Below are 72089 nucleotides of genomic sequence, written 5' to 3' on the forward strand. Positions count from 1 at the left end.
TTAAAAGCACATTCAAGCTAATGAAATCTACCCACTTCTATTGGATAATGGTGAACATCAAAAAAGAAACTAAAGAAGCTAGGTTTGAAATGCACATTCTTCTCAATTTCTCTCTCTAGCATGAACTAATTGGGTTTCCACCTTGACCTTCAGGCAGACAGTTGGTTGTGCACAATAGGAACAAGGATATTGTGAGATTGTGTAGAATCCCTTCAATCCATTCTCCTCTAGGAATCTTTGTTAAGCCTATCTGAACATAGGAGACACTTGGAATCCTGTTGTGGCTTAGCCATTTAAGACCAGAGGCAATTTTAGACTGAGCAAGATGTGGTGACTATTGTGTTATCTGTATCCTCCTCCATAGAGGTTAGTTTTTTTGTTTTATGTAGCAAAGAACACACATCTATCTTTCAAGAAAGTTATACACTGATTAATTTCTTGGAAACCTGCAACAACTCTGTGTATAGTCTAGGATAGTTATCATTCCCACTTTACAGAGATGGAAAACAAGGCAGACTGATTTGTTCAAAACTAATAGAACAAATAAGCAGCAAAACTATAATGGGAATTTAGGTTTCCCTGATTCGTTCTGTGCAATTTCTGCTTATTCTACTTTTGGATGTAGGACCTGTGTTAAAGCTACCACTTTACAATGGTCTACGTAGACCAAAATGACAAAGCAAGTTCTCAAAAGTCCTTTCAACTTGTGTTCTTCCTACAAGTTGAATCTTTATTTCTATACTAAAAAAACCTCATTTTTCTGAATTACTTATATGAATTCCTTAATTCAGCACAATTATCAATTAATTTACTAAAAAGGTAGTTTGTATGATCCTTTCCCTTAAATGCAATTACATTCAAATGTGGATTGCATGCAATACTGAAAAGAAAATCACCCAGATAACACTGATTATTCATCGAGTTACCATGAAATATGGAGTAGATCCTACAATTACTAATGTAACTCAATTTATCTACATAGTAATTCTCAACAATGTTAAGTTCTATTGGCCATTTGTAGGTTGATATTGTTATATAGTACTAACAGATGTTAAATTAGTTTATAAAAACACCTAGGAACAACTGTAGCAGCAGATTGCTTGTAAGTAATAGGCAAGATTATAAAATTCAGATAACATGAAATGCAATAGGTTTATACTGAGACAAAGAATAAGTACATATAAATATTAGAGACAAGGTGTAGAATGGACCAAATTAAGATAAAACCAAAACAAATGGGTTCAATATAAGTTAATAACATTAATGATAAAGATTGTTCAGTAGGTACCTTCCTACCAGGGAACTTCCATGCATCTCTCATCCATCTTTTGAGATGTTCGGTATTATATATTCTTATTCATGATAGTGCTTTCCACATATAAATGTGTATGTCATATACAGAAAATTAGCTATTCATAGAAACTGATGAATAATATTTACCTGAAAATTAGGGGTTGGTAAAAAGTTCCACATACCCTCAAACTCTATGAATAAGCTGGTTATTATAGTCAGTGAAGTAGGTATATTTCAGGTGTATTCTAAAGGAAACACTAGTGCTACTTTCACATAAGGAACCCTGCAATATTAATGAGGTTATATTTGATTCCAATTTTCTCTCCAGAGACTGTATTATACAATAAGAACAACAACAACACAACAAATGTTTAAGTACAAAGCAAAGTAAAAATAAAAAATAGAAAGACTTTCTACCCTCTGGAAGTTGTTGCAGTCCACCTCAGCTTACACAAGATCAAAATTTCTCAACCATAGTTATAGATTATTTGAGATAAACAATGGTATGAGGGAGGACATTTTGGGAGATGGTATTAATAGTATTTCACAGCAAAATATGCCAGAATCTCTGATGAAAAATATGCATTCTTGATGAAAACTGTTAACTAATAAGAATTTTTGACATCTGGATTTGTAGGGGAGAAGAGAGAGATCCTTTTGGTGAAAAATTTGAAAAATGTGTACAGAGTAGATTTTAAACAGCATTTTAATTCTGTTCAGTAAAATCATTTATTACTCCTGCTACAAAAGAGCCAGCCCTGTTGATTCTCAATGCTTTTTAATGCATTGTGACTAGCATTACAATGACTGACGCAACACAGTGAGTGGAAGAAAAAGTTCTCTCTCCCTCTCCCTCTCTCTCCCGTTCAATATGCTGGAAGAAAATGTCACAGACTCCATTGAAGGTAATAGGTTTAGATCACCATTACACTTTCTATTCAATGAGCTGAGGCTGTTTGGGCCATTTCTGTTGGAAAATTCACCTGTTTGAAAAGATTCATTTTATTCAATGCAGTAGAACAAAACAGCAGAGCAGCAAGCCTGCTATACCTCCGGCCTGTGCCACTCCTTCTTTCTGTTGCAGATGCATTCCAGTCCCTGATATGCAGCCAGATCTAATTGAAATATATGGAAACTTCAGGAGCGGAGCCTTTGAAAAAACATAGTAGACAAAGCAGGCATAAATTTTTGTTACCTTCTCCCTACTTTTCACACTCCTTCCTCCTGCTCCATCCTGAATATGTTGCCTTCCTACACTCTCCTCCTGGGCTTCTCGGAATCCTCTGTCATCAGGCTCCATGCTAGGCTGCTCTTTCCAAGAAGTCCCGGCCCAGAGTCATTTTATTCCTCTATTATCCTCGTCCTGGGACCAGCCCCATGAACTATGACTCTGCTAGGTGATTAAAATCATAGCACACCTAGACTCAGATGTGCTTGCAAATAATGGAGTAATGGCTTATGTCTTCCAGATACTCTAGCACATTAAAAGATTCTCATATTAAACTTAGTAAGAACCTCTTCCTTTTTTTAAAAAAATGTTTTTTAATGTTTCATTTATTTCTGACAGAGAGAGACAAAGAGAAAGAGAGAGACAGCATAAGCAGGGGAGGGTCAAAGAGAGAGTGAGACACAGAATCTGAAACAGGCTCCAGGCTCTAAGCTAACTGTCATCATAGAGCCGGAAGCGGGGCTCGAACCCACGAACTGCGAGATCATGACCTGAGCCGAAGTCGGACGTTCAACCGACTGAGCCACTTAGGCGCCCCAGTAAGAACTTCTTCCAAGAGATTAGGAGAAAGAAACAGTTTAGTCCATCTTTCTGGAAGCCTTATTCAAAGGTGTTTGGCAGCAGAATTATGGCTCGTTCCCTTATCAAATAAGTGATGTTGATAAGGGATATATTGGGTGTGTAGGGGGGTTGGTTTTCAGTGAGTGCATTAACTCCATTAGTCTTGGGGCACTTGTGTGGCCCAGTCAGTTAAGTGCCCAACTCTTGGTTTCAGCTTAGGTCATGATCTCGCGGTTCATGAGTTTGAGCTCCATGTCGGCTCTCTCTTCTCTCAGTCCCTCCCCTGTTTGAGCTCTCTTTCTCTCTGTCTCTCTCTCAAAATAAATAAATAAACTTAAAAAAAACTCCATCAGTCTCTCTACTTACACTTTTCTTAATCTGGTATTTTTTCAATTTTTATGTGAAGTAATATGTAGATGCAGTTTCACATCATCTCTCCAAACAGATAGCTGTCCCTAAGTCTGATCTAAAATGTTACTGGAAGCAACACCAGGTATGTTCAGATGTTTCTGTTCTTGAATCTGAAAGTGCACAATTGTATGAGTTGGTTATAGCCTTTTTTTTTTTTTTAAGGCAATTTGCCTGGTGGTTAACACCCAAGTTCAATCCACAATTAAGTTTTGAGTCTCAAGTTGGTGACTCAGAAATATGACCATAGCAAGCTAATGTTATGGCTTTGTTGTTTAATCTGCCAAATCTCTAGATACTTAATGGTATTTGTGGATAAAATGCTTACTTCAGAGTTGTTGCAGAGGTGGAAAATAAAATGATGTATGTAAAGCACTTAAAGTCTTAGCAAATATCTCACTTTGTAAATAACTGGGTTTTTAAAAACTACTTTATGACTTTTATGATTGAAATAATCAAAATGATCCAGCCCCTGAGAAGTTTATAATAATGTCCTTGTCAGAGTTCTTTCATCTGATGAACAATGGTCACTCTGAGTTTAGGGCACTCACATTAAAGATTGGTGGGGGCATATGAGGGGAAATGGAGACAGACTCAACAGGCCCCCTCTTTCTCCCAAGAGAGACATTGATAGAACATGTAAGGGACGCATTCTGACCAATCAAATGGTACGTAAAACTTAGTTATTAAAAAGCACTTTGGCATTATCATCCTATGAGTGATGTTTATACTGTGTAAGAGATCATTAAAAGTTCAGATTCCAAAGCGCTGGGCATCCTTAGGCCCTCAAATCATTTAGCCAAGCAAAGAGAATTCTCATGCTAATGAGGGCAAAAAATTGGATTCCCCAGTTTACAGAGTATACCAAACTGAACAAAATTGTCAGCATAACATTTAAATTACTTTTTTGATAAGCTTGGCTATTTACAAATCATCAGACAATTACATCTTCCAAAAACTATTTAGCATCAATTCACTCTGCCTTTTCAACAGTGCACTTGACTAATTCCAAATAAATTGAAAAAAATTACCTTGCAGATTGCAAGAAACTGACCAAAAACAATTGCTGGGGTTTTAAATTATATATTGTTGGGCAAAAGATTTTTCCTTTGCTTCACCACCCATGTTCCAGACATTAACCCTTTAGAAAAGAGGGAAAGACAGAGAATGAACACATGACCTAAGGCCAAGCTCCATTTTAAGAATTGGTATTAAACAATTTTCATGATCATTTAAACATTCCATTCCATCCCAAGGTATGAGGTCATTACTTAACATGCCCTTGGCATCAAAATTTGTGATTATTAATTAGAAATTAGAACTCACAGGATAATACTAATATTTTGGGGATCCAAATCTAGGCTGTAAGAATCACAGCATTTTCTAACAAAACAGATAAATCATTAAGTTGATTCCCCCCACAGACACTTAGAGATGCTTGGTCCTCCACTCCTTTAGACACCTAGGGAGGTCTCTCTTGAAACCTGTTGTAGGGAAAAGATCTGTGAGGGAGGAATTTCCTCCTGAAATCACCCGGTTTGAACAACAACTCCACCTAAGGAAGCTCTGAGGTCAGAAAGCAGTACTGGCTTCTGGGAAACAAGCACAATAAGTGCTGCCTTAATGTACCCAGATCTCAAGTGTGTGTACAGACTGGGTCTGAAATGTTGTGTATTTAAATATAGGGTACGTCTCTTATTCAAACTCCATCTTAGTCACCTCCATAATCAGTTGACATTTATTCCGAGCAGGTGTTTTTATTATGTTAGCTTCAGCACTCCCTTATGAGAAAAATAAGCCTGTTCACGTGAAATTAAATACTAATATATAACATAAACTCAAATATCACTTGTAAATAGTCCATGATTTCTTTTTTGTCTGGGCTCTTTTCTGGCATTCTCCGTGTGCCTTTGGAAATGATGGCCTTGCCCCCATGAAGACTGAAATGGCTGCACCGACAAGTTATAATAAGTGAATTCCCTTGATTCAGTGCACACCTTCCACATAACCTTGTCCTTGAGCATGCCTGTCCTTGTGTGCTGTTTTAATCTGGTGTGGTATTTGGTGTAAACTACTCATGATGAATTCTTCTTGATCAAAGAGATGGAAATGTCAAAAGCCTTGATAGATATAATATCCATCAAAGATGGTTTAGAATCCAGTCCAAGAAAGAAATTCACAGGGTATTGAAAGCAGAGATAGAGCTGTGAGAGACATAGATTAAAAAAAAAAAAAAAGCCACCTCCCACATGAACTTCTCTAGGTTCTATGCTGCTCCCACAGAAAATAAGGGCTTCTGAGGCATAGGCAGAATGATACATAACACTTTTATCCGGTAAATCAGGGTCTTGTGGGGACTTAAGAAAGGTGAAAAGATTGCCATTGCTTCCGTTCATCTCTTCTATCAGGGGATGACATTACAGGACAGTGATTAAGTAAAGAGGTATTAACAGTCCAGTGGCCAAAAATCCTCCACTGAGGACAGTTTTGGGCAAAAGTAATTAATTTGATTTACAACAGCTACTCGTCCTAGAATACACTTGAGCCTCCTGTCTCTCTGTAATTGTTAAAAGGAAAGAGAGAGTGAGCACACAGAGACACATTTTAACCCTTTGTTATTTATAGTACCATTGTCATTCTTATCTTAGTAGTTATTTTACCCACTATGTAGTCCTAGGTTTAATTTCATTCAAAAGTCATAACAGTGTCTTAGCTGAAGTGCTTACAACTGATCATTAATTTAGCTTCAGGGCATGAATACTAAAGAAAAAAGATACCAATTAAATTTCAATTGGCTATTTTTTAAAGCTGCAAACAGCAGAATCCCCATTTCAATTTAATTAACTGAAAGATAGAGTTAAAGAAAAAAAACCTTGTACTTTCATATTTTGTAGTTACATTTCTATATTTTTCCAAAGAACTTCTTTTCTAGATAAACAGAAATTGAACACCAAAAAACCAATAAGAAAACAAATAGTACTGGCTACATAAGACAGTTACTATTGCCATTATTACAAATTTGTAATATATTTTGCCATAACCCAAACAATAACCTCTGTGATAGTGGAGCATACTCTATTTTCTTTCTTGTGCAGTTTGAAGTCACCTAGAAAGACAGAGGTCTGTGCTTCCCATACAGCCTGAAAATTTGTCAAACCATCCCAGAGAGAAACTCAAAAATGGCATTTTTCAGTACATGAAAGAGAGGTTATTCCTTGTGGAGGACAGAATATTCCTCTATTGATAGAAAGTGAAGTACAAGAAAAGGAAGGAACATATATAGAAAATTATTTTCCTTTTAGCCATAAAGCTTATTTTCTTCCTTTCTTTCCACATTTGATTTCCTGTCAGGCCAAAGCTAGCTTTATGTTGAGGTAGAGAGTTCACAACAACTGAACACTGTGATATGAGGGTTACAGGTCTTGTCTTTGACCTAAAACCATACTGCAATTTCTACCGTCACCACTCTCTTGTAAGCAGTGTTCTAAATGCAAAGGTTTTACTAGAGATGTGAAGTTGTGGTAACTTAATGTCAGTTTGGCTCCTGTGTACCTATAGTAAAGATCTGATGAAGTAGTCGTTTTTGTTGAGTTCAATTAGAAACATCTCTGGAAGGTGTGTTGCTGTTTTTAGGGTAGTGGAAGGGGTCATAAGGCACAGGTATTTAGATTTAAAGATGAGGAAACAAGCAACAGTAGAATTCAAAAAAAAATTCTATCTATAACATCTATCTATCTATCTATCTATCTATCTATCTATCTATCTATCATCATGTATCTACCTATGTCCCTAAAGAAAGAGAAAAAAAGAAACTTTGTCTGAAATGTTCGATACTAAGCACATAGACAACATACGGGGTGGATGCATTGATATATTTGGATATCGATAATAAAAAAAATAAGGTGGACCCAATGTTAGTAATCTTATACCTTGATTCATAGTTGTCAGAATTTCAGCGTAAAGACAGAAGTCAGTCTCTAAGCTCTGTTATGAGAAGTGGTGTTTTCAGTACCCAAAGCCTGCAGGGGTTTTTCTTCCTGGAAGACCATCCGAGTAGGTAATACTAGAAGATGGAGATCCCGCCTCCTTTATGCCATTGGGTTGTGACCAGATAGTTACCTGAGCTCTCAAAGCCTTACTTATCTAAATAGTTCTGCTAATATTTGTCCAGACCCTTTAATGCTAGGTTCCACTCTAGACACTTGGAATACATCAGGGAACAAAGCAAAGCCCCTGCTAGACCAGCGAGAGGGACAACATGGAAGTATGTCAATGAGAGAAGGCTTGGGAGAAAAGAAAAGCTAGGCGAGGGGACAGGCAGCTAGGGCAGGGCATGCAGTTTCCTTTAGGGAGGTTGACAAAGGTCTTCCTGAAAAGGTATGGTCTAAGAAGAGAAGAGAAGAGAACTGAAGGACTTGAAGAATCCAGTGTGGATTCTGGAAGCGCTGAGGCCTGTGGTGGGAACAGGCACACGGAGGCCTGAAATTTTTCTGGGTGTACTGAGGAGGCAATTGCATCCAGAACATGCGGTGCAAGGGGGAGGGTTGTAGGAGGTGAAGGTCAAGAGGCAGGGGCTTAGGAAGCATATGGAAGAGAAAATTGGATTCCACCCAGCGGGTTTGGAATCGTGGTAAGAACTTTGCTTTACTGGGTGTGAGAAGAGAAACTATTGTAGATTTTGAGCTGAAGATGAGCTGATGTGAATGTGAATGATATTTATATCTACATCCTGGACCGTTGTGAAAATGAAATGAGATAATGCCTGAAAAGCCAGCATATAAAAATTGCCAGCAGGCTTGTTCAGTGCCTGCTAAGTCTAAATATACAAATTGTAAAACCTGTTCCAAGGGCTCATCTGCTTTGTTAGTGTTCTTTCCCATGTGGGTTTTATCTCCCAACTAACCTATACACACCTTGAAAACAGGCCTGTTTTGTTCCTTTCTTTCTGTAAAGGAACCTAGATTTGCACATAGTGGCTGACTTCAAATTTTTGTGAATTATTTGGTTAGTATAGATGTTAATAAAAATATCTAAATGTTAGGCATCAGCCCCCAGAGCAAGCAAGTCTTATTGTCTGTGGGAAGGAACGCACAAGCAAGACTGAGAACAGTCTCCTTGTGAAGAATCAGAGCAGTCCATTCATTCAGAACCTGATTCCCCAAGGTCTTTGTTTTCCAAATCATCCTCAAAGTACCCAGCAAGGAACTGGCTATCCTTTTAAACAATATGGTTTAAGATTGTTTAATGAGGCTGTGCATGAAAAGAAATAATCCCACCATCCATATTAACATTCTTACAAATTTAGTGAAAATGTTGCTCCTCCTGTCTGGGTTCGGAACCACACTTTTTCATTTGAAGTTCTTCTTTCCGAATTAGGTCAAAATATGTATGTGGTGGCTACCCAAATTGTGCTCAGAAGGGCTGAGAGGATGCAGCGGACATAGGAGTTGCACCCCTGCCTGGGGCCACGGCTGTGGGGGCAGAACGCTGTATCTCAGGCAGAGGATGCAGGCTTCAGCCTGGCCTTTACCACTATAGGCACCAGGACCCCGGCATTGTTGCCCAGTTGCTTCAACTATAAGAGCTGGTGCATATGCCACATAAAAATCACAGAGATGTAGGGGCGCCTGGGTGGCTTAGTCGGTTAAGCGTCCAACTTTCGCTTAGGTCATGATCTCGCGGTTCGTGGGTTCAAGCCCCGCGTCGGGCTCTGTGCTGACTGCCAGCTCAGAGCCTGGAACTTGCTTCAGATTCTGTGTCCCCCTCTCTCTCTGGACTTTACTCCCCTGCTCACGCAGTCTCTCTCTCTCTTTCTCCTAGAAATAAATAAAACATTTAAAAAAAATCACAAAGATGTAGTGATAACCAATGTCAAAATATGTATAAAGTCAGGGTGCCCCATCCCCCAAAGAAAGCATATATGGACACTTGTAATTAGACACACAGAAGTACAGGTAATAAATACTACAGTAAATATTTTAAGAGTGAATAGTATGCACTGTAGTAATTTGACACAGCTCCTTGAAGCAGGCAAGCTCTATAATGAACTGAAGAGCCACAATTTTCCAATTTTACTCTGTAATTCAATATGATGATTTTGGTGAAGTCACTCTTTAGCTTCATCTGACTTGCTCACTTTGTCTTTTATCTTGGACTTTACTTTTTAAGAGTTCCAGATATAGAAGGGCACCTGAGTGGCACAGTCAGTTAAGTGTACGACTCTTGAGCTCGGCTCAGGTCATGATCTCACAGGGCTCTGTGCTGATGGTGCAGAGCCTGCTTGGGATTCTGTCTCTCCCTCTCTCTGCCCCTCCCCTTCTTGTGCTCTCTCAAAATAAATGAACTTAAAAAATTTAATGAAAAAGAATTTCAGGTACAGATTACATCTTATTTTAAAAATTAATTTAACCAAGAAGATCTTACTTGCTCTTTACTTATTTCTTATATATGTTTTTTCTTTTTTCCAAACATTATTGAATTTTCTTTCTTTGTCTCCTTTTCAGTCAGTTTCCTGATCCTGCAGACTCAAGGCTGTGCCATACTTGGGTATCACACTTGCCCTTAGAAATTCGTCCAGAAGTCCTAGATTGTATCAGCACTGTTATACCCCTGGCAGCCATTTTGCACTTCATGCTTCCCTCATTAATGTGCTAGAAATGTAGCTGATTGCTCTGTGGCCCCTTAATTAAAGACAATTAAAAGTTGCTGGGTTACCATGGGGATGACTGATTACCCAGCGGAGTTCACATTTGAGAAGATGAACCCTCAATAGTCCTCTTCCATGAGAAACAAGAATTTAGCCCTCAGGCCCCTTTATTTCATTCCCACATACTCAGAAGTTACCTAAGCTTTTATTAGGATAGGAACTTCAGGTCCCTTTTCGAATGGAGTCGTAGTCCAAAACAATTTCTCAAGTGTCTCTTTATCCCTTCTCTGAGATCTCTTCTTGAATCTGCTATCACAGAATGGTAGAGATGGAAAGGTACTTAAAAAGCTAGTTAAACTAGCAAGTCAGCCAACTGCAAATCATTGCAGTCTGTACATGTCTGAGATTCAGGGAGAGAGCCTTCCAGTGATTCCCCTCTCTTCTTCCTTGTCTTCAGTCCAGTTTGTATTAGATTATATGCAGCATAACGCACACCGTTCCTGACTATTTGCCACTGTCTTCAGTTGACAAAGGCAGGCACAAACTATTTCTCCACTGCTATTTTTGCCCTGTGGTGTAGCTGCTTTTGCCTAGACTGCTCCCTACCTTTGATAAGTGACCACAGTAAGGAGAAGATGGAGAAACAGAAATTTTAATTCTTCCATTTAGTCTGATTTTTTAGAATACCATCTGATCTAAATCTTCCTGCTAGCGCCTATATTTTTTTCTCCTTACTTAGCTTTCGTGAACTACTTTCCATCGAGGAGAATCTTCCTTAGAATGTCATTGTTACCTCATCAGTCAGTAACACATAGATATACAATGCCTCAACTTCCTACTTGGCCTGTCCTCTCAATGCTATGTGACAGGTTGAGGTTTCCGCCCCTTCAGCAGGATCTGTACACTGATTGGCTGTTGTATTCGCTGTGGTTTTCAGCCAATCCTAGACAGGCTGAGGTTTCTGTCCCCTACAGCTGGATTTGTATTCTGATTGGCTGTTTTTACTCCCTATGGTTTTCTGCCAGCCTTAGAATACAGACCCCCTGGAGGCTAATTGGGTCATCCCCAAAAAACTCCGAAAAGGTTTTGCTTTTGTTAAGTTACTTAAAAGATATCTAAGTACTTTATATTTAAGTACTTTTACCTCAAAAGGCGATTAGAGGCCCTCTGGGCCCCTCTTAGGTCTACGTATGAAAATTCACACTTCTTTCTCATTTATTTGCCAAGACTTTGGTCCTTGTTATTTTCAGTGGATTCTATCTTCAAGAGTTCCAGGTAGGTTCCTATTATGATTGTGGCTGCCTAAACCATTAATTAACAATGTGGCTCCTCTGCTCTACTATTTGTCATGGCACTGGTCCCCATGTTAAAAACAGAAATAAATCTTTCTGGAGGTTCCTAAGCCTGGCATTGGGGGCAGAGGAAGATGGGTACACTTAGAGAAAGATCCCATACTATCTAAATGGACTTCATGTAATGTTTCATTTGATAAATTGAACCACGGAATAAACCTTACCCTCTGCAGTGGTTAGCACTTTTTTTTTTCAAAAAATTTTATTAGAATTTTAGAATATCTACTTAATCTCAGTCATTCTTACCATCCAAAATGCCCGGTTTATAGGGGTGAGAATGGTAACCCACAAATGCACTCAGCCCAAGGGAAATAAGAGAAAGATGTATTTGATTTATTCCCTACATTTCTTCTCCTTCCTCCTACCGCTGTGTAAGTTACTCACAGAAATACATTGCATTTAGATTCTAAAAAAATTGATTATTATTACAGTGATATTCTCAAATGCACCCTGCATGTAACACCCCAGCAGTCCTTGATTGATTTGCTACCTTAAAAATAAAATAATCTTAATAATTTTTAAAACCAATAAGCAGAAACTAATTTCAAGAGTCTGCTCTGTGCATGTTAGATCCAGGGCATGGCACTTAGTATTTTCCACAGATAATGGAAGCATAATAGGTGTGAAAGGCTGACAATTTGGACTTTGCAGGTGGTGAGGAAAGGGTCACTTGTGAGGCCACCTGTCCTTTGTTCATGTGCAGCGCAGCCATGTTTCAAGTAGTCCTGGGGTAAGGTTCCCTCGCACTGTGCTCTCAGCAGGACGCTAGCCTGACCTGTAGAGACCACCTCGGAGAGCGTGTGTAGTTCACTTTCTAGGACAGGCTCTGTCCTTGATCTCTGTGCTGTGACTGACATCAAGGTGACCAATTAGTGGGCACCATGACGCTGTTTTCTGTGATGTTGTAAGGGCACTGAGGTCACGGCGATTCAGGCCTTGCTAAATCCCAGGAGGCTGCACAAAGCCATGTCTCTGAAGTCTGACTTCAACACAGCATCCCACAAATGAAGGTATGGCTCCTTTTTTGAACTTGACCAGGAACCTGCTTGCTGAGCAGGAGAGTGAAATGCAGCCGCTACAGCAATTTTGAATAGTAAAGACATTTGCTGATTGCCAAAACCGGGCTTTACCCTGTGACGAGGTAAACCGGGTCATTCTCAAGGGGAGATGAAGGCAAGACGACTAGGAAAGAAAAGACTGCTTTCACAGTGTGAGGGCCTGGAGGACTGTGAGTGAGTAAGCACATATACATGTTTTCTTTTACCTTCCTTCTCCACTACACAGCTTGCCAATATTTATTTCATATCAGGTGACAGTCATGGAATCTTACTGCGTGTCTCTTTAAAATCTGTGATGAGGGGCGCCTGGGTGGCTTAGTCGGTTAAGCGTCCGACTTTCGCTTAGGTCATGATCTCGCGGTTCGTGGGTTCGAGCCCCGCGTCGGGCTCTGTGCTGACTGCCAGCTCAGAGCCTGGAGCCTGTTTCAGTCTGTGACTCCCTCTCTCTCTGACCCTCCCCTGCTCACGCTGTCTCTCTCTCTCTCTCTATCCTAGAAATAAATAAAAGATTTAAAAAAAATAAAATCTGCGATGAGCTTTGCCACTCAAAACAGCCGTGTAAAGTTAAAGAGATGAATTATATGTAAGTATCGGATGAAGGGAATAAAGACTTCCAGAAACCCACCCCGTCTTATTTTCGCCACTCATTTGTATTCTTTGCTCCAACTGTTGGGATCAGAACAGGACCAGCCCAGTGAGCCCAGTGAGCCCAGGAGGAGGAGCTGGATGACTCCCTGACTGGAAGACCAGAGTATCAGCAGGCAGGCAGCCCTGGGTGTGTGAGGCAGGAGGCCAGAGGTGGCTCTGATGATCAGAGTCTGGCATATGGAAGATCAGAGACTAACAGCACACACAAGTCAAGGAGCAGCCCAAAGGGAGATTTTTAACTTATAGAGAGACCGGTTCTATGATCTGTTTTAGTCTACTGAGAGATAATGGCTCTAGTAGGATCGACAGATTTAGCAAATAAAAATATAGGCCATCAGTTATGTTTGAATTTTTGAGAAATAAAAATGAATTTAAAAATTTAGTATCAGTAGGTCCCAAATATTGCATGAGACATACTTATACTAATATATATTTTCCTATATATCAATACATATGAATATTCATTCTTTACCTGAAATTCAAATTTAGCCTGGTGTCTTGCATTTTATCTGGCAGCTATAGGTCCACACTATGGTAAGGAAAGAAGCAGAGCTGGAAGAGTTCCTACACCAACTGGTAAAAGTTACCAGTCAGTGGTGGGGAGCAGGCGGAGCCGAGGATATGGAGACTCAGAAATTTCCAACACTGCTTTATATAACACGATATTTTATTATTCTCTTACTCTGTTTTCTTCTTCATAAATAAAGTATAGAAAACTGCAACTCAGCTATTATTGACGTGGAAATCACTTGACCTAGTACACGGTCAAAACCAGTTTACAGCATCTACTACTTCCTGTTTTCTTTGCTTTTTTTTTTTTTTTTTTTTTGGCTCCCATGTCCCCAACCATGTTTTAGGCATTCCTTTCTTGCCACACACACACACATTTGTAATCTGTTCAGTGTCCTTGTCGTCTCAATTTCCTATGAAGTGGCTGAAACAAATTCTGCAGACCAAGTCATGCCAAGTCTTAATGGATGGTGATAGTTTAAATTGCCAACACACACAATTAAGGCTCTTCAGGGATTTATCTTGAAGGAATGGGTAAAGTGTGAATCTGTAGTAGCCAATGAGAGGATGTTTTAAGATTAGGGAGACCTTCACTGTTTCTCAAGTCAGGTTATATTGAAGGCCCCTTGGAAGTAGAAATGGCCCTGCCTTCAGGGAAGAGGAAAATGTTTGGAGTCTGGGGTTACATTTAGACTAACTTCCAAATGATAGACTCTGTCTTCTGAGAGAGCTAACATATAGCCACATGTAGTTTGATCCTTTGGCTTGCTTTATGAGTTCAGTTCTCACACATTTCCTCAAATTCTGACACTGCCTATCTGGATGACAATATCGCAAATAGCTGCTCCCCTGTCCCCTCACTGCACATTTCCAAAAAATTAAAAGGAAACAGAGGCAAAGCAAGCAAGCAGGCAAGCAAGCAAGCAAGCAAGCAAGCAAGACAGAAAGAAAGAAAGAAAGAAAGAAAGAAAGAAAGAAAGAAAGAAAGAAAGAAAGAAAGAAAAAGAATACTGTTACTCAAATGTACCCCAATAGGAAACACATGAATCTAGTTATAATATAAAAATAACTCCATGATTTTCAGATGAGAAAGGCTACAAAATGTGCAAATGCCAAGTGTCATTATAATCACAGAGTTCATCTTGCTAAAGAAGCTCATAATTTCTCAGACATTTATAACAGCTATCTCAGCCCCCATGGAGATGAGTTATAATCAGATGCAACCACAGGCCATTGTCTCTGAGCCAAACTCAAAGGCTCTCTCCATTAAAAAAATACCAACATTATTCATTTGTCTTTATTTTGTGTAGTGATTATATCTGGGGAGCAAGACACCAGACCAAAACATCACACTCCTCTCTGAGGCTGGGCTGCTGCTGCATTTTAATCTAAGAGCACATTGCTGCTCTGATTGGCATTTGTGTGGGGAAAGGAATAATATCCATTTACAACTGCAAATCTCTTTCTTATCCCTCTTGGCTATTGACCCTTTCTCTCTTCTCTAGATTTGTTTGTCTTTTCTCATATCTTTCTTCCCTACTCTATTCTCCTCCTCTCTCAATGCCTTCTTCCTTCTTGTCTTCTCTTTCCCCTGTCTTCCCTCCTTCTTTCAAAGCGTTGGTGCCGTAACCCTCATCTGCAATGCCAGGGGACTCTTTTTAACTGACAACTGAATTGCCAATGTGAGTTTTCAGTGCTCCTGTTTATTTTCAGTCTGGGTTGTTTTTGGTAGGGTTTCAAACTGTATTTACAAAAAGGGAGAAAATGAGCCCATTAATCTCCTTTGCTTTCTCATTCCAGCGTGCTCTATTTCTTCAACCTATTTTTTTTTCTTTCTCTGAAATAGACGTTGAAAACAGACTTTGGTACCAATAAAATTAACCTAATCAAGTTGTGTCAACTGGAATTCCAAGATGTGCAGAGTCCGATTAACATCCCTATCCTCGTCATGTGACCACTCTGGCATGTCTCATACAGCTGAGCCACTGGGAAGAGGTAACTTTGCATGGGACAGCCCTCTAAGAGGTAGACTTTTGTCCTGGTTAGTGCTTGCCCACATGTTTCTGTGGCTTCTTATTTTGCTCTCTCCCTGGTCAGTAGGTCCGTCTCACTTATTCAAAGCCTTCATTTCTGTGCCACCATTTTCTCCTTGCTATTAGATAATTTCTGTAAATCTCAGTACATGTCATAATCCTAAAGAAAAGTGAACAACAACAAAACAAACCTCCTGGATACTCATATCCTACTCTGGCCACTGTCCCATTTCTCTTCTCCCTTCAGAGCAACACTTCCAGAAACACTGCCTCATTCTTTTTTATGCCGCATAATATTCCATTATATATTTGTGTATACATGCATACATATACAAACATATGTATATATGCACACCCACAACACCTCTTCTTTATCCATTCATCTATTGATGGATGCTTAGGTAGAAACATTTTTATAATAATAGCAATGGCCTCAAGAATGGCATCATTATATTGGTGGTGGTTGAACATGGTCACAGAAGTACTAGTGGAATTGAACTAGGGGGTATTGGTTATCTGGCTAGAGCAATTTTCTAATGATTTTATCTGTGTTTTTCAATATATTACATATGACCTATCTTATCCAAAGTTGATTTAATAGCATAGAAACCCATTTCTTGCAAAATCAGGTACTGGCACATAAAGAGGGTTGTTTTCAGGGCTGCTGGGTTTTGAGGTGTGCTTGGCCCCGGGGGCAGGGGGATAGCCCAGGGCTGCTAAATTCAGGAGTCCTGCCTCTGCTCCTGGCTTCCTTGCCACTACTCTTATCAAGCTGTCACTTCATGTTGTCAGTGTTCCTCCTGCTTCTAATCTGCTATGAACTGAGAAAACAAAAACAAGTGTGCTGAAACTGTGTCTAAAATAAGACCAAGGAGAGTGTAAGTGAAGACCACGAGAACGACACAAGGGATTTTGAATATTTAAGACCTCTCGCCGTCTCAGTCTCCCTCACTAGGAGCATACTCCCTTACTGTTATGTCACATATGGTCTCATGCCTGAGTGTTCATGTCACGCTCAGTATCATGTAACTGACTAGAGATCCAGTATTCAGATTCCATCCCAACTCTTAATTTCCCATGAGTCCTACAACCCAGATTAATCTCCCATCCTCTCAGGTACTATAGTTTTAAATGTCTACAATGTATTGGCACTTAGTGCAGACTTTCTTATATCTTTATCTTTCTCTAAATTTATATAGTCTCCACAAGTAATTTATAGGTTATTTGAGTCAGAGACCACTTTTTTAGTTTTGTTTTCTTTTACTTTATTTGTTTTAGGTGTTTATATCAACCTTGCTGCCAAAAAGATTTTAAGTAACTAATAAAACTACTCAAAATTCTGTAAGACAAATGCATAGAGTGAAAAAAATAAAAGACATAAAGTCATGGTAGAAAATAAAATGAATTCAAGGATGAGATTAATACACACAAGTGTTTGCTCTGAAGATCTCTATGGTATTTTATTTTTATTTTACTATTTTATTTTATTTTACTTTATCTTATTTTGAGAGAGAGAGAGAGAGTGCAAGCTGGGGAGAGGCAGAGTAAGAGAGAGAGAATCTCAAGCAGGCTCCATGCTCAGTGCAGAGCCCAACACAGGGCTTGATCCCACAACCATCAAATCACGACCTGAGTGGAAATCAAGAGACAGATGCTTAACCACTTGAGCCACCCAGGTGCCCCTCTCTACACTATTTTAGATGGCTTCAACAGCCAATTCAAAGGTAGATTAATGGTCAGGTACTTAACTGATATTAGATGTAACACAGGCGAACAAATGACCAAACCAACAAAAAGTCTAGTTGCTCTGAGAAAGCCTACTTATTTCTCATTTTCAGGAAAGAAAAATGTCTCCAGAGGTCTTCATAAACCTAAGGTTGTGTCAAGCAGTGAACAAAAGTTTAATTTAGTTTGTAGCATCTATACATTAAATATCAGCAGAAAGGTTGATATGGCTATTTTGAATACTGTTCTTGGGCTCAGACTGAGGCACATGATCAAGGATTAGGTTTTCTACATTGTTACGCTCACATTGATTCAGAGCATTGATGGAAACAATATTCAAAGGAAAAACAAGCTGCCTCGTGCCCCTGGAAGAAGCCAGCACAAACTGAACACACACATACACACACCCTGTGAATGTTCATTTCAGATTAGTTTGTGCTTTTATTTGGCTCTGAGAGTAAATGGGACATTTCTAATGAGTGCTCATCATTTTGGCAGCCAGACTACGCACAGATGATATGAGCCGCTAACCACCAGGGACAATGTTTGCCCAGATGTGACTCTATCTTATGCTACAAAGCATTGTAAATGTCAACCCCCTGGTTGGTATGCAATTCTCCATTTACCGTACACAAAGCCTGCTGAAGAACAAAAGGTGCCAGATATGGATGCGTAAATCATTATAATGGGACCAACAGATCAACAACATCACCCCTCAGAAACAGGATAGCAGCCTGAGGTCACGCTTCTTAGATCAGTAGCCCCTTTTAAAAATGTCCTTTTTTGTTTGTCCTGTTTTTCAAGAGGCACCACGGGCTTTTTGCAATTAAAGTTGTATTGATTTTGTATTTTTAAAAAAGGATTATAAAAAGACTAGCATGAACCAGAACAAAGGCAGATAATGGATGGTAAACATGAGAAAAGATAACAGTCCAGAAATGTGCTCATAATAATTCTCGTATACCTGTCCACTAAAGTGGATTCAGATACCACTCTGTCTCAGATGTCACCAGGTGTACCAACAGTTTTCAACAGGGATCCTAGTCAGGGACTCCCATTGTCTGTAACAATTATAATCATAGGGTTTCTATCAGCAAAGTTTTTTAAAAATATTTGTTTATTTATTTATTTGTTAATTTATATTTATTTATTTATTTAAAGAGAAAGAGTGAGAGGGGAAGGGGCAGAGAGAGAGAGTGAGAAAGAGAGAGAACAAGCAGGCTCCAGGCTCAGCCCAGAGCTGGACTGGGGTTTGATCCCACCACCATGAGATCATGACCTGAGCCAAAATCAAGAGTTGGGCACTTAACAGACTAAACCACCCAGGTGCCCCTATATGCAAAGGTTTTAATTCATCTTAAAGATATATTTGTTCTAGGATCACAAATATACCAGTTGAAGCCTAAGTACTGATGAAAAACTATTTAGAACTTTAGAAGCCTCCTTTCCTCCAGTGTTGCTGTTCATCCACAGAATAGCCAGACTGACATTATCCTCAGGAGGCATATTAAGGGAATGATTAATTTTACCATAATAGCAACAAAGGTGATTGGGGAGTAGTAAAGAGAAAAACCTGACCCCTTCTGCAGCACTGTTCTCAGTGTTCCCTATAACTCTCAGTACGTTTTTGGATATTAACGATATGGCTGCAGTACAAACAAAAGAACCTGTAGATAGAAGGAGGTTATCAGAATAGATGTACCAGAAATTTCCCTATCTCCCAACTACCTGAAAATACCTCTTGAGTGACATCTGCAGTTATCCTAAGGGTTTTTCACTGGTCTGCTCAGTCTGCTATGTACTATGCAATGTCTATGTGATGTCTGCCATATTCTTATGCCTTTCTTATTCTTTCTTACCGGAGTTATATTGCATGTCTGAGGAAGGCTTATGGGGGCCTTACTGCTGCCATGATGAGCACAGCCAATCACAATAATGCCATGTCTGGGATGATAGGGCTAACTCCTACTACTTCCAAAGTCACTAAACAGTTCCTCATCTGGGTTACTTTCTAAGAGGATGAGGAGATTGTCCATCTTTGCCCTATTTCCTCCACATTTCTCATCTTGACCTCTACAGGATTGCTGGTTCCTCATGTGACATCAATAACTTCATTGGCTATACTTAGGTATCAAGTCATGGAGCGAAACCAAGTTCAGAAGTCATGCTGCTCTCTCTGTTTTCCATTTCCCCTGCTCTTTACTACATTCCCTCCCCTACTCCTCAGGGCCCTATATGCAAATCCCTTCCCTGTTTCCGTCAAAACTTAGGCTTTAGAGCCTTCTGCAAATCAATTCGGATAAATGAATTGTTGTTATTTGAATCTGTCTGTGTAGGAGATTGGAACTAAAGAGAAAATGAGATGTTAGATTAGCAATGGTTTCCATCCAGCTATTTGTTGCTTACCAGCTAGCATGCACAATGGGCATTTGACTAAGACAATCAGATGGGATACTTGGAATAGCTAAACCAAAGTGATTGATGTGATACGTGGGAGAATTGCAAGGGCAAACGTTAGCATTTAGAGTTGGGAAACCTGTGATTTAGGTACAACTCTGCCACTAACTAGTTGTGGGATCCTGGGAAATACCACTTGCTTTTCTGGGCACAAGTTTCCTCTTTCTAGTACATGTAGGAAAATAGAATCTCTCCGTACTTCCAGCTTTCTGCTTCTAGGTGAATGAATTTCTATGTTGATTCTTTGATACCAAGCAGGGGCATATTTTCTAGATGCATCTCTGAAAATTTGCTGGGTCCTAAGAGGAAAGCCCATAAGCAATCGCTAAACCAGTGTTTAAGGAATATCTGCTTCAAACAAGGTCTTAAGCAAAATGCCATGGGAAATTCAAAGGTTTTTAAGACACAGTCTTTTCTGTAAAGTGATTTTAAGAGATAAAAGAACCACAAGTGTAATGAAGTCAACATGGGACTGTTGAAACCAAAGGGGTGCTTTGGTGTGATTGGTAGGAGAGGTTCTGGGATTTGAAATTGGACCCAACAGGATTCTGGGTAGAGGGAAGAAAGTGAGCAAATGCACTGGTGGGAGAGTATCAACAGGACGAGCTGGAGGTGATTTTTCGGGAGAAGAAAGTGCATTTGTCTTGTGGCAGGTCAAGGAATTCCAAGGGAAGACATTTGGAGTTCATTCCATTCCACCTAACAAGCAATCAGGGTTTCTGCTCTTGCCATGGAGACTGAACAACTGCATTCTCAAGATAAAGATTTCCCTGTGAAGATAGAATGTTGATTCCATATTAACCTTTAAAATCTGAGGTGAAGCTGAGAAAATCTGACTTAGAAAAAAAATAAAGCAATGACATCACCAAAATCTTTTAAAAACATCTATGAATGTCTGTAGTTTGAAAAAGCTCATGGGGGGCCTCTTCTCAGGCAGGAAGAGATGAAGAAACAAACATGAATATAAACTCTACATTTGGTTTGTGCCTTGAAGCCATTGGCATTAATTAAGATTCTATGGCTTCCAAACAATTATGACATAATTAAAGTAAGATTCTTTCTACAGTAAAACGATAAGAAATGACTTTTAGAAACCGTGGGAACCATTAAAACGGCACATCAGTATCAAAATGAGCAATATTTACTAGTATTAGCACTATTAAAATGCCTTTTGAAGACAAACTTGGGCAATTATTACTCAGAAAAACTCACATTTGGAGATATAGAGCAGTGATAATTAAATCCCACACTCTATATATCTCTCTTTTTTGTGTTTGACAGAACAGAGTCTTTAAGAGAATCTATTTTAATGGCATTGAATTAGCAAGAAATTCAAACAGAAAGGGCACTTAGCAGGAGGTTGGTATTCAAGGAGACACAACTCTCATTATTATTGTTATTTTTATTATTATTCTTACTCTTTTGGAGGTGCTAAAGCTCCATTTGTGGGATTGGTACATGCACAAATAAGTTCAGCCTCTGGCTCATAAACTTTCTCTAATGGGTGTAGCACACCCTTAATTAAAATGGACAATGTGCAGCTAAGCTGGATGATTATGCAGGTCTAATAGATGGAGCACTTGAGACTTGGGTCACTGGTTCGAATCAAATGGTGAGCTTGGGTCCAGCTGATCTAAAGCATCTTGCAAAATACAGTCAGGGCTTCGAGTGAATTTTAAGGTTTTAAATGTTGGAAAGGTAAAAACATTACTCAGATTAAAGACAGTTTTAGCAGAGGTGAAACAGGACTTGTTTTCTTTGTAGTACATGTGAGTTTGAGCATAAGCACAAGAAGTATATATGTTGGGGTGGGGAGTGATCCAAATGAGAAATACTAGACAGACAGTGAAGATTCAGTTGCTTCCACTTGACTGGATCATGGGATTAAATCATGGTGGCTTGTAGGAGAGATGTACTTAAGAAGGAAAGGGAACTCAAGAATCACTCATAGTCCTCAACCACTATTTCTAGCATTTTTAAAAGACCACAGTGAATTTGATCCTGAATAAGAAAATGAATAAATTTCCTCCAAAAATATTAATGTGCTAAAACAAATGTGAAACGTGTAAGATATAAGGAAGAATGAGAAGACGCCTTCCTTCTTAAAAAAAATATATATATAGATAGATGAAAGGGGTGAGAGAGATAACATACCAACTATCCTCAGGGCCCAGTTGTGAGGTTTGTCTCTGTGTCAAAATGTTTCTAACTTTTAACTTTTTAAAAAAAACTCTGAATTAATTGGCCTATACCATTGTGTATGCAACTACAATTTCATTATACAATACAGCATGGAAAAAACAACAACATTTATACAAACATTTTCTATAGATTTGAAGGAAAATAAGATTCACCAAGTCATTTAAGACCCCTGGTAGTCTTTTTATAATTCTGGTAGATTTTAGATCATTATTTTCTGCCCTTCAATAACTGTTTTTAACTGTTGTCAAAAGATGGCTACATTGTAGAGGAAATGGTCTTAAATTTCAGGAGGATAAAATCCAAACAGAGCGGGTATATTTCATCCTCACGTTTCAGTGGGGAGGGCTGGGAAGGTAGCAGTACATAGCAACTGTGGTGGGGGTTTGAGGGTGCCTTTTCTGGAAAGCCAGGTGATAGATTTGTAATTACTATTGAATATTACAAAAATAATCCACACTTGATAGCATGAATTTTCACCATTAGCATGTCATCTGCATACATGCTCTTCTGCTTCGACCATGTCAAAGTTAAACAATGCTGATGCTACTGAAGTGGTAAGGACAGATTTTAATCAGCAATCTACTGCAATAGGGAGAAGAATCCAGCATGAACTGAACCCAACTTCAATGTACAAAGGTGACTGGAATGTTTAAACAGTCAGGGAAATGAAATTTACAAAAAGTGGGAAGGAGAGGTTGGTCCATGTGAAACTCACCTGGGTTTGGAAACAGACATTTAGGAAAATTAGGCTCTTACCCTTGATCCCCATCCCCAGAAGCTGGAAGACAGAGGCCCTATCTTAAGGTGTTGGCTAGAATAAAATTTTTTTTTTGGCAGCCGTGATAAGATTTCTCAGGCAGACATTTTAAGGAGGGTTTGAGTCATGCTAGGAATGTGCCCCTGGACTGTTAGAAACTTAGATAGTGTTTGTTCAAGTCTAAGGTTGAGGCCTAGTCAAGAAGTAGACTCAGAAAAGCTTGGCTAGAGTTTGGTCAAAGAAAGACTCTTTGTCACCAGTTAATTTCTAGGAGGCAGAGGCATATCTACGTTCCTGTGAGGTGTTTAGGTCCCTTTTCTGAATACTTGCAGGCACCCCACACTTTCCTTTGCTCATACTGAACCAAGTCTGGCTTTATATAAACAGAATCAGATTTTATTTTATTTTATTTTATTATTTTATTTTATTTTATTATTTTATTTTTTAATTTAATTTTATTATTTATTTGAAGTTTGTCTCTGTTTCTAATTTTTAACTTCTTTTTTTTTTATCTGAATTAACTATTTTTGAGAAAGAGAGACAGTACAAGTGGGGGAGGGGCAGAGGGAGCCAGGGACAGAGGCTCCAAAGTGGGCTCTCTGCTGTGAGCAGGGCTTGAACTCAGGCATTGTGAGATCATGACCTGAGCCAAAGTTGGACATTTAATGCATGGAGCCATCTGGGCATCCTAAGAATCAGTTTTTAAATAGTAGCTTCACTACTGCTGGTGGTGAAGTGAAGCAAACTTTTTCCTTGAACTGAAATTATTCACAGCTTATCAGGCGGAAAAGACACCCCCTTGAAAGAAATGGAAAACACTGTGAAAGCTCGGCTAGAGACACCTGCCCATTTGCTTGGAAACACTCCCTCCCCTAGACTCACTGAAAATCCTTCTGCCTCAGCACATATCTTGCCTATTGTTCTGCGGGTTTTCAGCCTTGCCTTTTCCATATTCTAGGGTCCCTTATTTTCTACTCTTGGCTGGTCCATTTTGTCCCATTTGGAATTCCTACCTTCTTGAAGCCTCTATCTCGTTTAGAATCCATACTTCATAACTAAGCATTTAGACACACGCTTGCCTCCCTTGCTTTCAAGTTCTTTTGTATCTCTTAGCCTTGTATGCATGGAAAGGTTAGGCCTCAGTTATGGTAGAGTTTCATTTGTAATTCCCTCCTGGCACTGCATGATTTTGGGCACATAATGGTTATGACTGCCAGAGAGTCATTGTGCTTGCAGAATAACTGTATATGGAGTGTGAATCAGGTTACGCTAGGCTATGCTGTAATAACAACAACCCCTCCCACCTCCCCACCAAATTTCAATGACCTAAACTTACAAAGGCTTACTCTTCACTTGCCCAATGTTTCTAGCAAATCCTGCTTTCCCCAGGGCCGATGATCTCCATGTAATAGCTCAGCTTTGCACTATCTCCATGGCCGCTGTGACAGGGGAGGGAATTATGCAGGAGAGTCTTGAACAAGCAATTATATATTTCCACCACTTATTACATATTTTTCCTTCCAAGTTTTTATTCAAATTCAGGTTAGTTAACATATAGCGCAGTATTGGTTTCAGGAGTAGAGTTTAGTGATTCATCACTTATGTATAACACCCAGTACTCATCCCAGAAAGTACCCTCCTTAATGCTCATCACCTATTTAGCCCATCTCACTTCTTACATTTTATTGGTCAAAGTAAGTCATAGGAAATGCCAAGACTAGGGGTTCAGGAGGGTTTGATTCCTTGAAGACTCAGAAAAGGTAAAAACAGGAATATTAATAATCAGCTCTCGCATTTATACTTATAAGAATTAGTATCAGACACCAAAAAAGCAGAAAAAACACAGTATTCTCTGAAGAGCACTAAAAGCCAAGAATGCTGATGAAAATATGCCAGAGAAAGAATTCAGAGGCAAAAGCATTTATCATCTGATTTTAATAAGCACAGTTAAGAAATAATATTTTTAGTACAAATACTTCATTTATATTTTAGAAGGCAAAATGAAGTGGATTATTACATTGAGGGTGAATAAAAAATGGGGAGTATATCAAGGATATGAATAAAAAACTAAAAAAAACATGTTAACAAATGAAATAAGTGTGACATTTGATAAAAATGAGGCTGGTTGCAAATTAAATTCATGAAATAAAAAAGAAAGCTTATAGAAAAGCAAAGTAAAAAAAAAGGCTAATTAGATGGTAACATGGACTTGGGATGAGCAGCATCTGACAAGGAAAGATAAGCAAACACCTTGAATTATTGAGTGTATACAAATCAGCATGTCTCCACTCATTCCTGTCAAGGTTACCAGGAGTCAGACAAAGAGATGAATGACACACACCTTCATTATTTAGGCCAATTCTCCACTCTGGCTGGAGGTGATTGGGTTGCCCAGATAAACCATTTAATGTTTATCCCCAAGCAATGGGCCAGATAGCAATTTATTTCATTTGGTCTCTAAAGGAACATGAGAGAGAGAGACAGAGAGAGACAGAGAGAGAGAGGGAATTGCAAGCTCTGTTATCCAAACATTTGAATTCTGGTCAGACTGATTTTTCACCATTAGTTTGATTTAACTCTGGCTAACCTTCTGCCTATTTTAAATGTTAAAGACATTTCTTTCTCACATGTTTATTTATTTATTTTGAGAGAGAGAGAGGGAGGCATGTGTGGGCATGCAAGATGGGGAGGGGAAGAAGGAGAGAGGGAGAGAGAGAGAATCCCAAGCAGTCTCCACGCTTGGCATGGAGCCTGACTCGAGACTAGATCCCAAGATGGTGAGATCATGACCTGAGCTGATATCAAGACTCCAATGCTTAACTGACTGAGCCACCCAGGCGCCTCTAAATGTTAAAAGCATTTCTATATATGTAAATTTGGTTGGCAAAAATATCTAAACCTGGGATGGGAAGTGCCTTCTGGAGAGCAGTGAACATTATTCTATTAGGGGCTTTTTTTGTTTTGTTTTGTTTTTTGACATAAAGTCATGTCCCTGGAATAACTTAAATGTGGATTATTCAAAACAGAAGTTTGTATCCCCAGGAAACAACCTTGACAAAATGATTAAACATACTGACTATTTCTATGGCCAAGTCAGTCATGAAGGATGTCACCGAACAGTGAAACAAAAACTGAGACTTTAGGATATTTCAAAACATGCAGATTTCTGGCACCATTTAGCCCACCCATCCCAGCTGGAATCAGTGCTCCTCCTCCTGCTTGTGACCAGATTTGCTGGCTTCCCTATTATAGAAAGTGGGTTTGCCTAATGATTTTTGACAGTCCTGATAAAATTATGCCTTTCGGAATGTTTATTTACCTCTGTTTATAGCCTTGACAATTTGTTACTTTTGGATACCAATCATAGCTTCCTTTGAATTTAAGGGTGTTTTTGATCATTTGTTTGAACAAGTGGCTCCTTCTCAACTGAATGGAAAAACCTGGTTGAAGAAGCATGTTTTCTTCATGTTTGTGCCCTACCCCCATACAGTAACTAGTAGCTTCTACATCATAGGCACTCCTTAAAGACGTGTTGTAGGACATCGGAAGGTGACTCCATTGTGCATAAAAGTACATTCTGATATTCTCATGCCATATACACACCACCTTCAACTCACTTTTTCCCCAGAAGACTATTTTCTCCTTCTAAGGACATCTCAAGCACCTGTTTTTGGCCTCAAAATAGAGCCAACAGAGATATAAAGAAAGCTCTACCACTGCTATAGATTGAGCAGGTACGTTTTTACACTAAAAGTTACAAATTAGGAAAGGAAAAAAAAATTAAAAGCAGCAAAATACGTGGTCCATATGTGTTCATATGTGGTTCACAAACATTATGGAAAGTTACTCAAGGAAGAAATTCATGTGAGCAGAACAGAAAACTGGAATTCTTGCCAGCAAACCCTCAGTTAGAAACTCTGATCTCAGCCGCATATTCAGAATCAAATGTCAATGTGTGGCCACCCCTAACCATGTAAAAAATAACATCCACAATAATAATCAACTATGAGGGAAGAAGAGAACTAGTTTTGTTAAAATTATATTTTTCATATTCATATCAAGTTAGGAAAGCAGAGAAGATTTGTTCCACAATTTCATGTGCTACTTCATGCCACATGGTTGCTTATACCTAATTTTTGCCAGGAATTCAGAGTCTAATTGATGTGTAAATGTACACATACGAGCTCAAGCAATCTCTGCTGTGGCCAAGAACACTAGTGAAAGAAAACTTTTAGAAACAGATTTATCACAGTCTAAACCACAAGTCCTGTATCAGTTCCATCCCCCCTTCCATGATGGGACCTAATGAACTGTAAATGGTATAAAGTCTAACCTCACATGACCCATCATTCCAGATCTCTAAAAATAAACACTTTACATCTTTTCTGTGACAACTTTCTTAACACTGCCTTTAGGGGTAAGGGTGCCTTATAAATGATGGAAATTTATTTCTCACACATCTGGAGGCTGAAAGTTCAAGATCAGAGTGCTAGTGTGGCTGTGTTCTGGTGAAGACCCCCTCCCCGGTTGCAGACTGCTGACTTCTCACTGTAGCCTCACACGGCAGAGAGCAGAAGTCTCCCACTGCATTTTGAGACAGTATTACCAGTTTGCAGAAATACATTTTAGAATGATTAGAATAATATGCATTGTCTTCTAGTCATGAATTTTCTAAAAATATGCAAATTTGTTTAAATAACACTTTCACTTTAGAATTAGAAAAAATGCTTGCACTTACACTAGCATGTATTTATAAGCTAAGTCTGCCCTTTAGATAAAACAGATACATGCTGCAATTTTTTTAAAGAATAAAGAGAAAAGACAAAATTGTATTTTAGGTAAAATTAATATATGTCTCCCTCTTACAAACTTTTGTCAGGCTTTGCATCCCTATCACTGACACTGGTTTGAAGACCTTTCTCTGTGTGTCTATCTTCCCTCCTTGATTGCAGGTGCTACAGCATGGAACTGTGGATTCTCTGTAACTCTTCATCTAATGCCATCTCTATAACAGTACTCAGTAAATCCTTGCTGAATAAACTGATCCAAAGTGGACCATGGCCTTGACTGATAAAGTCCTTGATCTAATTTGGTTTTCCTTCACACACAAACAAGCAGAATGAAGGAAGCTGAAAGCATTGCTTTGAGTTGAAGAATGCCTAGAGCAGAGAAGACAATTAAAAAATGAAATTATAACCACCCCTCCAGCCTTTTCTTTGTTACTTGTTATGAATTCTGGCTTAGAGAAGAAAAGTTAAATGGAATTTGTACTGTGTGTAAGGGTGTGGCCATATTGTTTTCTCCTTTCAGTTTGTATGCTCCAGTGTATGATGACTAGTTTCTCACTGAATTGCACTTCAGTTGTGCATTTGTTTTCTTCCAGACACGTCTGCTAACGTGTTTCCAGGCAGCTTCCTACAATATCCCACTAGTCTGTGGCCGTTGATTTTAGTCCCATGTGGCTTCCATGGCCTGTTTACTCCCTAGTCCTTACTTCAGCAATACTAGCTGCCCTTGGCCCCATCTGGTGAGCCCATTCTCAGGCATAAGATGGGTAGAATCCTGTGGAGGAAACCTAGTGGGTGTCTGATGTGAGGTGAAAACCTGTGTCCTACTGACTGTGTGTTCACTGGCGAAATGTCAGTCTCCTCACTCTTTCAGCTAAGCTCCTAAGCTTTAGGGATGAAGGCAATAAAGAACCACACTGGCTGCAGGGGAGTGAGTGAAGGTCCTGTTTCCTTTTAGCCAGCTCTTTCCATGTGCTGCCCCTTGCCTTGTTCAAGCTGCAAGCTTCTCTGTAGCTTAGGTTAGACATGCCATGCTTCTAGCCAGCTCACGTATCAGTTCTTATCCTTCATCTACTCCTTTGGTGGTTTTACTCATGAAACAAAGCTTACTTTATTTTGTGTAACTTACTTGTGTAACTTTTAATGAATTGGGTTCTGCATGCAAAAATAGCTAGAAGAAAAAAAAAACAAATGGAAATAAATAAAACAAAACAAAACAAAAAATACCCCAGCACTTACTTTTTTTTTTCCAATTAAAGCCAACGGTTTACCAGCATTGGAGCACATTTCTGGCACCAGCCAGCCTGTGTTTGTTTTTATTACCACTGTGCCTTGTCATATAATATAACAGCTTTTTATTTTCAATGATATTAACTGTCTGCAGGGAGAAAGAGGCAGAAGACCTCTCCAGGACCTGAGAGTCTTATAAATAAATGAGTTTTTTAACCTCTGCTGTAATACAGATATCTTTTCAATATAATATTAAGACCTTTTGTGACAGGATCTGTCATTTTAAATACAAAAAACACTATGCCCATGGAATAAAAATACTTACTTGGCAGATGAAAAATATTTATGTTCCACTTTTACTTCCTGTGGCTGACAATACAGAATTCTTTGTTGTTCTACCCTGCCATAATCACAGGGAATAAATGAGAAGGTAAGACATGGCCAAATCATAATTAGGTGGGCACCAGCCAATTGATGGTAAATCTCAGTGCCAGAAGCTCTTGGTATGTCTCATCTCTTCAGTCCTTACTCATCTCCATCATGGAGTATGAAATCACTGGTTACCTCTAGAAATACTTGGGAGTGCCAGGAATTTTCATATAAACATGAAAAGCATAATAAGCATCAGCAGGATTAGAACTTAACTTACTTCTTAGTCTTTCAGAACATCAGAATCCTTACAACTGACTACTGATCATGGGAAATTATTTTACATCTTTATGTTTCAATGTCCTCACTAGTTAAGTGTGTATAATTACAATGTTTATCTTCTAGTGGAACTTGAGGATACAAGGGATGTGATACATGCACAGCAATGAGAACAGTGCTTTATATAGTGTAGGCCTAGTTTATTATCTGCTGTTGCTCTTGGGCTACAGCATTTGAAGACACCTATTACAGCAAGAGAAGGGGATAGACTAAGGAAGCTTGAGATCTTTTAAGTTTCAGTATCCTCATCCATGAGGAAATAAAATGAAATAGGAGTTGTATTTGTTTCCATGCTGCATTAGTCAAGGTACACAATACAAAAGTCTTGTTAAGTACCAAGCCTCAGGAATTTAACACAATACATGTTAATTTCTTGTTCTTATAAGAGTTCAGTTCTTTGGTAAGAGATTATCTTTGCTGTGATTCATGGCTCAAGATCCTTCCATCTTCCAGTTTGCTTTGCTTTAAGACTTCCACACCCTCTCAGTTCTGTTAACGGGTGGGAACAAGGAAATGTATGGATAGATTGGTTGGGGGAAGTTTGTAGTACAGGATGTGAAAGCAAACACAACTAAGAAGACTATTTGGCAATTTCTCCATATGACTGAGGGATAATCTCAGCCCAATTTCCATGAGTTCCTATAGCTCTGGGGTTCCTAGCATCATAATAAAAGGCTTTATTCTGGCTTTTCCTCTAGAACCTGGTCATGCTGGATTGTGCTATTCCTGTGGGAACAACTGTGTTTAAGCACATCTAAGAATTCTTCTTTATTCTAAGGGAATGTTTAATTAAATTAATTACTGAAGTTGGTAGGAACCTTAAACCAATCACCCTGCTTAGCCACCATGACAGATGGGCATTTGGGTTTCCCTTTCATTCTGTAACAGCTTTCATTGCCAGACCATCTTTTCACATGCATACCACGATAGTGGCTTCTATCTATCTCCACACCCTGTATAGGCCAAGAACTGCTTTAACTACTTTATAATTTTAGCCCATTTAGTGCTCAGGACAACACTTCAGGTCAGTACTACTGAACTCTTAACTTTCTTGCGGAAAATATAGCCCAGAGAGATGTATTATTGTGTCCAGAGTTACAAAGAACTTACAGGTGAAGCCGGGAATTAAACCTAGGCATCCCAGAGCTAGAGCCCATGCTCTTAATTCCTCTATCATTCACTGCCTCAGGACAACATCAGCTATTTATCCTAGTTATGATGCTAGGATATAGACAGAAAAAGGCTTTTATCTCTTTATTGGTCCCTTAAATTATTTCAAAATCCATGTTAAATAAAAGTAAATACAGAGTCTTTTATGTGATAGCTCTGATGAATCCCTATACCATGCCCTTCTTCTCCCAGTCTTCTGTGCTCCAGGTCAAAGTGACCAAGTCTTTCAGCCATGTTTCAAACAAGATCAGGATCATGCTTTGGCCATACTGTTGCCCCTTAGCTGGTAATGCAACTAAAAGGTTGCACCCAAAATTGAAGAGGGAAGAAATATATTCTAGAAATTGTCTGACTAGACTATAATGACTAGGGACTATTGACTCCATAGATCTGTTCACTAAATCTCTCTCTGTTCAGCTTCAGACTATATTCCTTTGCAGCAACTACACGACACTGAATTTGTGGTTTCTTCTATAGTCTGAGAACTTTCTGGAGGCATTGTCCTTCATCCTCTCCCCTTCTAGCCATCTCTTACCCATACTCAGTTCAAACATTTTGCTGAAGAAACACAACAGATTTTAATTTTAACTTTGGAAATAAAGTCTTTTATGACAGGCTGTATTTTATACCCTGTGCTTATATAAATGCCTAAATAATTCTTTTACTGCAATGACCTTTCTAGGCTTTTATGTTATTAAAACAGGTTTAAATAACTTTCTTTTAATTATTGTACTCAAATATAATATTAAACCCAAGCTTATTTCCAGTAGCTAAAATTGGAAAAATGTTTTAAACCTGTTAAATTTGGCTGTAAAAAAAAAAAAAAAGACAATCTGCCAATTTCCCATTATTCTGGGCCTTATATTGAATGGGTATTTTAAATGAAGTGTCCTGAAATGTCATCATGGACAGAGACTAGACTATGTGGTTGTGTGGTCTGCTGGCTTACTCCTTGGTCAACCAGAGGGAGGGGGAAAGAAAGGTCCTGAAATGCATTAACTTGTTGGAAATGTTCCTCTATTACTCAAACTCTGGAAAATGGAACTGATTGGAGATTCATGAACCCCTATATAATCACTTTCTACACTTTATTTGATTGATTGAATTGGGTTACAATACCAAAGTTGATTTCCAACCTGAACCACCCCCGCAAATTCTTCCACTTACTTAAACAAACAAAGCAAAACAAAACAAGCAAAAAAAACAAACAAACCAGAATATATACCAGCTACTACCAGGAAGTGAGTGATAGGATGAAGTTTGCTGGTAGACCCTTCCCTGATAACCTTACACTCTGCCCTCATTTCATTCCCCTTTGGCATTATCACACCTAGGGATATGTTTTATATCTCTTTATATTTTAAGAATGCAACTCTTTCCTGAATTGTCTTCTTGTAAGGCTGGTAGAGTGATATCTTCTGCAAAGATACTAACATGGTTGATTGCCCCTAGTTGTCAGGGCCCCCTTAAATGCTGTACCCAGGCCTCTCAAAAATAAATAAAAATACTCTGGAAGTATCTAATTCAACTGGAATAGCATGAGTTTGTTTACATAGGTCTGTTCACTATCTTTCTTATTTCTGCAAAAAAGTACATTTCATTTTTAGCAACTGCTTGACACCGAATTTGTTGCTTGTATTATCCATTGGAAACTCTCTGGAAGCATTATTCTTCATCCTCTTCCCCTCCCCTTCATGCTATTACTAGAAAGATTAGGTTTTCAGATCAATAAAGAAGCTTTACTTCTTCTTGTATCTCGTCTATACACTGAGCAGGGTAGGCATCAAACATAAGCTTTTGATCCCAGTATCTAGGGAAACTGACCTCTACATATTAGAATGATTGGAATTTCTGCCAATCACATTTTCCATTTCTGTCCAATGGGTCCCTAACCTTCTAACATTTTGGAGTCAAACAGTATTAGATTTTAAAAATCCTGCCTTTCAATAGATCAAAAGTATCGTTGACAGAGGTAAGTAACATCAGGGATGACATCTCTGACCACCTCTCCTCACCAAGTACTGGAAACACCACTCGTAGTGTCAGTTGTTTTATAGACATTATCTCAAGTGACTGGCAGATGGCTCCCCTCATTCCACTTTCTCACCCACCAGAACAAAGAGTGCATGCAACAAGCCACAGTGTTTGCACATCACTTCTAGAGTTTCCATAACACAAGCTCCCATTTTCATTTGCAGTAATGAGAAAAGCTCACAACAACAGTTCTTGCCACTTCCCTCCTTATTGTTCTTGTTTGGAAATGGGCTATAAAACTTTACCACCTCATCATTATAGATCACTTTAAAAAAATAAAATAAAATAAAATAAAATCTAATTTACATTTTGTTCCAACTGATTTTCTTGACTGACAGTTGTCCACAGCTCAGTGGCTGCTCTGTTCAGTGTACTTTAATTTTGAGCTTTCAAGTATTTCGGAAGCCCATTCAGAAGTAAATTCTCAGAGAAAATTGAGCTCTGTCATGGATGGATTAGTACTATAATAGTTGGTCACATATCTTGCATGAAACCTTTCAGAAGCAAGGCAAATGAGAAGGAAATGAAATTCATTTCATACTTCTTCAAGCACGCTAAGAGACTTTCTCTCCAAGTAATCTGTGAAGTAGCACTGGTTTATTGGAGGTTCGCATAACTACCATTACATTATACCTTGTCACAATCTCATGTATTGGGTGACTGCTTTTTCTGAACGGATGGTACCTGCAAAGTGCTCTCTGAAGGCACTGAACGGCGAGTGTCGTTTCTTTGATCAAAATGTATAGGTCTAGGGAATAGCATAAATAAAAGTACTTGAGCTAAATTGGAACATTATAGGTCAGAGGTGAATGAAATCTGAAAAGCAGATATATGGAGGAGTCATCACATTTGCTTTTTGATATATTGATAAACCAGGAGACCAAAAAGGGAGGGTGACTGGAGGAAGGGGAGACAGAGAGTGAATTGTTGTTAAGTGGCCTCTCGGGAAAAGCAAAAGCTTTATTGCTTTTAATAATACTCCAACATGGTATTTGGTTACTTTGTCAATTGCAATAATGCCAGATTTTCATTGGAAATTGTATGCCTGTCCATGGGTGTGTATGAGTGTGTTACATATCATTTTAGCATATAGCAAATACTTTGTGTTATCTAGCAATGACATATTATGTAAAATATTAGTAGGATGGGAGAATGGAAACCTGCATGAGAATTTTATTTTGATTGATCACTTTTTGTTTTTCAGCAGTGTTATTTCTTTAAGGACAACAAAACTATAGAAAAAGTGAAAAAGGTCAATTACTAGTTATTTTTCTTTTATAAACAATGACAAAAACAAAAAATGGTGTGATTGATTTTTTTTTCCCCTGCCAGAATTGATTAGCTCTGTAGGTTCCCTGCATCTTGCTGCCTCACTGTGGGTGAATGTAACCTAGCTGAAAAGTTTGACTTGGTAGCTCCGGAGGGACGCATCTAAATGTATAGAAAACAAGGACCAGAAATGAGTTTTTTTCTCCAATCCTGTCCCAACCTTACCTTACAAATCAACTGCAATAAACTGGAGAGTGGTCTAAGTTGAACTAAGTTGGAATATAGGTAGGAGTGGTTTGGCCACAGGCCTAAGGATCTGGATGTGTCGTCCCAGCAGATGAGGAGGCAACATCTGTGTTAGGTGGCTTGGGAGGAAGGGAGTGATCACCTGAATGGTGATATTTAACCCCTCAATGGCAATCACTGGTTTCACACCTCATTATTGACTCTATCATTTGGGTTCTTGAAGGGTGTCAGAGAAATAGTAAAGTGTGTAGCACTGGAGTATCTGGAGTATGCAGGTATGGAACAAGCAAAGTGGGGTTTTTTTTTTTTTTAACGTTTATTTATTTTTGAGAGAGACAGAGTGTGAACAGGGGAGAAGCAGAGAGAGAGATGCAGAATCCCAAGTAGGCTCCAGGTTCCAAGCTGTCACCGTAGAACCCAATGGGCGGCTGGAACCCAGAAATCATGAGATCGTGACATGAGCCAAAGTCAGACGCTAAATCAAGTGAGCTACCCAGGTGCCCCCAAAGAAAGGTTTTGAAGGGAAAGTGGGAGGCTTCTAAAAACAAATCTTTTTTTTTTTTTTTTTTTTTTTTTTTTTTACAAATAGTTTATTGTCAGGTTGGTTTCCATATAACACCCAGTGCTCATCCCCACAAGTGCCCTCCTCCATTCTAAAAACAAATCTTATCAGTTACGTTTTGATGTAGACCTGTCTTGTGGAAAAAAAGTTTCTAAAGTAAAATAAAATAAAGTAAAATAAAATTTTCATTCCACTAGCTTTTGCCCAATTTGAAATTCTTTGGAGAAGTAACAGTGTTTTCTGAACTCAGGGGAGCATAAGAGCCCCGGGATTATGTACATCTGGATCTCCCACACAGCGGACTACTGTTGCAGTCTTTACTTCCTTTCTAACTTCCCGTTTCTTTCAGATACAGAGTTCTTTCTGTAAAGTGCCTCCCACTGCTTATCATCATCTTTTCCTTTAATCTGGGCTGTTTAACCAGGTCTCTGCTTCTATTGCCACCAGTTTAGATTAAAAGGACATTTCAGGATATACCAGGTAATATTGATGACACAAACAAATCCTAGATATATCTGAGGAAGAAGTTCCTAGAAGCAAACCATTTTAAGGTGCTTGTTAAAGGTAAGTTTAGGTCTTTAGATGACATATTCTGATTTGGTAGCATTAGAGTTTTAGACTTGCATTTTGATAAGCCCTTGGTGATTCTTTCTTTCTTTCTTTTTTTTAATGTGCATTTATTTATTTTGAGAGAGAGGGAGAGAGCTCGAGGAGGGCCAGAGAGGGAGAGAGAAAATCCCAAATAGGCTCTGTGAGGCCAGCTCAGAGCTTGACATGGGGTTCATCTCATAAACCATGAGATCATGACCTGAGCCAAAATCAGGAGTCAGATGCCCAATCGACTGAGCCACCCAGGTATCCCAAGCCCTGCGTGATTCTGACACCAAGAATCTGTAGACTTCTTAAATGACATTTAATTTGACTGTGGGAGGCAGGAAGTACAATTCTAATTTATAAACTCCATAATCTTCAGCTTATTCATAGAACATATGGGGTATACTATCCCTGGCATGCCATTTCCCAGGGTTGTATGATTAAAGTGCATGCAAAAGCTGTGAAATAGTCACTATGTATGTGCTGAGTGAATGTTAAATAAACTAATATCAATGGAAGCAATTGCTATTGATGCACTGGTTATTACTAATATGCAAAAAGAAAACTGTTCACAATAACTGTTACCTCAGTGTTAAGGTATTTAGAGTGCAATAATGTGCTTTATGTATATGTGTGTTCTCAAAATCATCAAAATAAAGAAAGATGTTTGCTCAATTGCGTTTTCTGCTTATTATCCCTTGTGACTAGCGTACTTGGATTGTTGTTATATTTGAATCATCAGAAATCATTTAACATAGTAGGTCATGAATGGAAGTTAAACCTGTCATAGTTGAGCGATGTTTTAAAGAAAATGTAAAAAAAAATAAACAAAATAAAGAAACTAAAAAGTCACCAAAAGAAAAGGCAGTTTTCTGAGCTTAATTTACTTGACTCTCTATGCTTGAAAACTGTGGTGAAAACACAGCACACAAGTTTCCCATCTCCTTTCAGACTTTAGGGGGCTCATAGTTTTCAATTGTGACATATAAGTTGGCCACAATACCTAACAGTTAAGTCTGCAATGCAATAGTAGGCATTTATCTGACTTTTGTTACTCTCCAGGCAGGAAGTTGCTGTCACACACCTCTTTACTATCACGAAGTTATCCTAGCAATGCAAAGTCCCTTCTGGGTGAAACGCTGCAAAAGTCTATTCACAGAATAAGCTTCCACTAAGAAATATTTTATTCATTTTTGGGAATATAAATACAGGATAGTTTTTAAAAACACATTAGAATGTACTAGTATCCACCAAAAAAGTTATCTTTTGCAAATACTTGTGAATTTGTGCAAGTATTCTTTCCAGCTAGGAAATGTCACTGCAGCTGAATTTTAAATCAAGTGTTCATATTTCTTTGGGGAGTTTCAGATCAGCAAAAGAAATGGAATATTTACAATTTGGTGCATAATTCATTTTCTGTGTGTAACTTCATTTTTTTTTCTTTTTTTAGGCTGAATTGTGCTGAATTTTAGACGAAAATGGAGATCATAAATTATTAAGAATCATTCCAGAGGCTGGAATAAGTAGATTATTATTAGCATCATTATCATTGTGGCTAATAAAAGAACGTAGCAAGAAAGAAAAAAAAATAGGATCTAAGATTGCTGACAAAGGTAGCTTAATGTTTTAGGGCTTGCATATTTATCAGAACCCATGTGGGACAGGATTTTCTTGAATCACCACTCTGATCTATGTCTTTTCCAGCTGCAAAACCCAGGGCACATTTCAGGGCTGTCAGCCTGCTCTCTCTCTCCCAGCTCGGCCTATCTCCTTCAGAGAGCTGGCAGGGTGATAACATCTTTTAGCAGGTAGGTGTGAAATCAGGCAGGTTTTCATAACAATTTCCATTCAATTGGGATTGGAATCCACCAGCATGGCACTGGACTCCCATAATCCCTCAGGTTCCTCCGTTAGGTATGCTGACATGTGAGCCAAACAGGATTAAATGTCTCAGTAGCAGGTATTACCTTCATAGCCTCATTCTTTTTCCTTCCGATTCAGGCCCCCTGCTCTAAAGCCTCACCAGCACTAATGTATACCCTCACCAAAAATCCAGTCATTAGTCATCCATTTCTTTTGGTTAAAGTGTTGTCCTCTAGTAAAATCTTAATCCCCTTGCCAGGGAGCCCTGACTGGGCTACTCTCCAATCACCAATGACCTAGTTGCTGGCAGTCATTGATTTGCTAGAACTCATGAGGTCTGGTTTCAGTTGCTCTGTCTTCCCCTCCTGTTGTAACAGGTGCTTTGGTGAGTGGCAGGGAGGTGACACAGGCCTCATTTCCCTATGTGACAACACCCCCCTCCTCATTTTCATTTGTTGTACAAAGTTGCATGAGTGTAGCCGTTGTTAACGAGAGATAAAAATATTGCAACAAAAGGAAACTAAAATTAAATGCGAGGAAGATAATTTTTAAATGTTTACTGACAAAAAATGTTCAAGATTTGGGAATGGACAAAAGAACTTCTTTCTGTACTTCCTTTCAATGGGATGAGGAACATTGTCTAGCTGATGCTTTGGGTGTTCAGATGAACCTGTAGAAGTGTACACCTTTGACTGGGTTTCCACTGAAAAGGCTATTTATACAGTTCTGTAAGGGAAGAATATGCAATATATAGAATCCATTATTTTACTTTTTATAATATTTTAAATTTTATTTATCTGTCTTGATAGAAAAAGCATGAGTGTGAGTGGGGAGGAGTAGAGAGAGGGGGAGAGAAAGAATCCCAAGCAGTTTCTGCATTGTAGGTGTGGAGCCAGATGTGGGGTTTAAACTCACAAATATTCATGAACTGTGAGATCCTGACCTGAGCAGAAATCAAGAGTCAGCTGAGTCACCCAGCTGTCTCATTATTTTAAAAAAGTAATCCATTATTTAAACAAAAAAATAGCATAAACTCTATACATTTTAAAATTTGGTCTTCTTGGATCCATGAAGAGTAACAGGACCTTTAGTGGCTCATGTGCATTTTGATTCCTCTCTTGGCTATACAAAGTGTAGAAAAAAATTTGTGAGATAACAATAGCATCAAATTTGGAATCAAGTCACCGTTTTCTCTTTAATCTCTGGATATGGAAATTAGGCAATTTTATTCTTCCAGCTTTATAACCTAAGACCCAGACAAAAATGCTTTAATGACCAGGTCATGAAGGACAAGTTGAAAATAAATATTTTTGTGATTGAACTTGCAGAGGAGAGTAGAGGGAAACCGGAGATATGTTATAGTATTTTGTGGCCGTGAGTACTCTAGATAATAGTCTAGCTCAGTGTTACACAGAGTGTGGTCCTTGGATCATAGCACTGGAAGCATCTGGGAAGCATCTGGGAAACACAGATCTTTGGGCTCCACCCCAGATCCACTTAATCCACTTAACCAGAATCTCTGAGGAAGGAGTGTCAAGGAATTTGTGTTTTAACAAATTTACCAAGCTCTCCAGTTGTTTCTGATGCATGTTCATATTTGAAAACCACTGAATTCCTNGAGAGAGAAGTAGGGCTCACCTGAAGCAGGCCTTGTACTCACCCAAACTGGGGCACAAGTTCACCTGAATTGTGGCATGAGCTCACCCTATGTGGGCTTGAACTCAGGAACTGTGAGATCCTGACCTGAGCCACAGTCAGGTGCTTAATGACTGAGCCACACAGGTGCTGCAAAAATCCAACACTTCTAATACAAGTTATTCTAATAGTATAAAAGAAAGATGTTAGGATTAATAAAGAAGCATCTCAGAGTCCAGGGGCTGGGGGTAGAGGCCTAGAGTAGATAGGACTCCAGACTTCCCATCATTCTTCTAACCACAACTTAACCTAGTAAGCTTAGGCAGTTGTCTAGGCTCCATGCTCAAACTATATATATAGGATTTGCTTTGAAGTGGGCTCCTATGCTAAAATTAAAAAAAAAAAAAAGTTTTCATCCTTCTCATTTTATTTACGTTATTCTTATTTATTTAAAAAATTTTAAATGTTTTATTTATTTTTGAGAGAGATAGAGACAGCATGAGCAGGGGAGGGTCAGAGAGAGAGGGAGATACAGAATTCAAAGACAGGCTCCAGGCTCTCAACTAGCTGTTAGCACAGCCTGACACGGGGCTTGAACCCATGAACCGTGAGATCACAACCTGAGCCGAAGTCAGATGCTTAACCAACTGAGCCACCCAGGTGCCCTGTCACCCTTCTCATTTTAAAGATGGACATAATATGATAGGATCTGGCTTCTTTTCAGATTGATTTTTGTATCAATAATGTGGCTTACATATGGAGATAAAGGGTGCTCTGCTGAACAGGAGAAAGAGTTGGCCAAGAGCTGACCTTCTTGGTAGGTCTTGTTATACCTTACAGTCCCTCTCTTTCTGGGTGATTTTTTTGTTTGTTTTGTTTTCCACTACTAAAAATATGGTAAAGATGTATTAAGGATAGGTAGCAGTGCTTGAGAAAACATTCTCAAAAGATAAAATAGCAAGATAGAGAAAGGTGTATAAAATAAATAAGATTAAGTGGCAAAATAAAAATTAAAAGTAAATAAGACACATTAAGAGACAAGGTAAGACAATAAAAGTAAAAAGGAAAATAATTAAGTGAGGTCATCATAGCATAATAAAAATAAAGGAGTAAAATTGTTAACTTGCATTAATTTAGCAAAATCACACATTTAAAATTGAAAAATTGATGTACTTTTTCTTCTATAGCAGCAATATAAAAACCAAGGGTTAAAACTACAGAAGAAGCATTATAGCTTATAGTTAAGAACACGGTTTGGTATTAGAGAAGTTAGTGTTCAAATTCTACCTTCATGACTTAAACTCTGATGTGTAGGAAAGTTCCTTTCAGTGTTTGTAAGATCAGTTACATAATTTATAACATAAAATAATAATAAATGGTAACTAATTGTGTAACAGAAAAGACATGTTCTGGAGAAGCATGTCTTGATTGAATGAGATAACATGGTAAAACACTTAGCACAGTGCTAGATCTTAATATTGATTTAATTTGTTTAAATAAAAAGAGGCATTTTCTTCTCCTTTGTCCCCCTTCCCTCCCTTTCCTAAACAACTCAGTCCTAAGACTATTAGGTGGGACAGAATGGGGTAAGCATTACTATGGGGGCTGAGAAGAGCCACTAATGGTTCAGGGGGAATATAAGAATTCAAATCGCTTGAGTAGTACATTTTTTTTTAATATTTTTATTTATTTCTAGGAGAGAGAGAGAGAGAGAGACAGCGTGAGCAGGGGAGGGTCAGAGAGAGACGGAGTCACAGACTCTGAAACAGGCTCCAGGCTCTGAGCTGGCAGTCAGCACAGAGCCCGACGCGGGGCTCGAACCCACGAACCGCGAGATCATGACCTAAGCGAAAGTCGGACGCTTAACCGACTAAGCCACCCAGGCGCCCCGCTTGAGTAGTACATTTATAAAGAAGGTCAGTCTAGCTGAGGACGGAGAGCCCAAACAAAGAGTGAAGGTTATGCACATGTGGTGGTGGCCAGATGACAGTGCCAGGGCAGGGTGGAAATGGCATCCACACAAGAAAACACTCCAGAATGGGTGTCAGAAACCAAGTGCGTTGAGAGAATCCTTGGTGTTGGAGTCTAAGCAGGTTTCAAGGTGGGACAACCCGGTAAAACGTGTTAAAGTCCAAGCTGGAGGAACAGTGGAGATAACTCCATACAAGGTGTCAAAGTCTAAATGGAATGATGTACCTGCACAAGGGTGGGGACCATGCCTTTCGTAGAAAGATATATTAATAATAATGCAAACCAGGTTTTTCACAGTCACAGAAGTATATTTATGTGGAGAAGAGTGTGATGTAGTGGTTACTAAAAAGTTTATAAAGCTCTTCCCATGATATGTTGTAATATTAAAACCACATAAAGTATGCGTTAAACCCTTTCTAGAAGAATGGACCAAAATATCAAGAGTGGTTACCTTAGGGTGATGTGATTAGTGATCTTACTATTATATTTCTTTCTCTATATTATTATTTCTTTTTTCATACAATATTTATGTTTAATATCTGTAATATTTATATTTATTCAATCATGTACTGAGTACATAGTACTTACTATGCTTCAGAAAGGCTCTGGTGATACACACATGAATGTTACTTATCCTTGAGGAGTGTAGTAGCTAGATACTATTAATTCTAAAAGAAGGGATCCCTGAATAATTACTTTTAACAGTATACTTAGATTGATTTAACATTCTTGCCAAGAGATTCCCACAGCTAAGACAAGACCAAGTGTCAAATACTTTTCATTGACAAGTAGAGACATCTGTATAGTGGTCAGATGGCTCTTGACTGAGATGGATATTTAAACCAATCTTCGAGTTCATAGTATGCAAAAGAAAGATAATGGCAGTGCAGACAAAATGTACATGCTGGTAGGTCTCAGGGAAATAAATGAAATTAATAACCCATTATTACCTATTTTTGACATCTCCAGACTTCAGGAACTTTTCTGTAAATATGTGATAACTTTGAAAGTTGAATCCACTTTTCCACAGATAGATAGGTTGCCATGCATGGGCTATAACAGGTAGAATCACCTTTGGCTATATCTATAGGACATAAAGTAAAGTGGAGATTTGGGAGTTATTAGGGTCTAATTTGATCTATGTAGATAACCAATCCAGATAATAAGTCCTTTGGGTGAGTTATGTGTACTGAATTATCTGGTTTGACCGTCTACATGTAAACATAGATCAAATTAATAGGATAATTGTCAAACTTGTTCTTCACCTTGTGGTGTGTGGACTTGCTCTCAGGATGTAATTGGCACTCTGGGAGAGTTTAGCTCAAAACTGAGTAAACAGTAACAATAACTAATGGAGACTCTGCTGAGTCTAGTAGAAAATGCAACTTCTGAATATCGGTATATTCAGAATTGTTAAGGCGAGTCTGTATTCAGTGGTGTCCTGAAAAGTTGCCTAATTCTACTGGTGTCTCTCAAAATCAAATGTGAAAATGTCAACTTTAATTCTGATTTATAGGAAGAAAGACTAATAAAAAACGATTTTTAAATGCACTAGTAAAAAAGAAATGGACACTATAGAGAGGTCAGTTAAAACACAACTTTAAATAGCATTAGTTAAACATGTATTTTTTATTAGATAATTGCCCTTCAGAAGCTTAGCTGAGAAAAATGGGTTTATGAAAAGCGTAATAGATGAATACAATAATTATGTCCTCAAAAGTGACATTTATCAGCATTCAGATCTCATTATGGATTCTCAACAAAACACAAAAATGAGGGAGACTGTGTAAGTGATAAGGCAAAGGCAAGATTTTCCATTATAGAAAATTTAGAATATGCAGAGTGAGTGTTTCCAAGGCAACTGTCTATGTATTACACTGCAAATAAGCATGAGGAAAAGTTCGTAAGTATCATTATTTGAGAGATCTTATTGATAGTTATGATAACACAAATATCTACATATGCTCACCTCCCTTTCCATACCGTAATCTGAGTTCACACACAATAGCTGCTATGGGTGGAGTTGCCATGAGAGGTGGCGGAGCTGGAAGAGAAACAGCCACCTGGCCCAGTACTCAGTAAATCGGTCTACCAATCAACCGGTCAGGTAAAACACATTTTCTAGACACATAGACACCTGCTATTGACTGTCATACCATGCTACTAGCTGTGGAAAATACAAAGAATAAAAAGAAGTATCTACTGGATTCAAAGGACAAAATGACTGAGTAGGGAATTGGGCATGTACAACAGGAACACCAGCTAAGACCAAGGGGAAATGTTTGCCAACTGCTAAAGGAGCGAGTGCTATGGGGTAGCTGTGGTGCCCAGAGCATGGTCCTTGGATAGGCAGTGTCAGGATCATCTAGAACTTGCTCGAGTACAAATTCCCAGGGCCCATCCCAGACACTAAATCTGAAACTCCGGGGGTGGATCCTAGTACTGTGTATCTAACAAGCTTTTCTAGTGTAGACTATAAATTATGGAAGGATTTAAATAAGAGGGAGATCACCGTTATGTGTAGAGTTATGGAAGAGAAGGATAAATTTGACCTGAATTTGAAAGATGGATATTGGGATAGGGGAGCCTGGAAAGGAAGAGAAAGTATTGCAGGCAGAGAGGTAGATGTGATAAAAGATAGCACTTCATTCATATTCCTGTTGGAGAAGTCATCTGTTATATTTTATGCCTATTTTTACATGCTTTTGTCTTCCAATAGACTGTAAAATTTCTTAGAGACCTGATTTTAATTATTCTCTCATTTCAGTGCTTGACACATAGGGAGTGCTCAGAAAACACAAGAGAAGGAGAAACTGGAACAGAAAGGAGAGACGAGGAAGGAAAAAAAAATAGGCTTTGCCATAGGGTGAGAAGCACAGTGGATTGAGAGACAAAAGACAATCTATTTAAATATGTTTGAATCTTACCATATTACCTACAGTATTCCTTTATCCTAAGATTTGGTTTTCTTATGTATGTGATGGCAATGACAAATTCCACCTCAAAGATGTTGGTGCAAAATAGGCTACCTTATGTAATTTGATAACATCTGGCATTGTGTATAGTCTGTGATTTGCTCAATCAATATTTATTAATACAGAAATAGTGATTTTTTTTCATGAATGGTCAAGGCTATGGTATCCCCTGACTTCTCTCTTCTTTTGGTTCTTTCTTTATTTCTTTAGTTTTTGCTATCATTCATTCCACTTCCTTTTAAAGTCTTTCTCATGCTTAGCATTTATATGTGCATTTCTGGATTCCTATTTAATCAATTTTCCTCTTCTTTCTCGTACTTAAATTGCTAACACTTCTAAGATCCTTAATAAACCAATGGAAAGGATAAATGTTTTTGCATGATCATATTTAAAAATCCCAATAGTTAAGGATCTTAATTACGCCTACTTTGTAGACAGTATCCAAGCTTTTAGAGGGATTCAAATAAGATTTCCAGCAACACTTGGTTACTGAGTACTACATGAAGTTTGAGCTCAGGCAGTTTGCATGGCCACCACCTTAGGCTGCTTCTTCAACCCCAAATCTTTCCACCATGCTGTACTCTCTCGTAAGATAAAAACCAAAGTTCATCAAACATGACATCAAACTATTTAAACCATCTCCAACTGCATCCCTTTTAGTTTTAGGAATGCCTTTGGTTTATGTTGCTTTGTACCTGTGGTGTTTGTGCAGGAACATCTTAACTCTTTCAATTGATGGCTTACAGTATATCTAGGTGTCTCCATGTTATTCTTATGTAGAAAACAGGAAAGTGTTACATGAGTGTGGTTGAGAGTCCAGGTAGTAGTTTTTGGGTCACCTTTCTTTAGCAAAATATTTGTTTGTTTGTTTGTTTGTTTGTTTAATCCAGAGCGCTATCAGAATACAATACCATTTAAATACTCTGTTTAAAAAGGCAAAGAAATTGGTAATATATTTGAAGTAAGATATCCTTTCACAATGGGTACATTTTAAAAATAAAACATTTTGTGCTTAAATGGTAAGTTTCCATGTTCTGGAAAATTCAGAACAAAGCCCAGTAAATAACAAGTTGTGCACATCCCTTTATTGTGGGGCTATTGCCTCAATTATCTGTACAATCACTTCATTTTGCAACTTCACTTTGCCTGTGTAGGGCATTGCCCTGGTTGGTAATTGTGTGGCCTATTGTTTGCAGCACATGGATAATTATTATGCTGTGAACATCAATTTGTCCTATTGTGCCGAATGGCTCTACTTCCCGAGGGACATGATGGTAGCTGTGATTCTCCTCAGTAGGGGGTGGGATGTTGCTCAGGGCTAGAGTTCTGCCCAGTAATTCCCTCTTTACAAGTAAGACTATACATAGTACATCCTAGAAGTCCTTCATTACAGCATTTGTTTTCTGCTTGTTAACATCATTTCACGCTGGATGGGCACTAGTGTAATTTTCCATTTTGTTTCATCAAATTAAGGGAAGAAAGGAGACTGTCTTGCAAGTCTTTTATTTTATAGACAGTTGGTCATTTCATTAACACTTTTCATATTCTTGTTTGTCATGATGACCGACGATAGTAAAAAGATTTTCTCCCCATTAACTTATAAGAGAACAGCACTTTTATTTATTTATTTATTTTTGGGCTGAGAAGTATTGATCAAGCAAAGAGGACATTTATTAAAATGTAACCAGCATCTTGGCACTTGCAAGTGGCGCACACTTTAACCGATTAAATAGTCATGAAGAAAGAAATCAATACATCTTGGATTCCTCTATTCTAGTCTCTGCCAGCAAAGTGGCCTCACAAATTAAGAAAGAAATAAACAAATGTGTTTACGCTGAATGTTTAAAGCACTTTGCACTTTAATTAGGAAGTAAAAGGACATTACTAATATTGGTTGGGTAGGTGGTTTGGATGTGGTTACTTCTGTACAAACCTGATGCTAAATAGGAAATTTACTACTGATGTTCCCAACCACAACAGGTGTAAAGCATGTCCATGGGAATAAGGCAACCATGAAATGCAAGAGGAAGGTCACTGGAAGTTTATAGGGGTAATTTCTTATAAGATTTGTTTGTGTTTTTTGTCTTTGGTAAACCTACTTTTCATGCCAAAGTATTCTAAATCTTTCAGTTCCTGGGTTGGGTAGGCTGGTGACTTGGAAATGATACAATTTACCTAGATGCAAAGTGAACGTTAGTGATGTTAGTGGCTTCAGTGGATAGTTGTAGCTGAATTCCTAACAAATTCCAGATTCTTAGCATAAAATTCTTCTTTTAAATATTTATAATGTTTATTTATTTTTGAGAGAGAGGGAGAGGGAGAGAAAGGGAGACAGGATCCAAAGTGGGCTCTGTGCTGACAGCAGTGAGCCTCATACGGAGCTTGAGCTCACAAACTATGAGATCATGATTTGAGTCTAAGCCGAATTCAAATGCTTAACGAAGCCTGAGCCACCCAGGCACCCCTTAGAGCAAAATTCCTTAAGTATCATCCAATATGTTTGGATATTTTCAAAGATGCAGAGATGATCGATTAACAATACAACTCATTTTAATTTTTGACATTGTAGATTTTTTTTTAACTTCATGATTATTTTGAGTCATCTATGTTAGTCCCAAGAACCCACTAACTCTTTACACATATTCTTGCCAAATTTCATCTTCTCAGTTTTCATTCATCATTTTACTCTATTGTGATAGCCAATATCCCTGCCAGGCTTGTGTCACTTGAGCATCTGATGAGTACTGCCAACCATCAACAGAATGTAGAACACCAAGAACAGGGCTTCACAAAACTCCAGTGTAAGTTTCATTCACACTTAGCTTTTGCTCAAAGCTTTTTTGCCATTATCATATACTTTCACCATCCTGGATACAGAAATGCTTTTCTCTAAGCATGCTTTGTAGCTTCTTTTTTCTTTTTTTTTAATACAAATCTTTACTTAAAACCTGAATTTATATACACAAATGTGTAGAGCACTTGAGACAGCAATATATATGAAACTTAATTATTTGTATTATTTTTAATCTGAAGGTATTCTGTTGGGGGGATATTAAAATCATATACATACTTAACATCATATTCTCGGGAAAACAAGGTGCCATTTACATCTTTACTATACATGAAGAGTCTTTATATGACATGTGCCTACAGTTACTGCATCTATCCTCAGTGAGAGAGTGGCCTGTATCAGGCAGGAATAAATTATATTTGTATTAGCATAAGTAAAATGTACACGATATATTTTTATTTGATCTTACTTACTGAGACTTTTAAAAAACAGGCATATCAATTGTGCTTTTAATGTTTTATTGTAAGATAGCTTATGAAGGTTACATTTCTAGATCCTGGCCTACAGGGGAATTTAAGTCCAGTGTTATATCTTAGTCATAATTATTATTTTTCCCCACCAGTTATGCCTACAAAAGGAATTTCAGGGCTGGCGGTATCAACAATGTCCTCTTCATATAACCATGTTCTACATGCTTCCTTTGGTTTCTACCGTGCCTTTCCTGACATTGTTGACACATGTGATAATCTCTGTCCTCTCTGACTTCTATAACATAAAAAAGCTCCAGTCCACATTCCCCTCTTCATTGTATTCCTATTAGATTAATTCTTTTTTATTTAAATTAATGTTTATTCATTTTTGAGAGACAAAGAGTCAGAGTGTGAGTTGGGGAGGGGCAGAGAGAGGGAGACAAAGAATCCAAAGCAGGCTCCAGGCTCTGAGCTGTCAGCACAGTGCCTAATATGGGGCTTGAATCTCTGACTGTGAGATCATGACCTGAGCTGAAGTCGGACGCTCAACTGACTGAGCCACCCAGGTGCCCCTAATTCTCTTTTTGCTTCATGTTTTTAAATTCAGGTTCTTCAGCTAGATCATAAGCTGTTTTCGGGCAAAGATAATAAATGTTGATTATATTTTGTCCCTTGATATACCATTTCTGGGCATAATGTATATGTTTTATATGTTCCTGTTTTTGAATTCAGCTTAATCCTTGTCCAAGCAAGGCTTTTGGTTTTGATAATTAATGCCTTGGCAGCATCCACTTAGGTTATCCTCTAATCTTGGAATTTTAAGGTATTCTTGTATTTCATTCCATTTATTGTTATTCTCTTGGTTCACTGTCCTTAGAGCTATGGCTGGCTCACAGACACTAACTTGTGATATAAAAAACAAAAACAAAAACAAAACAACACAAAACAGTTCCAATTCTGAAACAGATGAGTGAGCATTATTCCAAAAATTCCTCCCTTTATATGAAATAGTAACACTTGCAATATATAGATAAAGATGAACAATGCATGCATACCTTACAGGTCAGGAAACAAGATATAAGGGAGTTACAGCATATCACATGCTACTACATTAATTCAAAGTTATTTTGTTTACAAAAAGGTCCTGACAATTTAGGTCTTTGTTGAAAGAAGCTGTGTTTGGGTGGGAAGGAGAATGAATGTAAGGATATCACTAAATGGGCAAAACAGTCTATGAAAATAAATTTCAATTGTTGTTAGTTTCTAAAGGAAAGCTGAACTAACAAAAGAGGAGAAATAGAATTTCCATATGCTTTGGACACATTTTTTTTTTTTTTTAGTCACCCAGTTAACAATGAACAAAGAAGAGACTTAAAGAAGAAAAAAAGTACCAACTACTGAAATCAGTAAAGATCTCATAACCCAAAGAGATAGGAAGAAGCAAAACAAAGCAAGAAAAAAGTCATTAAACTCAAAGAACAAGCTGAGACACAAGGACTGTGGAGATAAAGGGAAAATATGTACAGAGTGAGGATCTTATCTCACTTAAACAGAGGAACAATGGAAGCAGACTGCCATTCCTTTCCCACTAGATAGCATTAGGGATGGACTGCAGAGATGGAAGTCAAGGGCAGGGGGTGCAAAGGCTGCTGAAGGGTTTTCATTGTTAGGTTCTCCATAAAAGTTTTTCATGTCAAAGTCAGTGTGTGTGTGTGTGTGTGTGTGTGTGTGTGTGTATGTGTGCGTGTGCGTGCACATGTGTGTGCATGTGCATACATGCTCATTCATGTATTTAAGTGAACTTATTCTCTAATAATTAGTAGAACTTTCTCTTACATTTTCTAGAAAGTCGTGCAAAGCAGGTGTCCATCAGTGTCCTTCACAAGAATGTACAGAAGGCAGAGAACAGCAGTATGGGTTTGCCTGGGCTTAATGTTATATTTTCATTTTCTTTCCATGGTTTATTCCCTCTTTGCTGTCCTTTAAAGTGTCATTTTTGAATAATTACATCACTGATTATATATAAATATGTAATAGTATATATAATATATGCAATATATATAGCTTTATCTATAGGTGGTTAAGAATCATTATTTTATTTCAAGGTACACCAGTCTCTTTGGTTTATTTAGTACATTCCAAATGTTGAATGATCTTGGTTCTTTAACCCAAAATTCCATGTCAATAGATCTCATAATATTTTAGAAATTTACTAATTATACTACTATCTATTCAATGGCAGAAAAGACTGCTGAAGAACATATTCCAAGTACATCCAGTGAACAGGCTGAGAAGAGTCCTGAGAACCAGGCTCAGATTCGTTCTTGTGCTAATTCTTCCCAGTGTAGGTGAAGGCCCTTATCTTGTCTGGGCAAGGGAAGCCAACTCGATTGTGGATTCAGTCCTATGTCTGTGTGGTTTATACAGACACTATCATCCATGGCGTCATGACTAAATGACAAATAATGGTTATCTCCATGATTTTTCTTTAGTTATATTTGAGTGAAGCTACTTACTCAACATATACTCCAAGTACATAATATTTTACTCATTTGCATTATGTCATTTGCTCTGGTTGCTGAGAGCGTAATAGAAGTGCCCGACATCATTTCTACACAAACTGAGACTACATTATCCTGAGGGAGATAAGTCATATCTAAGTATAGATTATAGTGCAATAGATGCTTAAGGAAGACACAAGTCCTGCTTAGAAAGCTTTAATGGTCTTCCAGAAACATCTTGGTGGAGGATTCCCACTACCTCAAGCTTACAGTTTTGTTTTTCTTTTAATTTAACTTCCTCTTTTCCATCTTTCCAGTTATTCGGTATTTTCAAAGTGTAGTTTGTGTAAAACTAATGCTATATCACATGACTTCTAGTGTAAGATTTGTACTCATTCCAGAGGCATGTGTGTAAGGCAGTAAGTGTCACTGAATCACATAGTGAGAGATTTATTCTCTTCAATTCTCTTTTGGGGCACCTGGGTGGCTCAGTCCATTAAGCATCTGACTTCAGCTCATGTCATGATCTCACAGTTCATGGGTTCGAGCCCCGTATCAGGCTCTGTGCTGACAGCCAGCTCAGAGCCTGGAGCCTGTTTCAGATTCTGTATCTCCCTCTCTCTCTGACCCTCCCCTGCTCATGCTGTCTGTCTGTCTGTCTGTCTGTCTGTCTGTCTGTCTGTCTCTCTTTCAGAAATAAATAAAACATTAAAAAAAATTTTTTAAAAATTCTTTCAATGCCACTGATACATGAAGACAAGTCTCATTTGGGGTTTAGAAGGTCACTATACCTGAGCTAATATACCTTTTAATGAAATTGAAGTAGACTTTACATTCAGAGTCTTAGACAGACAATAGGTAAGAGTTCCAATTTTGACATAGTGTTTCATTTTTGCTGTCGTTATCTTCGTTCACTGTTTTAACAGATTAAATTTAGTAAAAAATATATATATAATATATAATATATATAAAAATTGACTTCAAAGATATGAAGTTTCCTGATTAAATTAACAACATATTTTATTAAAAAATAAATAGTCACGTAAGTGGAAGAAAATCTGAAATTTAGAAAAACCTCATGCCAACCCAAATTCCCTGCAATACAAGTCACACCTGTTCTGGAAGCCTTCTTTAATAACATGGACTCTCAGTTGACTTCCTTAACTCTAGCATTCTTCTTAGCCTTTTAATATGACCCTGTAATAGTGCCTAGCAAAAGAGCATTCAATATTGATTCACTGGGTTCGATATCAATCTAGGCAGTCAAGTGACAAGGATTTGGCTGCTGGCAAGTAGGGAGCAGGGCATTCCAGATCAGTAAAATGGGAGCACCAAAGGTCCAGATACCAGCATGTGTACATTAAGTGTTCAGAGTATGATATAACAGCCACAAATGACCTCATGCCCCATGTTCTTAAAATAATTGCAGGAAATAAATCTAAATAGATGACTAACAGTTAAGAATAATCCGTGTGGTGCATGTTGTTCTACTTTGAACCTGCCTTTAATCCTGTCACATACTTTCTACTCAGTCACGATCCAGAGATGCTACCATTGACCACAGCACCTCACTGGACCACCACTTAGATTTTAATATAATTTTAGCCCATCTGCTGAAGCAGGCTTTCCTGTATTTCTTTCTTTCTTTCTTTCTTTCTTTCTTTCTTTCTTTCTTTCTTTCTTTCTTTCTTTCTTTCTTTCTTTCTTTCTTTCTTTCTTTTCTTTCTTTCTTTCTTTCTCTCTTTCTTTCTTTCTCTCTCTCTCTCTTTCTTTCTTTCCTTCCTTCTTTCTTTCTTTCCTCCTTCCCTCCCTCCCCCTTTCTTTCTTTCTTTCTTTCTTTCTTTCTTTCTTTCTTTCTTTCTTTCTTTCTTTCTTTTTCTTTCTTTCTTTTTTTTGTAAGCCTCCAGATTCACAAAAACATCATGCCTTGATATTAAATCCAGATTATAAGAGGCTCCAAAGTTCTATTCATCAATTTTCCTAAAAATATACCTCGAACAGCCTACTTATTCTCCATGCACTGACCTAATGCTCAGAGCAGCAAGTAAAGGTAATGCAATGAGATCCCTTTGGTAACAGTTAGCATCCTATTTCACATCACCATGATCTGCCCAATTTTCAACATAATGTGAAAGTCTTTAAAAAACAAGTGATAAAAGGGGAAACCATAACACCAATAAAAGCCCCATGCTTGGAGGATGTGTTCAATAGTTCTAACATGTATAACATTAAAATTTTATCAACAGGGAGAAAACATTTTGTATACAGAAATCAATTTACCTAGCAACTATCTGCAAGACTTGCTTGTAATTTATTTTGCCTCAAAGAATACACTACTTTTAAACCTAATTCTATTGCATTTTAGTGTGTATGAAGAGAAAGGGACGTAAACATTTTTTCTCAAAGCATAAGTAAAAGAGTTAGAAGACCCCCAAATGTTATAGACAAAAATAAGTACTTTGGTGAAATAAAATGAAATTTTGTGGCACCAGATTTCCTGAGTGTTTGAGCCTTTGTTTAAAATTTTTCTCCACATATATAAGCGTCTCTGTTCTTTTTACTGATAAGGGAATTTATTTATAAAAGGAAAGATGGATGCCACAGGCTAAGCCAGGTCTAGGAAATTAAATTCAGTGGCTAAGATTATGAACCATTGGTTCCAAGTGAGTGCAATTACAGAGGACTCCACCATGCTATATGTGGGGAAACCCGATGGAAAATAAATGAAACAAACACAAAGTTGCAAGTAACATAAACCTAAGTTTGGGTGTCAGTTTTAATGCCTATTGGCTGAGTTCAACTAGGTTACTTCTAAATAAGCTTCAGTTTTATTATCCATACAATATGGATAATTTGTTGCACATAATCCACATGGTTGCTGTGCTGCTCAAATTATGTAACAACTGAAAGCTCCTGGCATAGTGTCCTGGCGAACCATGCACTTAATAATTGCTAGTTTCCTTCCTGATCTTACCCTATTACATAGGTACCTCAGATAGGTGACACCCAGGAGACCCAATGCTGATAGGATCTGTGCCATTGTTGTGATCTTATGGCAGTGAGCTAACATCTGGCTCTCTTGCCATTAGAGCAGTTTTATCTAAAGAAGAGTAACCCCTGTCAAGGAATGTAGGACCTAAATGCAATTCATCTAGTTTGGGATGTGCTCCAATTAGCCATACTGATGCTCCCTCTGCCTTGGTATAACTTGCTCTGTGCTCCAAACAAAGCTCCTCAGAGTGGTACTGGCTTCTAGTCTTGCCCTTTTGTTTGACAGAGAAGGACGTCACATAAAAGCAAGAAGAAGACTTGCCTAAAGTGTCATAACAGGCAAGTGGAAGATCAATAGTAAGCCCACAGTTTACGGACAACCTTTTATTTATATGATGATGTCTGCTTTAGCTTTGAGGTGAAGAGAAGGTCTCAGTCCTCAAGCAACTTGGGATTTTGGAAAAGAACCAAGGTACGGAGAGTTAGGAACCTTAGATAAGTGCACTTAAGGATGCAAACCAATGGAGTGGTCAGTTCAGGAACTGTCTAGAGAAAGGGTATCCAGAAGCTGGAGTGTGTGGGTGTTGAGGTGACACTGAAGGTCACTCCTTAACTTGGCAAAGGGGCCTGAGGGGCCTGGAACAGGGACACCTGAGGAAACAGTTCATCGGCTATGCATGTAAATAATAAACATGAATGCTAAGAAAGTAACTTATTAAAAAAAAGACTCCTTGGGGGCACCTGGGTAGCTCTGTTGGCTCCGATCAAGATTTCACCATTTGTGAAATCGAACTTTGCATCGGGCTCTGCGCTAAGACCATGGAGCCTGCTTGGGATTTTCTCTTTCTCCCTCTCTCCCTGCCTCTTTCTCTCTCTCTCAAAATAAATAAATAAACATTTACAAAAAAGTAAAAAATCAAAAGACTCTTAGGGAATTATTCATTTCAGTGTGGATTTAGGTTACTTTGAAAAAATAACTAGTCTCATTAATCATGTCAGAATATTCAAACAGGTGTAATCCTGTAGTATTTTACCTCAATATAATATGAGTCTGACTTAGACTAATGCTAGATCATCAGGCCTTATTGCTCTTTTCTTCAAGGCACACCCACCCCACACACCCCAAAATATACAAGTATGGGACTTTTCTTTTTGTCAGGCATTTGATTTTACATGTCAGGAAGTGATTTTACAATTTTGCTGTACTTCCCAAGTGCTTTCATTTCTCTTCATTATTCTTCACTAAAGAAGCTGTATGAATGGAATGGTAAAACTGTGGGCAATGGAGCCAGACTGCCTGGGTGTGAATTCTAACTTTGCTATTAGTTGTGTGACCTTGGGTGAATTATTTAACAATATTGATCTGTTTCCTAAGTGTGAAATGGCAATAATAAAAGTAGTGTATCCTACATTTGTTGTATGCAATGAGCTAATGTATATATGATACTCAAAACAGGATCATTTACCAAGTGAGATCTAAATAAACATTAGCTCAATAAATATTGACTATCAGATGCTATAACTTGCTGTGGCAAGTAGGTATGATATTATTATTCTGGCTTGATTAATACAGAAGCTGATTGGAAGCCAGTTATTATGTTCACTGTTACTTGGTAATACATAGCTATATGGTTTAGGAATATAAAAGGAAGCAACTTATAAGTAATCATTTGAAATTAAAAAAAAAAGATATGATAAGGCATTTCTGTTTATTTTAAAGTTCCAGTACCTATAGATAAATCAAAATTCTAACTCTTTGGATTTGAAAATTAAGCCGCTTACTGTGTACTTTGGAATTGTTAGCCTCCACATGTCCAGACAAAGGTAAAGCAGCTGTGACCATGAGCTCAGCTGTATGGTAACAGCTTGGCCAAGGGAAGCCTCAAGCTACACACAGCTCCACAGAACCCCCTTTGACCTGGCTCTGCAAATCTCACTGCCACCTGGGAGACAGAAGGGGCTCTCTGTATGAGAGATGTTGGCTGTGGATAGTGAAGGTGTGATATGTGTGTGTTCTGACCCCTCCTGATGGGTTACTGTTCTTTGGGCAAAACTACACCAACAGGAAGAGATCCCAATTATGGCTGGTAGGTATGGACCAGTCTAGAAGGAAAACCAGGGGGAGGGCCACTCAGAGCCCCTTAGTCGCCGTCTATCCTGCACCTAGGTCTTGATTTAGGAAGGAATTAGAATTTGAAAGCACAACTGGGAAGGCTGAAAAATGTTTCTGTCACTGTTTTTCTTTTAGGGAGGGCCAAATTTTGGAAAGCACTGGGAGTGTACACTTTCAGCTAAATACCATTGGTTATACTCATAAATGGTTGAATTCAGAGAATAAGCAGGTTTTGTATTTGGTTGTCTCTCTTTTTAATTTTATAATAGTACATTTTTGAGTGATTCCACTGATTTATTTGACATTTTATAAAATTTTGTTTCATGTAATATAGATCAATTATCAAAAATGTTTCTAAAACAGATTCAAATGGTTAACACCTATCTAAACAAAAACTTATAGGTGTTTCCTGATGGACTTCTGGAGTATAATACAAACACAGAATCGGTCTCTGTCCTGATTTCTGGCACAGAGTTCAATAAGCCCTTGGAATTTCCTGAGTGATAGGAATGTGTCATTATGTTAATGAAGTGACTCTTGAGGCCCCAAGATAAATTCAGTATGGGGATTGGTTGACAGAAAACAATAGACAATTAGAAGGTTAGAACTTTGAGCCCTATCTGCACACCTCTGAGGAGACTGAGTTCAATCACCAGCAGCCAATGATTTAATCAACCATGCCTACATAATAAAGCTTCAGCAAAACCTCTTGAACCACAGGTTTGGGAAGCTTCTAGGTTCATGAACATGTCAATGTCTTTGGAAGATGGAGCTCTTGGAAAATAGATGGAAGCTTCATGGCTCTTCCCACTTCCTCTGTCCTATTTATTGCTTCCATTTGGCTGCTCATGAATTGCATCCTTTATAATAAAACTCTAATTTAAGTATAGCACTTTCCTCAGTTCTGTGAATCATTATAGGGAATTATTGAACCTGAGGATGGTGTGTCATGGGAATCCTCAAATTTGTAGTCCGATGGGCAGAAGTATGGGTAGCCTGGAGGTACCCAGAATTGTGGCTAGAGTCTGAAGTAAGGGAAGTCTTGTGGCAATGTAAAATAATTGATTCTTGTTGGAAAAAAATGTAACTTCTAAGATATCTTGATATATTAGAGTGCATTCAAAATCTTCAGGAGGAGGATTCTTAATTTTCCAAAATTAAACTTTATTCTAAGATTCTTTACTTGGGGATAACATCACGGGGCCTTACAATGTTCAGTAGACACTTTAGAAAATTATTTACTAAAAACTGTTTCAGCATATTTACCACAATATTCTGCACCTGAACTTTGAGTTAGGCACTGTGAGTAGAGCTATATGAGGAAAACATTTAAATGCAAGTGCATCATTTATTGTTCCCTTTACTATCACAGCATCTCAAGCCCCTCTGCTTGCTTCTATTTCAGTTTTAATCTGAGGTTTTAGCTCTTCTTTAGAAAACCACCTCCACAATCCTTGGGTTGGCAAAACTCATAATGACCCTCAGCAAGAGTCGCTGGGTTAGAAGTAAGTGTCAGGAGGGGTTAGAGCTCAATAAAAAGCAATGTGTGTGATATTAAATGAACCCAAGGCCTCCAACAAGTTTCACAAACACAAAGCCAACAGACATCAGTCTGTTAACACAAAAGGGAGTAGTTTGGGAAGTGAACATGTCTATCGCAAGAAGGGAACTGTATTTCAGAATCAATTATTGCTGCCCAGTAATCCAGGCCCAATGTTGGTTTCTCTCTTGAGTTCTTAAGAGGCAACAATCTGGATCTTTTGTGATCTCTTTTCTTTCTTCTCTCTCTCTTTCTCTTTGACTAATTTTAGTTTAGGAAATACTGTGTGAGCAATTTTTTAAAAAAGTACATCTGCTATCTGAATTTGGGCCACCATCTGTGGTGCAAAGATCTCCTTTTGGAACATAAGATTATTCATAATCTAGCCCCTGACTATCTCCTGAATCCTACTGCTAATACTCCAACCTATTCATACTCTTCATTATACTGAATTATATATACTTCCTTCTAATTATTTTTCTTTATGTGTCTAAGATGTGTATTGGATTCTCATAACTCCCACTGATTTACTACCTTAAATTTTTTTTTCTCAAGCATCATTTCCTTGTTAACCTTTTCCTAATACATTTGTCTTTTGTGGGGCTTTGTCACTTCCTTTTTGCACACCAGTAATGCATCAACATGCTTCCATCACACTCATAGCTTGTATTGAATGTATACTTTTCCATATCCATCTTCCTTTGAATAATTATGCACAGATACCAAGAGCGATGCCAGGCACATAATTGGGATGTAATCATTTTTGTATTAATGAATCAGAGGCACCTGGGTGGCTGAGTCAGTTGGGCATCTGACTCTGGCTCAGGTCATGATCTCACAGTTTGTGGGTTCGAGCCCCATGTCGGGCTCTGGGCTGACAGCTAGCTCAGAGCCTGGAGCCTGCTTCAGATTCTGTATCTCCCTCTCTCTCTCTGACCCTCCTCTACTAATGCTGTCTCTTTCTCTCTCTCATAAATAAATAAACATTAAAAAAAACTTAAAAAAAAAAAGAACGAATCAGGGAAGATGAACATTTTGGTTCGATGTCATGGCAGTCTACCATTGGCTGTGGTCTAATGCAGCCTACCATTGCCTTAGGAAGCCACATAAGATCCTTTTTGTGTGGCACATCAATAAGAAGGGAAACTTTCTGAAGTCTCTGTCTCTGAATAGTTATATGAACTTATATAAGATACTTAATGCTTTGCATTTATTTTTATCCATTTTCTTATCTGTGAAACAGTGATAATAATAGATGCCTCATGAAGATTAATTAAAGCTTTATTTTAATAATAGAAACAGTACTTCTACCACAGTAACTGCCACAGAAGGGGCTCAATTTTTAATTTCCTACCTGCTTACTTTCTCTTATTTATCACCAGGAAAGGTGATGCTGTTTGCTATTACAACTCATCATCAAAACTTCTATTCAGCAATATTGTATTTCCCTGTCGCTACAAACAGCTTCTTATTCACATACGCATGAATCTGTGCATACTGCTCCTTCCATGTGGGATATGCTCTATTCCTTACCGTACTTGTCCTTCAAGGCTCACTTCAAATTCTGTTTCTTCCTCATACCCCAGGGACAGTTAGCTCTTCTCTGACTTTGGGCTAGCATTAAAATCGAGCCTGGCACAGACTAGGTGAACATAAATGTCAGCTTGTAGTATTATTTTCTCTTAGATTCTGAGTTCTTTAAGGGCAGGGAGAATGTCTCATTCCCTCTGGAACCTTGTTGCCTTACCCTACTGCCTGGGAAAACATCATGTTTTGATATACATTTGATGAATGGATGAGCAAAACCAAATTGAACCTTGGGAACTGAAAGGTAAGATTGTGGTTACTTTTGGCTAGAAGCACATTCTTCACTCTTGGGCAATTCTCTTATGAATTAAATCCTACACAGCTTTCCACCTACCAGAAAACATAATCCCTTATTTACTAGCAAAAATAGTTGTAGATTTACCCCCAAAGGTATTAGAAAATGTGAACCTTACTTTCTGTATTATCTGACTAAGATGAGTAAAATCTGTAAGGTAGAGATCCAAGGTTATATAAACTTTTCATTTCTGATGATACAGGAAAAGGAAGTGTATTAAGAAAACAAAGGGTTTCAATCCTGAATAAATGTGTATGTCCTAAATGATTGAGAGAATTCTGTTTTTATTTGTACACACACACAGGATTTTAGAAATATGCAATCATATGTAGATCCAATGATGCAACAAGAACTAACAAGAGCATCATTTCCCGCTCTTAACACCTGAAGTAGGTTTTGCTAAAACTTTTTCTTATAGTCTTATTTATGTTGCTTTGTGAAAGACTTCAGTTTCTTTTATTTTCTGAGTCAGATGCCTTCAGTGTCAGTATAACAATCCTTTGACCCTTTCCCCCCACATCTGATATGTACCTAAGAAGTTTAACCTTTACTAGATTCCCCTGAGCTCCACTCCCCAAGTATGTCTGGTAATCTCTAAGGAACACTTATGAGTCCTATAATCCTAACCTGTGTGTCAGATGGATCTAGATGGGTAGGTATTTTGCTGCATATCATTCCTCTACTCCCTGAAGACCATATCTATGATGATCTTTTACCTAATTTCTCTATTCTGTTTATCTGTCTCACTTTTCCTCAAATTTGGACCTGGACTCCATGACCATCCCAAGGCAGAGTTCAGACCAGGTCACCAAAGGCAAGATAGTTCAAGACAGTGTCACTGAAGATCAGAAGATAACAGAAGGAATTTTGGAGGCAGGAAATCAAACCACTATTGATTACTACATAGGAGTATTGCTAGAGTCACAAACCATACTCCTTCCAAAGATTTCTCTTACCAGCCACCCCTCTGCTTCATCTGGTTGTTTCCATGTCTGGCGGGGAGGTAAGCTTTCTGCTAATGCAAGTGCCTCTAACTATGGTCGCATACCTTGTGTATGAGCTCCCCTCTCTCATGCCTCTGAGGACCAGTGAGAAGGGAAAAAATATACTTTCTTCATTTTTTTTTCTCTTCACTCATTCCAATCCCTGTCTTTTATGGGAAAAGCAAATCTGTTACATTTTTTACAGATAATTTTTATTTCTTTTCTAGAATTTTCCCAATCCAAAACAGAAGTTCCTTCTTTTTTGTATAAATGAGTCACTTAAATTGTTTTACCAGCCATCTTCCTACAACTGTGGAATAACTTAAGTTCACAGATAACTCCAAACATTAATTTAGAGAAACTAAAAAGTTGCTGCAGTTTTAAACAGTAGTTTAGCCTCACCCACACTGACTACCTCTCTGCCACATCAGACCATAAATTTTCTAAAACTTCAGGATTCAGATTCAGTTACAGAATCCCATTAAAACCCTATAGCCAATGTTCAATAGGGAGAGACAACCAACTACAAATCTGAATAATTGAGGAAAGAAGGACACAGTTAGAAGTGTCATCCTAATGTTTAATACTACATGAAAATAAGATTTCTAATCTTATTACAGGTATGAGTGAGAAAGTTGAAAACAGTCCTTTGCTTTATTTTAAAATTATTCTCAAGAGTTCACTGGAAATAATTTCAGGCACTATTCCTGTAGATGATATCCAAGGAGACCATGATTCAAATACACTACCAATAATTTCCCAACTTCATAGCTACCATTAGCATATAGTATTATTCCAACAACACACTTGCAAATTAACAATTAGGTACTGACTGGAGCTGAATTCTCAAATGTTCCAGGAAGAAACTTTACCTTAGACAACACCTGTTATATCAGAGTATTTAAAAGTAGGTGGTACACACAATGAACCATCCACCTGCAGGCTCATGAATATCACAGATAGGAAGAAGAATGTGCAGGTGAACTTTGTCTGAGGCAATAACTGCAGGTCAAATTCTGCTCTAAAGTTTCTAGTTACAAACTCTGTTAACTTCCTATTTCTAGAGAATGGGCTACATGGCTTTGGGAATGGTAATTCAATGACACTGAAAATAGCAGCTATACATATATGATATACAATACATACATGTACATATATGTGTGTATGGTTTTTTGCATGTTCTTCATGGAAAAACTAATAGAAACATGCATAGTCACAAATAATAATACAATGTGAAATTATTACTATATATTAAAATTTTACTGTTTGTTGATTTGTATGTCTTCTCTTTGACAAGGAATACTAACCATATGTAGTTTAAAATCAGCAGCGCAACTAATCATCTCTTGCAGATTAAAATATAGGACTTGAAGCAGAATTAAAGAAAACCTGTTTCTTCTCACATCACTTCTTAAAGATGGTTATGTAATCTTTGCCACTAAAATACAAAACTGTCATCGCTAGATGACATACAAATCTTATGAGAAGTAATTGTATAGATATTACATTCCTCTTTTAAAATATTTTTTCTATTATAAAAATAATTTATTTTTTTCCAGGTTTCCTGGAAAAACTTACAAATGCAAAAAGAAGGAAATCAGGAAATAACTAACATTAAAGAAATTGAAGCATTTGAAACTGAGCAATTTATAGGCAGAATTTTGGATAAGAGACATATATGTGTTTATTTATCTACTCTTAAAAATTATGGAATGTCTGAGGTCATACAATATTTATTTTCAAAATCTTCAAATAATTTCTTAAGTTCCTCAGCATTAGTAAAGTAAAAGAAATTAGTAATTTTTTGTTTCTTGGGAATTTTTCTGCTGAAAGAACCACATTTCTGATTCTTGGAAAATATTAAAAAAGATGAAACTAAAATGCCAAGCTTTTCCCTGGGGCTAGAGAAACAACTTTATAATCTACAGTATAATTCAACTGAATTTCCAAGTTAAGAATCACAAAAACTACTAATACACATACAGAATTTTACACCTAGACAGCCCTGATCTTGAGCTCTTAATCTTGTTTCATATTTCAGTCAACTTAATAACTATTGAGTGAAGTCTTAAAGCCCTTTCCATTCTTAGTCTTTAATTACCTTGCCATGTTCTTCTACTGATTTTATAATTTTGTAATACAAAAATGTCATGAATTGATGAAGTTAAAAAAATTTTTTTAGTGTTTTATTTATTTCTGAGAGAGAGAGAGAGAGAGAGAGAGAGAGCGTGAGCAGGGGAGGGCCAGAGAGAGAGGGAGATACAGAATCTGAAACAGGCTTCAGGTTCTGAGCTAGCTGTCAGCACAGAGCCCTATGGGGGGCTCAAACCCACGAACTATAAGATCATGACCTGAGCCGAAGTCAGATGCTTACACTCAGGCGCCCCATGAATTGATGAAGTATAACTTTTGTTCTGTTATCTTCCAAAATTTAATGGTGGAGAGGAGAAGTCTGGGACAAAACAATTTTTTGGGTACTCTTTTTTTTTTTTTTTCTTTTATATGGCTACTTCTACAAATGTTTTTAGTTTTGCAACTAAAATCATTGTCATATCTGTGAAGAAGCGGTTTCTAGTTACTGATTTCATGATTTACTGATTTCATGGGATGATGGTAAAAACTCTTTGATCTGGACCTACATGCTCAACCATCCTCCATTTGATTAAGGCACTTTCTTTCATTTTTAATGTTTTTTAAAAAATTTATTTATTTCTGAGAGAGAGAGAGAGGCAGTGTGAGCAGTGGAGGGTCAGAGAGAGGGAGACAAAGAATTCGAAGCAGGATCCAGGCTCTGAGCTAGCTGTCAGCACAGAGCCCGACACGGGGCTTGAACCCACGACTATGAGTTCATGACCTGAGCTGAAGTCAGAGGCTTAACAGACTGAGCCACCCAAGCGCCCCTCTTTCACTTTTAAAAATAAGGTTTCTGTTTGTTTGTTTTACTCCTTTCAGTTTCTAACATGTTCCTTTTTAAAAGACTTGTATTACAAATGTCTCCCATCTTTGTATGTAATCTATTTATTTTACTGTAATTCTTAGTCAAATTCCGCCTTTCCATGAATTACACTCTTAACCTCTATGAATGTTTTCTTTTTTTCTTGCATAACTAGTTTCTTATATACATCTTTAAATCACCTTTTTTCCTATTTTCATTTTATTTTATCGTACCTGTTCACCTAAAGGGTTATTTCCTTATACGTTCTGCTTATATTTCATGGAGGTCAAATAATCTTATAGCGTTTTGAAGTCTTCTGTTATCTAAATGTTCCCCTTATTCCTGTAACAGATCAATTTTAGGAGTCTCCTTTAGTAAGAACTGTATATTTGAACCACTTTAAATGGCAAAGGTATGGATATACTGGAAATTAAAATATAATGAATGAAACAAAAATTTGGCATCATCACTCATGCATCTGTGGGTTACTTACAGGTATTGGCTACTCTAGACTACAATCAACTGGGGTAAACTAGATGAAGTGGCTTTGCTCTACTTATACTTTATCCTATTTCTGAACAATTGGCTTGTTCAGACATGTATTTCTCATGATAGTAGTTATGTAAGAGAGTAGGTCAGAGCAGACAAGGTCTCATAGACCTAAGGTCATAAGTGGTACACTGTCATATTTACCTCATTCTATTGGTCACATCAAGGAATAGGGAAATACATGCTGCCTTTATGGAATAGGTTCTAAAGTCGTATGGTAATGTATGTATACAAATAGAGGTATAAAATCAAGTTCGGTAATACAACCTACCAATGATATATCTTTTTCTAAGTGGTTATATATGGTTCTTCTTTCATTACAGTGAAATGCATCTTTCATTATACTTTCTTTTTCCTTTTTTTAAAACTCATATCTGAGAAAGATATAATATTAACAGACTAAATGGCTATCAACAGCTAAGTTTTAAGACTTTGCCTTAACTATAGTCTCTCCATGTGTGCTGGTAAAATCCTTCTCTTATCTATTGAAGGATTTCAGATTGCAGGCTACAGCTCCTAACCCAATTCCTAGTGTGTACCAGGCATGTATGTTTGGTGGCATGTGGTTCCATGGAACTGAATCGCAGTGCTCACCATCCTTTTATTATCCGGCCATTTGTCTTTTTGAGCAGACAGAGCCTATGAGATATTACAGTACCCAGCATACTCTTCCTTCCAGGATCCTTTATGTTTCTATTCTGCTGAACTACCTTTAGGGACAATATCTTCCAGAATGTAAAATACCTCTATCACATCTCTGCTTCTAGCTCATCGTATTACTACTTGTTTTCTATAACTTTACAGTTTTAAGGGAGTCAATCATCATGAACTTAGATTTGGCAATTGATTGTTACTTATGACACCAAAAGCATAAATAACAAAAGAAAAATAGGACCTCATCAAGGCCAAAAACTTTTGCTCATTAAAGGACATTATCAAGAAAGGGAAGGCATCTATAGAACGGAAGAAAACAGTTGCATATGATATATCTGATAAGGATTTAATGTTTAGAATATATAATAAACTCTTTTTAAATTAAAAAAATATTTATTTATTTAGAGCACAAGTCAGGGAGGGACAGAGAGAGAGGGACAGAGAATCCCAAGCAGGCTCCACGCTCAGTGCAGAGACAACGCGAGACTCAATCTCAGGATCATGAGATGAGCTCATATCAAGAGTTGTACACTTAATTGACAGAGCCAACCCAATGCCCCTATAAAGAACTCTTATAAGTCAACAATAACCCAATTTAATAATAGGCAAATGGCTCAGATATTTCTTCAAATAAGTTATATAAATTTTGCAAGTAAGAACATATGAAAAGATGCTCAAGATCACTAATCATCAGGGAAATGCAAATTAAAAGCACAATTATATACCATTCTACACCTACTAGGGCGTCTATAATAGAAAAAAAGAAAAAAAAAAGGAACACGTGTTGGCAAAGATATGGAGATAGTGGAACTGTTGGGCATTGCTGGTGAGAATGTAAAATAGTGCAACCACTGGATATGAGTTTGGTAGTCTCTAAAAAGGGAAATCATGGAATTGTCATCTGATCTAACAATGTCACCTTAGGTATATATCCCAAAATTGTAAACAGAGACTCAAACAGATATTTATACACCCATGCTCACTACAGCATCATTTGCAATAGCTAAGAAAAATGAAATAACCTAAGGGTCTATCAACAAATGAATAAATAAAATGTGGTATGTAAATATAATGAAATATTTATCCATAAAATAAGTGAATTTCTCATATATGATAAAACATAGATAAAACTTGAAAATGTGTTATTTTGCTATGTGAATAAAGCCAGACACCAAGTACAAATATTATATGATTCTACTTATATGAAATATCTGGAATAGGCAAATTCATAGATTAGAAGCTACCAGGGTATAGGGGTGGGGGAGGGAATTATTGCTTAATGGGTAGAGTTTTTGTTTGTGGTGATGAAAAGTTTTGGAAATATATATAGGTAATGTTGCATAACATTGTAAACACAATTAATAGCACTAAATTACATACTTGAAAATAGTTAAAATGAAAAATGTTGTTATGAATATTTTATCACAGTTTAAAAACTGAGCCAAAGGGACCATAAGGCTCCAAAATTCTGCCTAGGCTTAGACTTGAAGACTAACCATGAATTTTTCTAAATTTATCTATTCATTTTATGTTGTGCTAAGAATAGAAATAAGTCACTATTTCTTTCACTCTGCTTCTGGTTTTATCCATGTTTGTATACGAAATTGTTTATTAGATTTAATTGTAATTAGCTACTTTACTTCATAGACTTGATAACAAGAACCTTACAAAGTGGCTGGCTTGAGGAAGGTCTTGAATTTGATAAATGTAAATTGGTGTTTGTTCAGTTAAATAAATGAACAACTCTTTGTAAGATATTTCTACATAAAGGAAGTGAGTAGGACTATATGGATTGCTGGGATCTACCATTAAATGACTATATCTGATTCCATATATTATGTAAATTCGCTTTACCTAAAGTATTTATAAGTTAAATTAAACTGTAATAATTTACAAAATTATATAATACATATATTCTAGAACTGAACGATGTAGATATTGATTTATAAAACTTTAATCTGTTACTATTATAATAAGACCCTATACTAACATATTTTCTGTACCTTTGTACAAAAATATTTTCACATATTTATCTAATTTCAATACTAAAAATAACTCCATCGGATTAGTAGGTTGTGAATTATTACACCATTCAAAAGAGTAACCTAAAGTCAAGATAAATCTAATGATTTATTAAATTCATCTAGTGAATTAATGTCAAAAGCAGGGCAGGAACTCATGTAGCTGACATTAGATAACTTGCTGAGAGTTTCTATACTTTAACGGAGGTGGCAGAGTGCTTACGACGAGGAAGTTGCTGTGAGGGGGAAGACGGCAGTGTGCACGAGTACCCTTCTCCCTGAGATGCTACCACCTGACTGTTGTGTGCAGCCATCAGGAAAGAGAACGATCAAGAAGTAGCCATGGCACGCAGCACAAAGGGAACACAGACACAGCATGCTCCTCTTTGCAGCTAGCATCAATTACAGTGAAAAATGAGGTATTAATTGGTGTTCCCTGAGCAGTCGAATTCTCCTCTTTGAGATCTGTGACATATCTACGAAGAAGGGGATGAAAAGGAGGGGGGTTGAGAATGTAACCCTCATTGGGGAAATCAAAGGAGTCCTGTGTAAAAACAGTTTCCAGTTTCTTGGGTTTAACCTAAGGCCTTCTGTCAAACCACTTAAAGCTAGGTACGAGGCTTTGAATTCTTTAATGGAGGTTTAGGAAACACATCTTTTGTTGTTGTTGTTGTTGTTGTTGTTGTTGTTGTTATAGTTAGCACACAATGTTACATTAGCGTAAGGTGTACAACATCTCTATACTTTAAGCAACGATCACCACAAGAGTTGCTACCATCTATCAGCATACAACACTATAACAATATCATTGACTATATCCCTTATGCTGTGCCTTTATTCCTGTAACTTATTTATTCCATGACTGAAAGCCTGTATCTCCTTCTCCCCTTTACCCATTTTGCCCATTGCCCCACCCCCTTTCCTTCTGGCATCAGTTTGTTCTTTGTGTTTATAGGTGGGAGCCACACCTTCATCTCAGACTCTATGCACTAATACAAGGAGCAGAAACAGTGATTGAATTACAACACTTCTAGAACCCAATTGTCTGCTTTCAAATGCCAAAGACAGCTTCCTGAGTCCTCTGCCACATACCCGACAGGATTCCATGTTGCCCCAAATGATTGACAATGGCAGGAGTGCCTAATCTTTTCCAATGTCACTGGTATTTGACTTCTTCCTCTTCTTGTTTTTCACTTCCCCCAAACTTCTCTCTTATGACCATGCTGCTCTATCGGCAATCTCTTTCCTGTTTTATTTTCTTCCTTTTTCCTTCCTCTATATAGCTCTGTACCTTCCTATAATAAAACTTTTGTCTAATTACCAAACCATATAGATATCTCATCCTTTTATTTACAAAGCCACACAGTTACAAAGCTCCCCTATCTTGCCTACATTGCACTTTGCAGCTGTCACTCTAATTAGTCATGAAATGTCTTATGATGATCTGTTTTCACATTCACACACAAATATGGTTGTACGTAGTCGTGGGCACTTACATCCTGGGGATTATTCACCAATGAATATGACTCTCTATATGGTCAGGAACATCCCGAAGGACATTTGTATGTACTATACATACATTATGTCTTCTTTTGAAATCATTTCCAATCTGATGCCTATTGCACTTTAGTCAAAATCTCATAGGACCTTTGGTTAAATTATCACATCCTTTTGTCTCTAAAGAGTTGCATGCTGTAAGCTAACCATTTTAATATCTATGTCAAATTAAGTGAAGTCCTATATAAACCTGGACCAATATGAAGGAGGTATTACTTGAAGATGAGGCTGAAAGATGCTGAGTTAATGACACTCAAGTTCTCCTCTGGTGTTATTGCCCTGAAATAAGAAGTAGAAGGAATATGACCAGGAACCGGGCCTGAACCAACAGACATTTTCCTTTTTTTTAGTTTCCTCAAAACTTGATGAAATAAGTTATAGCAAAAAGCTGCCTCTTTCTAGGTCTTGGTTTTAGCATCTGTTAAAGGAGAGGACCAAGACAGTCAGATCAGGAATATTTTTACTGTGCTCTGTAGGGTGCCAGCATCCTTCAGGGGTGCCTCAGGGTGTGAAAGGAGGAAGACAGGGTGGAAATACATGGCTAAATACAGGTGGATCTGCAAGGTCACCCAGGACAGGTTGTGTGGATCCAGTTAGATCTTCTTTGAGAAGGCCTGTTATAAAGGAAGATTTGTAAACCTAAGGCAAAATAGTTCCTGGAGTCTTGCTCAACTATCTGAGCTGAAGTAAAGTATTTTATATAAAAATATTAATTTGTATATATTTTTCAAAAGCAACTGTCAGCCTTCTCTTTGTCTTCAGTATTCCAGAGCATTAGACCTGTGGGCGACTGGCTGCTTTTACTTAACCTCCCTCTCTGGCCTATGCTCCCATTTATTATGAAAGAGAATGATAAACCAATTCCAATCCATCTATCCCAATCCTATTCACAACCAAGCATTAACAATTATCTCCGTCTTTACATTTTCTCCCATCTCTTGCTATTTCTTATACAGTAATGAATTGTAACAGCTACTTCTTGCTGACTTCTCTCCCATATAATTAATGTCCTAAGATATTCTATTTACTGGTGAAGCAGTTTGAATCAAGAAGTGATTACTTTTAGAGTAAACAGAGCTGCTAAACCCTCTCCACAAACAAAGCTGACAGCAGTTATATTTTTAAAATAATCAAATTGAAATCCCAAAAAGCTTTAAGTTTGGGATTTCTTATTTATTAGGTGTATGGCTGTATTTTGTGTGTGTGCAAAGTATATTAATATTTAGAGCATGAGATAGGAAACGCACATATATCAAAAAGAATGACTTAAAGCAACAATGACAACAAACTGATAACAATGTCAGCAACCCTTGCTTCCTTGTTTGGCCTGAACCATCAACCTTCAAATCAGGTGACAGTAACAGAACAGAAGCAGTTTGTTAAGAGTACAGATTCAATTCTTAAACACATTAAAATTAGATATTGGACCTTCTGAGTTGAGGACAAAAAGTCTAGAATCAAAATCTCAGAGAAAGACAGATATTATATGTTTTCACTCATATGTGTAACTTAAACTTAACAGAAGACCATGGGGGAAGGAAAGGGGAAAATAATTCCAAACAGAGAGAGAGGCAAACCCATAAGAGACTCTTAAATACAGAGAACAAACAGGGTTGATGGGGGCTGGAGAGAGGGGGAAATGGGTGATGGACATTGAGGAGGACACTCGTTGAATTGAGCACTGAGTGTTGTATGTAAACGATGAATCACGGGAATCTACCAGCCCAAACCAAGAGCACACTGTACACACTGTAGGTTAGCCAACTTGACAATAAATTATATTTTTAAAAAATCCCAACAATGAATAGAAAGGGAAAAATATGTTGCCAAAAACTTTGCCATGTAGACTGTGCTACAGTTTTTGCCGTGGTTTTTGCAGATTTGCAATGTTTTGATATGTTGCAGCAAGAATTCAAGGCCTGCCTCTACAATGAAAGGATTATTAGCCACAGTTACAGATGAATTAATACATCATAACTAGGTGAGTAGTTGGTTGGCCTGATGAGCCTGACATCTTCAAATCTAGCCTTATCTCTGTTAAGTACTGTGGGCTTACAACCCCAGTGGCTCACCCCAATCTAGCCCCATAGCCTCAGCACCTCTGGCCCTGTGCAGCCCTTTTTAATATCCTGGGCCTTTGCCTCCACTTCTTCAGATCCTTTCCTTCCTATTTCTGCTTCCTTAGGAATGGTGTCAAATTAATTGTTAAACTTAAAACTTAAAAAAAAAAAGCTGGTTTTGGATTTCATCCTTTCTTGTCTGCTCCTTATCTGATAGCTAATTCATGTCGATTCTTTAACATATTTTTTTCCCATTTCCAAACTCTCTATCCGTGTTCATCTCTTCATTACCTCACACTTGGATATGAAAATCACCTTCTAAGCGGCCTCCGTGTCACTCTGCGTTGCCCTCCTTACTTCATGCAATGCCTCACTTCTAAATTAATCTTAAATCTTCTCTAATCAAGCATCAGAACTCATGACATTCAGAAAATGGAGAGATCACTGAGGGTAGAGCAGTTAGGGAAGGTGATGCTGAGGAGATGGGCCTTAGAGTATGAAGGGAGAGGATGGAGATAATCAGAGCAGAGGTCGGAAACCATTCTCGAAAAAAGAAAGAGCATCAAGATAGCCATGGATGGCAAGCTTCAATCGCAGTCTTTGGATTGTTTCCAAGTCTCCTGTCTGCCCAGACTTAACACAAATTCAACTCATTTACAACTCCCTGACAGACATGCTCTTTTGCAAGGACAGAGAAATGGTTTGACAGCTTGGCTTTTCTGAATGCCATCATTGCCCCCACATATGACCTTGTCATATTTGCATACTGTTTCACAGGGAACCTGAACTTATCTTCTAAACTAAATCCTCTGCACCAGTTACACTAGTCTAGTCACACTCCCCCAGAACATAACCTTCTTGATCCTGCTGTTTCTTTATCGAGAAGTCCTCCTTTTCCAAGTTTTACCTCGTCTTTACGAAATTCTACCTCAGGCTGAAATCCCCTTTCATGTAGTTACACTTCCTACTGCCTTCAGCACTCATCAGGCACTCTGTGTGTGTGCTGCGTTACACTGTTACCCTTTAACATGGTTTTGTAACACGGGATTAAAATATACATGTATAAGATCCCTCAGAGTTCATTGGTCATTTGCAATTTGAAATGAGGGACTAAGTTCCATGTTCTGTACTTTGTGTGTTGCTGAAAACCAAAAGTCCTCCAAATTTGTCCTTAAAACAAATGGTGAATTATTGAACTTACCAAGAAGGACTGTGGTCACATATAGGGTATTCTGTGTTAGTGACGATTAAAGAGTTCTGCCATTTGGCTTGGCCTCAACCCTGTGCATGTGAGCTGACAGAGCATTTGGAAAAGTCTTCGGTACACTGTTTGCTCCCCGTCAAAAGCAATGGTCATTAAATTATATCAAAAAGCAAAAACCAAGCCACAAAAATAAAATAAAACTTGCCATTTTAGTAATAGGTTCAAGGATTCTTCTGGCTCATGATGCAGATGACTGACTTTAGAGGAGACTTATGCAGGAGCATTCATTCTATGAAGGAGAAAACTGTATTTTCATCTTCTAATTGAATTCACATGCAGAGACTGACTGACGGCAAAGGTCAATGCTACAATCTCTCCCAACCAGGGTCAGCTTTTCAATGCTCTCATTTGGATTAATTGTCGCTAGTTAAGAAGCTGAAACAACTTTACTTGTATGCCACATGGGAGAGCCTATTTAGTGACCAAATTAACTTTTTTTAGGTAAACAGATTTGTATAATAATTTAAAAATGTCAGGAGTGTGCATCCATTATTCTCTCCTCCAAAGACCCTCATCTGTGGCTCATGTATCTCACAGATTGTACATGCATGATGGTAGCAAGAGAGAAAACCAAGTGTCAGACACATCCATATTTCCAAACCAATCATACTTTTGCTTAGATTAGATGCTTTCTGTTAATTATGGCCATGAACAGGTAAAACTGTCTATATTACCACAGGTGTACTTTTTCTTACCTTTTAACTTTTCTTTTCTCTGGTTTAAAAGAAGAATAGGTGTTTCTTTCAGAAAATTTGGAAAGTAGACAGTAACAATAATCAAGAGAATTAAACACAAATTGCATACAGTCATCAGTCAGAGGAAAAATAAATACACATTGAAAAAAATTTTCACGGATCTATTTGAATTTCTCACCTTTCCTGAAATAATTCCCAGTCAATATTTTACACATTTATTAAATATTTGTTGTCAACATTTTAAGTGCCAAACATTGTGCAAAGATGGCTATGTGACATATTTACTGCATGTAAATATGTAGAAAATAAATTTGACACAATATGATCAGCACTACAGTGTAGCGANTTCTTTTAGTTAAATCTGTGTTTGACTTAGAATTACTTCATTGGACTCCTTATGCTGCATACCAGGATCCACCATATATAATTCTTCAGTGTTTCTAAAACTGAAATTCATCCTGAGAATGCTAGAGGATAGACAAAAGAATATTCCACAGGCCCTCGAAGCTTCTGCAGTTGTACCATCAGGAAAGAGAGCACTTTATTTATAACTGGACATTAAACAACAATTTAAAGTTTCGTTGGAATATCCTGCCCCATTAAGAATTGGTTCAGAGAGAAATTGTAAAAGAGTTTCTACAAAGAGCCTAACAGTTTTGGAGAACGTAGAACAAGGGGGACTAGCACTTTCAGAAGTTGCCAAGCAGGGTCTTGACAATCAGTAGGAGGAAGAGGCTAGATAGGAGGCTTGTCCTGGCAACAGGAGTGGAGAGAGAAGCATTCACTTTCCTCAGGGTTCCTTTAGCCTCCTTGATCAGCAAACCAGTAATAATTCCACATCACCTGCTGCCAGCTAGAGATCTGATTAGAGATTGGATTGGCCTAATGAAGACCCTGTCCATCTCTCAGCCTCAGCAGTTCTGCAGGTCACATTGATTTCTTTATGGGCATGTCAAGCAAAAAGATATCCCCTGCATAACGAAGAGGCAGGCTCACCCTGAAAGACTTGCATCTGAGGTCAGAGAGCAAGCCTTGCTTTCCAGGGCAAGATTAATAGGTAGGGGCAAAGTGCTAAACACTCAGCCAGATCCACAGCCATGTGTCTCAATAGAGAAAAGTGAAATCAAAGGCCAAGGGAACTTGCACTCAGCCAAGTTAAGG

General features: G+C 37.9%; 1 long non-coding RNA gene across 1 annotated transcript; it reads left to right on the forward strand.

Moving 5' to 3' along the window:
• The first annotated feature begins 12453 nt into the window (after positions 1–12453).
• On the forward strand, positions 12454–27971 carry LOC144223137 (uncharacterized). Its single transcript, XR_013332586.1, has 3 exons — positions 12454–12720; positions 15551–15699; positions 27831–27971. It is a non-coding gene; the product is annotated as an uncharacterized LOC144223137 (long non-coding RNA).
• The last annotated feature ends 44118 nt before the right edge of the window (positions 27972–72089 follow it).

The sequence above is a fragment of the Crocuta crocuta genome, unplaced genomic scaffold (assembly GCF_008692635.1).
Source record: "Crocuta crocuta isolate KB4526 unplaced genomic scaffold, BGI_CrCroc_1.0 scaffold231, whole genome shotgun sequence".
NCBI classification, from domain to species: Eukaryota; Metazoa; Chordata; class Mammalia; order Carnivora; family Hyaenidae; genus Crocuta; species Crocuta crocuta.